Here is a 69,964-nt window from a genome sequence, read left to right on the forward strand (position 1 = left end):
ACCATTTTCTTCAACAAACATATCCCCCAGCGAGTGTCCACAAGTTACGATGTGCGGAGATATCAATAACTTTCCGATGCGAAATGGGCGTCTAGAGATGGTGAATGGGGCATTTCGTGTGATGTTGTGGGTTTTATTTCTTCTTTGGTAAAAAAAAAATAGACAAGGTCGTCTTCCTTACAGAATGTACTGCGGATCCGACTGTTCAACGAGCGTCTCCAGAGGGGAACTCGTCCGGGATCAAACAAATTTATAATCTGGTGGAAATCTAATCGATTAAATGGGCTGCTGCCTGGTACACAGTCTAGACACATGTGGTGAATCACTTACGTCTCTTCACCAGCCTGTAATGCAGCGCAACGAAGCTCAAAATTCGGTACACCACGGCAAAGCCTACCATAATCCCCACGTCCATCCATTTATTCTCTCGGTCTAGAAACATGTTTTCGAGAACATTTTGGCCCGTCACGAAGCACTTGCCGCCGTAGACCGGGCCGAAGCACTTATCCCTCACATGAGAATACTCGTTGATCAGAAGCGCGTCGAGAGGATACTTGAATAGCGAAAGGTAATGCGCGAAGAGCCAGTACTTTGGCATGTAATCCTTCGCAATGAAATACCCGGAGAACAAGAAGAATGCTCCCATGACGCCCGTAACGATCGTGTTCCCCATGATAAAATTCGACACCAGGGCGCTGAAGAAGGAGACAAAGGAGTTCGCCGTGACTAGGATCAGCCAAATGACGAGCAGGAAGAAGAGGAATGCGTCCACTTGAGGGGCTAATCCGACGAGGTAGTAGACAGGCCCTGCGTAGAGAAGCGCGATGAAGAGGAGGAAGGGGAGGAAGACGAGGGTGCTGGAAAGGACGTAGGAAGAAACCCGATAAGCGCCGCGAGAGGTCTCCCTGGTGAGGATGTTGCGCTCTTCGAGGAAGATGGGAAGAACTTCAATGGAGGATGTGAGGAGAAATGTGAGCGTGAAGGCGAGGAATCCCACCCGTTTCTGCATACCCGGAGTGCCAAAGCCCATGTGGAGGTAGATTGTACCAAGACCGCACCCACAACCGAGTGCCTGAATGGTGCGCGCGGTAAGGAGCTGCTTCGTGCGGATCACATTCTTCAGGAATCGGTGGGAAAGGATGGCTATCTCCTTACATCGTGAGTTTGCGAAGTTAATCTTGTCGGTACCTTCATCGTGACTTGGAGATGTCGAGTTGCTGTTGGTGGTCATCGGCGTTGTAGGGCGGCTGGGCTCAAGCTCGAACAGCTCCTGGAGGGTCAGGATGGGGAGGTCGGTCTTCCCTCGGACTGAAAAGATGCTGCTGCGATCGGTTTGGTCGAGCGCGTCGATGGAGTCGATGGCGTATTCGAGGACATTCACCTGTGCTGGGATGCTGTGCCCCGCTGCTTTGAGCCGCTGCGTGAGGAGATCTAGACTACCATGATGCACTACGGACCCTTGCGCCATTATAAGCACTGCATGAAACAGTTGCAAAATTCGGTACCCCGGTTGATGGATACTGAGAATAATGGTGCGGTTTCGAGAGACGGCCATAGCTCTCAGCATGCTGCACACATGCAGTGCGGCCGCAGAATCCAACCCGGACGTCGGCTCGTCCAAAATCAACACGGCAGGGTCATGGATCAAATCTACTCCGATTGAGACGCGCCGCCTTTCTCCACCTGAAACCCCTCGGATGCTCTCGTTCCCAATTCGTGATCCTGCCACATGGCTTAACCCGAGCTCCGCCATCAGAGCCTCAACGCGCGCCGCCTTCTCCGTCATGGGAACAACCGAGGGTAACCGCAATCGTGCAGAGTAGATCAGCGTCTCCCGGACCGTTAGCATGGGGAAGAGTGCATCGTCTTGCATGACGTAGCCACTGATTCGGCGAAAGTGCTGCCTATCCATGGGGTGACCATTAACGAGAATGCTGGTCGATGGTGAGCTAGGCCGGATCTTCCCGGCCAAAACCTCTAGCAGGGTCGATTTCCCTGCACCACTGGGCCCTGCCACCGCCATAACCTCTCCAGGCCTGGCATCAAAAGTAATATGCTTCAGAATGTACTTAGACCCCTTCGTGTTGAAAGGGGCACTCATCTCTCCCTTGGCACCATTGGTTTCTCTCTTCGTATTCACAATTTTGTAGGACAGGTCGCAAAGCTCCAGAGTGTAGGTCTTGTTGCGGGCGGGAGAAGGTGATTGTGAAGGAAGTGTAGCCACCTGGGAGGATTTAACATAAGGCTTGTCTCCGCAGCGGCTGCTCTTGACTCCTGTGCATGTTCCGGTGCAGCAACAAACCACGTGATTACTGCGAGGCCCATCTCTCCTCCTCTCAAAGTCGGCCATGGTGCCAGGGGACAGCGGAATGTCTGTAATTTTGATCAAAGCTCAAAACATACTCCCCTGCCGCGACGGAGCCTTTTAATTTCACTGTCACGACCGGGGAAGACTTAAATTGACTAGACTGTAATGACTGTCATTGAAGAATGATGGTACTCTGTGACCTGTTTTCTGGAAAATGCATCCCTGTTGTTATCAACTCAGAGTGTATGGCAGTGACAGTGTGTAACGTCCCTACAAACATCAACTCTAATCCCAGGACAGTGGTAATGTTGAATATCTATGATGCAAAGTGAAGGTTACGACGGGCTAAAGCTCTTTTTGGCGATGCTATCTTCTTTCGCATTTCAGACTTCCTTTCCGCGTATTCATGTGTGACTTGTACATCACAGAGCCCTTCCACACATGTCTGGACATAGATCAGCTCCAACACCCATCGTCACGACAATGGCTGAATGATGTACAAGTGAAAATATACTCGCTGCAAAACAACGAACAGGCGAAGATGAGTCTTTGGCAATGCGACGCAGCAGGAAGGTCGTTCGATGCACAGTCAAGGAGTACAGACCATATAAGCCAAAGTAAGCATGGAACAGGACACTTCGTAAGCTAGTAGATGTTCTTACAGCCGTCAGCGTCACAATGCTTAGTCATATCTGAGAAATGCTGCATTGTATGATATAACATACAGGAAAACAATAAGAACTCACCTGTCGACAATATTTGACGAACTCCTACAGCTTTGTCCAATGAGTTGGTCCGAAACTTGAGCAATGTAACAGTTCTTAGCAGTGAAGATTAGTTGCCCCTGACGCCAAAGAGCTACGAGTCCAATGCGCAGAGAAAAGTTGCCAGTACGCTATGGCGGGTCATAGCTATCGACCTTCGGTGAAAGTCACAACGATATCACTAGCATATCTCGTAACTGAATGGTTACTGAACCGTGACAGCGCGCATCTAGCAACATTCAGCGCTCACGAAATATCCATTGCTATCATGTGAATTATCACTGAAAGAAGCAATGCAGCCTGAGTGCGGCCAACTTTCTCTCTCACAAGCGAATCGCTCTACTCTTCCTCATTCACACATCGGTTGCACCTCAAAAGGACCTTGACCTGCGCCAGCTGCAGCTACTTCGAGCTTATCTAAACTACAGGTCCAGCCCCATACGGTGCGTTACACCTACACTACAACATTTTCAACACCCAGCTATCCACGCGCATCCGCGGCTTCGCATCAACCCAGCTAAACAAACAAACTGAAAAGAGCAAAAGTCCGGTTGAGTCAGGGCCTTGTCTGGCTGGAGGGAGTGGAACAATAATACACAAGTGGAGTGAAGGAGGACGGAGACATTTCGTCACACTATGCTAAGGCTCTCCTTCTAATCACCATTAACCATTAATCCCTCCACGAAACCCATGCAGTGCAGTCAGAGCCTAGACTTTCAGACGTTTCCTTTCAGGCAGAGCCGCTCTGTAAGAACACGGCTTCATCACCGCGCAGCAGCGTGTACACGAATAGGGCCAAAGTGCAGCAGAATGATGGATGGAGTGGCATGGAAGCGTACGAGCCTCGGCTAATAAAGAGGGCCAGCAAAAGGATCTGGAAAGTTGGTGGGCAAGTAAGTTCATCACAGGTCGGTTTGGTGGAACCGAACGCGGCACTGGAAGGAGTCTGGTGCTCTGACTGCATCCCCGAAGACGCTGCATTCATTTCGCTCTCTTCACTCCACCCCACAATCCACAATCCACAATCCTGGTTGAGGTCCTGTCCCCTCTAAACACCACGACCATCACGCCACACTTGGATTCTGGGGGAGCATATTACTGTTGTGGTAGTAGAGTTAATACTGCAGCATTATTCTATTCCCTTCAACTTGGTTTTCAATCCGCTGATCTCATCTCATCCTTTTATAGAAGAAGCTGCAAGCATGCTCCTTCTTACTCTGCTGATCATGTGATTTCACATCACCTCATGAGGAAAAATCTTGGTTTTCTGTGGCAGCAATCTCTGCAAAAAACCAGCAGTCAGAGCTAACTTGTCCTCAAGAGATCATGATATTGATAAAATCCATAAGCATTGACATCTACTGACTTCACCAAGAGTGTATTAATTTGGCTCTGTTAACTGGTCTGTGAACTATCCACCTCAGCACTTATACACCAGCTGCCTCCATTGAGGTAGTGTCAGCATAATGGTGGTCATGGAGTCATTGAAGCTGAGCTGGGGAGGGTAAGAAAGAGAAGAAAAAAATAAATAAATAAATTTTAAAAATTAAAAAAGAGAGGTAGAGAGAGAGAAAAGGAGGGTAAAATCAAGGTGTGGCAGGAAACTCCAGATCAGGAGCTCCAGAAGGGACTGCTCCACCATCCACTGTCTGCACCACATGCTACATTAGAATCCCACAATAAAAAGGCTCAACTCCCTCCCCATCCTCCTCTTTCTACACATGGGCCTAAAGTTGTTGGTATGGGTTGATAAAAACCTCACCTCAAAGTTGCATGAACTCTGACTCATGCTCTTCTTCTTCTGTTTATTATTATACTGTTTTCTATTTCATTCTGCCAGCACAATTTTGGGGGGCTAGTTATAATTGTGTTCAGAGTTAAACTGGTTGTTAGGGAGGGAACCAGAGAATTGTGGAGACTGATGGCAGATGTTTATTCATTTGTCTTCTCAGCTGTTGTTGTTATTGTACCTGTTGGGTTTGATATGGGTAACAGCCACTTTCAGAATCAGGGAATGGAAGGGAAGGGAATACAAACCTGGTAACAAGGAGACAAATTTTATCTATGTGTTTATTTGTTTGTTTCTTCTCTTTTCATTTTCGTTTTGTTTTGTTTTGTTTTTTTTTTTTTTAAAGTGCTGTGAGTGGAGGGCTGGGCCTTTCAGTTTCCCACGTGGTTTGCAGTTGAGTGGGGCTCTGTACTGGTCCCATCACCAGCTATTGTCATAAACCTCACTCCTTGTTGCCCATGAAGTCAACACCAACTGTGAAATGGAAAAGAGTTGGCACAATGTTTGGCCATCACCTACATGGGGTGTCAGAGCAGCAAACCCTAACATTTTTTAAGTAACAAAAACAAAACCAAACTTGTATGTGCAAGTAATACAAATGTTGCCAGCTGGAGGCATTGCTTTTGAGAAGGAAAGGTAAAGAAAATTTTATATACACATCAATAGATAAATAAATAAATGAATAAAACAGACTCCTAAGCTTGTTGTTGTGGTGCTGCTTAGTCATTTCTTGAGCAACCAATTCCTATGCAAAGTTTAATTTTTCTAAGTCTTTGTTATTTCACTGAATATGGTGTAACATGAAGTATTTTACCTCCTCTTTTGTATTGTACCAAATATGACAAATCATGCTACCTTTTTTCCTTTTTAATTAATTAATTTATAATCAAAAACTTTCAGTTATGTTCAGTTGTATATGTATGATTTTTCTGTGGAAAACATACAATAAATTCATGAAGGTTCAGGACATTGCATTCACATGGAACCCGGTTTTGTTTTTTTATGATAAAATTCTCATAACCCACTGTACCCAACTTACTTGACTCACTCAGTTGAACTTCACTAGTGTTGTTATCATTTAGTGTGTGTATATGTGAGTGTGTGTGTGTGTACATGTATCAAAGTATACTTTGATTGGCCACCATTCAGCTTTTCATGCAACCAACACAAAATCCCACTATTATTTGTTTCAATATAAAATAAAACAAAAACAGTTTTCATTATTCATTATAGCATTCATTGATAAATATATATATACTTATTTATTGGAAGAAACAAAAACAACTCAAATTATCCCATCACTTTCAATTTCCACACCTGTGCATCTCACACCCAAAATTATATTACAAAATTGGATACAAGTGTGACAAGGAAGAGCTGGCACTTGCATCATTTGCAAAATCTTGGGACAACTCTCTTTCAAAAGTTGGTGCATGGTGAGTATCTTTCATGTGATCATGTGTCTTCCACTTTTGCAACTTTCTCTTCTATAACAACTATACTTCCACATCACAAACTCATCCCACAACTCATCCACACACACACACACACACTTCACCAAGCCCTACCACTAGATTCTCTCACCTTAAACCTCAATTTTGTCATCTATTTTACACATATTATTGATTTGGACGATGGTTCTTGTTGCCTGGAATAAGACTGAATTGGGTATTATTTTGAAGGAATTGTTGCTATTTGGGTATTAGGTCCAACACCCTGAAGGCTGACTAAATATAAGGTGGGGGCTGCATAATGGTTACAACTGAAGATTTGGATGTACAGAGTATAGGCATTGGAACATTGTACACACACACACACACACACACATATATATATATATATATATATATAACCCAAATTGCCAAAAGAGCAAATAAGATTATTGACAAGTTTTTATGTCAGTAGACTGTCAATGATAGCATAGAACATTGATGGTGAATTATCTGTTCAATTAATCTTCAGAAGGAATTTGAGTCATTCTCTTGTTTCCCTTGCAAGAAACAAACAAAAACAAAACAAAAAACAAGATGTGCATCAATCAATCTTAAGGTCAATCCGCAGTTTGGAAGCATGTTTGAACCCTAGAAAATGTACATTTAAGTTTAGAAGGAATGGATGAACTCCTTTGCATATGCAACTCTGCAAAATGGACAAAGACACTTCACCTCACTTATTTTGATGCCATGGGTACAATGAACAAACGATGATACTCAAGGATGTGATGTGATAAATTTGTCTTTGGCGCATACAAATTGTGAATGATGTTTTGAAATATTTTGAATCAAATATGTCAATGATTTTTGAAATTAGATGTGTATGTAGAGAATCACTAACTATCTTATTATTCCAAGTTTTATTACAAACTCTCGAGGTATTTATGAAAAAAATAATTATAAAAAAAAAATAATTAATAAAAATCAATAGATTCAGAACAATTTTAAGTATTCAAATTGAAAATTAAAAATAATTATTTTTAAGTAAGTCAAAGACAAAAATATCCACCTTATATTACAATTTTTTTAATTTAAAAACCTATTTATTAATTTAAAGATCTTATTTAAAAAAACTTAAAACAAAGAAATACAATCTAAAAAATAATAATTCCAATATAACTCGATTATTTTGTACTTAAGTAGAATATCTATATACTAAAAATGATTGATGTTTAAAAATCTACCTTAGTCTTATCAAACTTTTTCTATATACTAATTCTATTAGTATATATATAGACATATATACATACTTACACAAACTTGCATGTATATGTTTGTTTTGTATTCCAATATTATACTTAAAAACTAAAATATATAAGTTTAAAATATAAGAGATATATTTTATACTTAATATATTTCATCTGATTAATAATATAGTAAATATATCTTTCATAAAAGTGATTACGAAAGAAAAACATCTATTGTAAATCTTTAAAGAATTATTTTTTCTTGCACTACTGATTGCAAATATGTAATTATAACATTTCTGAGAACCTTTTTTTTATAATTCTGATCGTATAAAATAGACACCAAACTTCTTGGTGAATAGTTTAATATTTAGATTACAAAATGAAAAGTAAAAAATTTTAAAATTAATAAAAAAATAAATTAAGATTGATGTATTAGATAAGTTTTATGGCACTACAACATACTTCTAAACATCATCTCAAAAGTTGCCAAAAATTCTATATTTATTTCTTTATTTATTAACTTTAACTAATGTATCTAGATATTTTTTAAATCATTATATATATATATATATATATATATTAAAAGAATACGATGCAAATTTTTAAAATAATATAATAAAATAACTCTTCAAAAAATTACAAAGAAAAATATTTTTATTAATTTTAATTATTTTTTATTACTTTGATATTAAATATATTAGAATAAAGAAATATTCATATTTTAAATAATATTTTCAACTAATAATTAATATAGAGGATTTATAATATAATATTAATTATAAATAATTTTTTAAAATTAATTATATCAAATAAATATTTTAATATTAAAGAAATCATGTGTTATAAAAAATAAGTTTTGAATAATATAAAAATACTAATTTATTACATAAAAAAAAATTGGATTTACATTTAATTGAATACAAAGTTAAGACAATCTATTGCAATTGTAATAAATGTTTGTATCATTTAAATAAATATTTTAAGTAAAAAGTATATTTTTATAAAATATTCAATATATTTTATCTTTAAATTCTTTTAGATATGCCACATGACTATTGAAATTTGTCTTTCAAGATTTGTAGATTTGAAAGCAACTTACAACTTAGACACTTTACACAGAAGCTTTGTTGTCATTATAAAACTTTCACCATGCCTTTTCAGTAGCTTATATATCTAGAAGCAAGATTGAGGATACTTTAGTCTTATCAATATCTTTTGTATTCCAATGATTATATCAAACTTATAAATTTTAATAGATATCAATTGCTATTCTATTTTTATTTTTTTTATCTTATAGGTATATATATATAATGACATATGATTTTATCTTTTTTAGTGGTTTTATCTATATTCATTTTTTTCAGTAGCAACCTCATAGAGTTTTGTATACAAAAATAAATGCATATGACAAACAAACAAGCCATGTGTATATTACAATAAAACAAACTATATCATACTTTGTTTTACAATGTTGCAAAATATCATTCCAAAAAGAGAATATTTAAATTTAGTTTTACTATATTTAAAAAAAATATCTTAAAAAAAAACCATGCCTTATTACAAAAGAAATCTTAATATTGCACTTAATTAAGCATATTTCTTTTGTGGTGGCAATACAAAATTTAATCCTATTTCTATCACTTTTGAAAATACGGATTGAATTATTTATTTTTTAAAATAAAATTAAAAACAGAAAATTTATTAATAAATAACCATAATCATAATAGTAGAAATACTATTAATCATTTAAATAATTAAAAAATATATTTAAAATTTTTAAATCTAATTTTTCTTTATTATACTTGTACATGAAAAAAAACATGAATTAACACATTAAAATTGAATTAAAACATGATTTTAGCATCAATTTTTTTAAAAAAATTACACAAAAATCTTCTATCGTCCACTTACAGAATTTAATTTTTTCCCCTACTATACTAATTTAACCATATTCTAGTATTAATTATTAATAAATCATAAATATGTGTATGTATATATATATATATATATATATATATAGAAATATATATGATAGATTTATTTCACTAATATTTGATTATACTCATGTAGAATTGCAATTCTATTAATATAGATTTTATGATTGTTAAACTTCTTAAAATTCTTTTTACAATACAAATTTTTTTATTATATAGTGTATAAAATGTAGTGAATTGAGGTTTCAAAGACTAAATCCCTGCAAAACTTCAAATGAATTGTCAATGATTTCAACACTAGTCTATTGTAGTCTATTATGGAATACAAAAGCTCTCCTTGTTCAATATCCCTACACTATCATACTTGACAAGATCAAGATATAGCAATGTTGAAATGAAAGAAGGCTTCACTGCAATAAAGGACCTTACAAATCTATACAAGCATGAAGACTTAAGAGCTAGTTTGTCGCTAATCCTTAACTACTACTACTATACTACTCTAATTGCCATGCAACTAGAATGAATGCCCTTACTTTGTTACATCCTTGGCTTGAGTACAAAGAAACATCAACTTGTCCTCCGTTTATCTTCATTCGAGCTTCTAATCCTTTATGTGTCTCTATTCCATCATTTTTTTGTCTCCCAACTTTTGTTATGCACTTGTTTGGTTTGCATGTTTTTGTTTAGTCTATTCTTTGTCTTGTCATATGACAATAAGTTTAAAAAATGTCATCATTATTTGTCTTTACGATCTCTATAAGATGTTTTTTAATAATAAACATGCTAATTATTTTCTATCTATATATATTTCAAAAGATAGAAGATATAACTAAAAATATACAAAACTTAGAATCAAATAATATAATATAAATAAATAAATTAAATCCAAAAATCCAAAAATTCCTCAAGAATAGTTTTAATACTCTTAAGCATATATATATATATATATATTAAAAATTAAATAATAGAAAGTTTAAAGTTAAAAGAATATTTTTATTTAAAATATATATTTTACTATTTTAAGAGATTATTTAGAGGTAAATTTTTTATTATCTTAATTTTTAATTTACAAAAAGAAAATATTTTTAGGATAATTATTTTATAATCTAAAATTATTTTATTTATAAATTATTTAAAAAAATATCTAAAATATAAGCTTGAAAATTTTTTTATATCTAATAAGCTTTAATTTATTTTTTCTGATTATTTTGTTGCATTAAAAAATAATTTTACATATTTATTTTATTTTTAATAAATTTTAGAAATTAATTTTTTTTATTGGATTTTTTTTTTTAATATGTTATCTTAGCAACAAACTTATATTGTAAACTTCTTTTCTTAATCTATATTCTTTATTATTTAGAATACTAAAACTTCAATATTTTTTTTTATTGATGTATTTAGGATTTTACAACAAATATTGTAATTTTTTTTTAAATTGATGTTTTTAGAAATTTTAAGACCAAAGATTGTATCTTGATTTTTCTTAATTTTAGATTGAAAAAGCAAGAAGTTTTTTAGATACAAATATTTTAAGAAGATGTTAAAATAATCTACTCATTTATTAAATCAATCCAATGTATCATATCTATCATTAGAAAAATGCATCATCTCTAAAAACCATTATTACAATCATGGCCTTTATCTCCCCTCCTCCTAATTTCCAACCCTTGCCCCCTTTGTTTCTAGCCTTCTTCATCCCAACCCTCCTTGTTCTTTACAATAGGATAGATCAATTTAGTAAATGAGTGGGTCATTTTAACATTTTTATATTTTAAATTGTAAGTGATAATAAATGATTAATTAATTAATTAATTTTAATCTAAGTATAAAAGTACACTAAAAAATATGACTTTCTTATTTTATAGGTATATTTCTAAATATATATATTACATTAATTTTTAAATTAAATTAAATTTAAAAAATGAATTCTTATAGCCAAAAATAAATTTAATTCTTTAATAAAATATGTAATTTAATTTAAACTTACATTTGAAATTGAATAGTTTTTGAAATTCCTACTTTTTATAATTTACCACCTTTCAAATCTTTTACAGTATTAAATTTATTTATGTTACTTACAAAATACTTCTAATTTTTTATAAACTATTTATAAAATTACCAATACAATTTAGATGAATTTTAATAACTATTATTTAAAGACTAGTTACACATTTTCTTACATTTTCTTACTCTATAATGCATTTACAGAAATTAGCCCATTACATAAGTTCTATTTGTATTAATTAAATTCAAATATTTTTCCATATTAAGTAAATAATTTTATAGAGGCATATTTTTCTTCATCTATATAACTTATTAATTAAACAGCATGTGGACATTAATGCTAGAATAACTTCTTTACATATGCAAACAAGATCATTAACCACTTATCTAATATCAAACCTGAAAGTCATAAAAATATCATTCATATTATATACATATATATATATATATATATTTATATTTATTGTAACAGTACTATGCTTATGGTTTATTGCAAGAAAACACATAAAATATTTAAAAAATAAATGCAAGTTTGGAATAAATGAAATGTGGCCAAATCTCCCTCTCTCTCTCCTTTGCTTTGTGCAATATTCATTACTATTCTAGGAAATTGTTTGATGTATGAATGCCATTAACCCCAAACTTGGACACCCTCCACAACCAAAACTAATTCTAGGATGTCTTTTTGTCTTCATCAACCTCTTCCACAACAATTGCTTCCTCATCCCATGATGTTTTTATAACCATAGTTGGAGCCCCCCATTGGAGGATCAAAAGCACAAAACCCACGTAAAATTTGTACATCATGTTGCCAAACAATGTATTTATAAAGACCACAACACAAGGTTATAACAGCCCAAGCTCCTAATGACTCCATGGTCAAAGACAGTTTTACGCTGTACAACTTGTTTGTGCTTGTAAGATGGTGCTCGATGAGGATTCACTTCATTAACTGCAGCTTTATAAGTTTATTCTTATTTTTTTTATTATTATTATAGCTCTGGTGCCTGACACAAAGCAATTTTTGTGGTGCAGGAAACAATGGTAAGTAGAGTAGTTGGAGCAGGTGAGATTATGAGCAAATGAGCCTCCACCACAAGTTCATCACAACAATGCCCTCCTGATGCAATGTAACTTCACTTCCCTCTGCTCAACTCCACTTTCATTTTTTTAATATATTGGCAGCCAAAATCAGGAACCACCATGTTTGCTTACAAAGCCTATTTCAGCTTCAAGTGTAGTTGATATTACCTTTGTGTGGATATGTCCATGTCGGATGGATACATGGCCAAATTTCTTGTCACTCACACCCCAAATTGGCCAAGGAGGATTTACTTTTTATATTTTATTTTTTTATTATTGCAAGCGGATGTCACAATCCATGAAGAGCACAAGGCAACAAAACCCTAATTCTTTGCACACTTGGATTTAGGGTTAGCAATGTGGTGGGGTCGTCACAAAAATCACCAGAAAATCCATGTCTCTAGCTTGCTTGCTTGCTTGCTTGTAGTAATGCCACAATTGGATTCTCAAGTGGTAAGCCCTACTTCATTGCTGCTACAGTGCTGATGCTGCTGCAGCTTCTGTGCCACTGGAGTGTACCACTGGAGCTCCAACATCACATCTGACCTAGAATGGATATTTTACCCACTGATAATTCCACTGCAACACTCTCTCACACACACATGCACACTCTCATACACACCAAGGGTGAAGGACATACACCTCACCCATTGTCAACCCTAAATGTCAACCCATAGATTTTAGTCTTGATTTTTGAATCTTAATTGCTGAAGCTTAGTTAAATATGTAATTTGAACAGGAATAGAGTATATGTATATATATATATATATATATGTGTGTGTGTGTGTGTGATGATTTCTTTCTTGGGTAGTGGTCATGTTATTTTAAATTATTGTGAGTATTACATTCTTAAAATGTTTATTATTGTATTGAGTGTTACACTCTGTAAGTATTTTTTTTCTATGTTGGGCATTGTGTTCAAATGTTTTTATTTGCATTACAGGAAGCCAATGACAAGTGACAGTTGAAAAACATTGGTTTCATAGTTGCAGATACTGCATTATAATTTTCTTTGAAAAACCATCAACAATATACAAATATAGTTCACATTTTAGGTCAGATAGTAAGTTTATTATCTATTAATAATGACTATATATATATATGTATTATTATTTATAAATAATGAGAATATATTTGCGAAATTTTATAAATTCTATCCACTATTGCATTTAATTTTAGAGTAATAAAGATCTTTTATTATTATTGCTAATAATATAAATTTTGTAACTAATAGACATATAAGGTAATTTCCTAAAGATCCTATTTAAATAGTTATCAATAAGTATTGTGAAATCTTTATGAATCTTGGTATGATTAAGGTTGTTCTCAAAGGGAACTATTTGTATTTGATGGTTGATTTTCTTTGTTTAGTATGATGACATTAGATAACTTGCAAACATGGACAATTTACAAATGTATTCTTTTTGTATATTGGTATAGACTAATTGTATAACAATAATAACATGTTTTGATGTATTCTCTTAACTATAATAAAACAAAATATTCATCTAATATAGTATTTTAAATAATCTAGATCAAAAGAATTTCAGGTCTAATCATCTATAAAAATAAATATAATTATATTTCTTTCTGTTCTTTGTGACTTTATTTTATTTCTGAAATTGAATCCAATTCTTTTTTACAAAATGTCTATTACAAACAGTTTCACTTTGATAATCTAAAACCTTTGCATTAAGAAGGACAGATGTTATCATCAACACCATCAAAATACTACATGTTTCTAAAATATCATCATACAAAACTTTCACAAAGTGTGTGCACATTTTTAGCTTTAATTTAGTTACGCATCTGTTTAACACTGTTGACAACATTACAAACCATACAAATCAATATAAACAGAATCCTTCCATTTAGAACTATATATATATATATATATATATAAATAAATATATATTTATCAAAAAACAAACTACAGTGTTTTTGACTCCAATTTAGTTCTGTTGTTTTATTTTTATTATTATTTTTTTTCAAGAGGATCACTTGGAGAGTGGGCCTGACTGACTGACAGTCTGTCTGTGAGTTTGTCTGAGGATGATGAATCCAATCCTCAACATCAGAAATGGGTACAAAGCACCAGAAAATGTGTTCATTCATGAAGGTGGCTGAGTGCTGATTCACACAAGATCTTGCCTCACTCACTGCAGGTTGGTTGTTGAACCCACTGCACCTCATTACTGGGGTTGTTGGAGCCCAGATCACAAGACCAAAAGTAAAATCCGAAACCCTAAAAATATATATATATAAATCCCCATTTGACTTTACCAAGTCTATTAAAAGGCTGCAAAAAACTGTTTGTGGGTCATGGACAATGGAAAGTCTTTCCTATGGACAAGGCTCTTGCAAGAAGGTGTGATCTTTGCTATGAGGCTTTCATAATCCTAAGCCCATTTTTTTTTATTTTTTTTGTCTTTGGTGTATGGCTTTCGCCATGTGCCTTGGCATTCATTCCAGTATGTTAGGCCCTTTTCATTGTTAGGGTGATTGAGTATCCCACTTTTTTTCTGTGGCAGTTTTCCTCATGTTCACTGCTTCTTCAAATAGAGTAATGGTTAAAAATATGTGGGTATGTTGTAGACAATGCTTAGTGCATTGATTGATGACAATTTGTGATACATTTCTTCCACAAAAAAGATTATGTGTTTCTATGTTGTTTGATAGTTGTTTGTTTGTTCTTTCTTCTTCTTAAAACATAGGTTGGTAAACCCCCATTCTATAAAGTTTGAAATGCATTAGATAGCAGGATTTTAACATTTTTTTAAGGATTAGGAATAGATTATATACAAAACTTAGAAAGTAAAATTTTGTTGCACCAAATGGTTTTATTTATGACTATCATGCTTAGTTTTTTCACTCTAATATATGAATCTTCAAATTGTTACAAAATTGCATAAATTTCTTTAAGAAATATTTGCATATCTTTTGTAGGATTGTACATCTATTGGCTTTACTATCATCTGTAAGGCAGTTCTATACAATTACTTCTATTTAAAACTTCTCCATAACTTATCCTCAAAGATCTTAGCATTGCATTGTTCTTATTTGACCCAAGAACAAGCATTTACAATGAAGGGCCATAAAAGAATTTGTGCCCTTAATTTAGATGAGAAATTCTCCTGAAAAAACTTATTGTAAATTCAATACGAGTTAAAAGTCCTCTATGGGCCACTCTTAATTAAGTTGTAGTAGTAGATTGGTTCCCCATTTCTATACCATTTTAATTTGTTATTCTTATAATTTTTGCGTACTATATATCATTTTCTTTTCTTTTGTGCTAAGTAAATTAAATCACAAAAAGTTATTTCTTGATTCTATTTTTGTCTTACAAGGTATTTTTTTATTAATTTTCTTTTTTTTAAAATGATATTGAGATGAGAGGATTCTTAACCATTTAAAAAAAATTCTAAATATTAAAGCAATAAAATATGTTAAATAATAATAATAATAATAATAAATCTTTTGATTGTTTGCACTATAAAATGGTCTTTATTGCTATCTTCTTGAATATCTAGTAATATTTGAAGTAGAAAGAACATTCATGAGGATTCAATTTGGCCCAAGATACCAATTCATTTATTTACTCCATATGGCATTTAACTAGTTTAGATGATATAGTGAATTATTGAAGGAAAAATATTTTGTATAATATTGTTCCACATGTATTCATAAAAAGAGTAAAGATTATGATTTTCTTGGGTTATTGCTTATAGCATACAAAATTAAAATTTAAAACACCATAAGTATTTGGTTTGACTAATGCCTTCTTACATATTATAAATGCATTAAATTTAGAAAAGATAGAAGAAATAAATTTGAATTCACTTTCTTAACCATGAAAGATAATTTAGTACCAAATATATACTTTTAAATCTTTAGCTGTATATTTTTATAATTTGTTTTCTTTTTTACCTAAAATTATATAAAATATTTTATTTTAAAGTAGAATCATATAGTAGAAATATTGATTATTGATTGTATTTTAAAGAATTAATTTTTATATGTCTTAAGAAGAAAAATGTATACAAAGTACTATTATTTTAGTTTTTTGGATCCTTTGAATCAAGGAATTTTCAATTAAAAAAAATGATATCAATGCTAATAAAGGTTTTAAGTAGTATATTAATTTTATACAAATTGAACCACTTTCAAGGATATTTTTATATAGAGAGGAATATAAAAATATTCAAAATACCATATAAGATTGGATTTTTATAAATAAATTTTAAGATTTCAAAGCATTGTGAAAGTCTCAAAATGTTATAAAGATTACATAAATATATAATTCTTTGTCTTCTAAAACAATAGTAGAGTTGTTGGTACATTAGTTAATTATGAGCATCATAATTCTATCTATAATTTGAGAAGTTTTTTTTTTTTTTTTTGACAAAATAAGGCCTTCAAATGAAATTAAAGATCTCTTTAACAATAAAGTAAAGATAGAAATCAATGATGCATTTTTGACTTACATTTCTTTATTTGAAGTTATTTTTATAGAATCTTATTAATATCAATTATGATTTTAATCATTTAAAAATAGGATAAAATAGCTTAAAATATGACAAGGAATGGTTTTATGGATAATATTTCTTGAACTTGATAATTTAGAATACTTCATTTAAAAATATATTACTATTCATAATTTATTTTATTTTTAAAATATTTTTTAAAATTAAATTAAATTAAAAAAATTCAACCAAATTATCTAATTGTCTTCATAATGTTCTTAGAATTCTACCTTATACAGATCATTATCTAATATCTCTTTTTATTATTATTATTATTATTAATTTTTTTCTTGATTAATATATATATATATATATATATATAGAGAGAGAGAGAGAGAGAGAGACTATTAAATCTTATTATGTTACAAAGTTCAATGGTAAGTAAGGCATTATCAAGTCTACTTAAAATTAGATATCATTCTTTAAACATTACTATTTTTAAAGGATTAAATGTTGGATTTTTATTTAATATAGATTCTATTTATAAAATTAAAAAGCCAATAATAATATAGTATTAACTAAGAGGTGTTAAAAATACTTAATTTTTTAATTATATAATATGATATTTAAAAAAAATAGTATATATTGCAATAAAATATAAAACTTATTCTCCATAATAAAAGAATTAATTTAATTTCTTTTGAAAACAATTCACTAATTTATTTTTATTAAAAAAATAATAATAAACAAAAGTATTTTTTAGAATATACTTTATTAGTTAGAACCATGAATAATTATATATTCATATGGTTATACATGTAATATATAGCCATATTTAGTAATATATTTATTAAAATAAATAGAATTACATAGAAGTGAGTATAAATAGTTTATATTGTTAATATCTTATTAAAAAAATTTCCAAAAGTTTTGTAGATCTTATACAAATTTATAAGTCATTTTTATGTTGACAATTCGGCCAACAAGTTGGCCACATCTATTATATAAAATAAATTGGATATAAGATAAAGAAACAAATAAGTCTTTTAATTGGCTAAACATGGAAAAAAGAAAATACAAGAATGAAGGAATATGGATTAAAGAGAGAATAGATGGATGGCAATGCAAGAGATTTTTATGCCCAATGGTAGGTTTTTTTTTTTTTTTTTTTTTTTTTTTTGCTATTGTTGTACATTTAGCCACTTGCATTATAATTTGGCCTTATGGCTCACATTTTGAAAACTTGCCCTATAAATTAAACATGTGTCTTACAAGTTAGACACATATCATATAGCCTATTGGACATCACTACATAATTTCTTAGTAGATAGTATATATGGAGGCAATAATGAAGCCTTCTTCACTTTTGTCAAGGATTTGTTCATATTCTATCTAAGTTCAAGACTTCCTAATTCTTTTCCATTTGGAAATAATTATTCTAGTTTCGAATTTATATCTATCTTTTAGTTATTTAAATTCTATCATTTAATATAGAATGTATGACAGAATATATTTTTAGAATATATTATTATTTTTAGAATTTTTTTATAGTTTATGTCTTTGACATCATATAATAAATTATTTTTTATATGTGTTTTTTCTTATAAAATATAATTAAGTCATAATTGTTGGTAGTTTTAAAAAATGTAATATACAAAATTATATAAAAGAATTCCAAAAATTATATCAATTAAAAGAGGCTCAAATAAATAACTAAATTTGTAATTAAAATATTATTAAGAATATTTTTAATATATTCTTTATTGATGATATCCTTTATATAATATTACCCTACTATTGTTTCAAATATAAAACATGTTGGTTTACTCTATTAATTTTACTTAAAATCTATTACTTTTTTTTTTTTTTTTTTTTTTTTTAGCTTACACTTCAATAGAAATAAAATAACATATTATATCTAAATAAATCTTATATACATGTAATTTTTATTTTTTTATTTTTTAATTTACTAAAACTTCAAATATAAGAAAAAATAGAATTTTAAAGCAATCAAATAGAACAAAAGACATTATAAATGAACATCTTAAAAATTATCAGAGTTGTTTAAGGATAATATTATTTTTTTGCAAGACGTGTGTTAATCTTGAAAAGACTTGTGATATAGATTTTTTTTTTTTTTTTTTTTTTTTTTTTTTTTATAAATTAAAAATTATACAAAGATGTAATTATAAACTTATATAATAAATATTGCTAGAACATGAAGATGAATAGATGCTTGTTAAAGACACTTATACTTATAATGTTTGTAGATTGTTTTTAAAGTTAATCTTAACATATTATATTTTAAAATATTATTAGCCATAATAAAATTTAAAGTCAAATTTGACTTTTAGAATAGTAAAAATAAATAATAATTATCATTATAATAATAGAATAGTATTATTTGAAGACATATTGCCATGTTAAAAAGTATATTAATATAGTCCTATGTATGAAATTACTTAGGCTAGTAAGCTATATTAGCTCAAAAATTATTAGTTAGAAAATAGATTTTAAGTTTAGATCAATTAATTTGATAATAAATGGTAAAGAAGAAAGGTTATATTTTTGAAAATTTATTCATATATTCTGCATCCTAAATCATAGAATTTGAATTTTTCTATTAAAACTAAGTCTTTATGAATCACCTTTAGAAATATCCTTAAATTGATTATAACATGTCCATTGAATGTTTTATTAAGAATTAAACCATAAATAGATTGTTTCTTTTAATTTTCATACTATTTATAGGTTAATTTTTAATATCTATTTTATTGTATTGAAAAAACTTATTATTGATGTATTTCATATGAATTTGTGCTTCAAATTTAATCCAAACATAAATTTAGGATCCTTATTAAATTATCAAATATTAAAGATTAGGTTGGCTCTAATATATTTTGTGGCTTTACAAACCCAATTCTTTAATTGACCTATATTATTTTTAATACATGCTAATTCATATAGAAGATACAAGGTCATTTTTCTATTTGAATAATTATTATTTGAACTAAAAAAGTTTTCTTTTTTTAATTGTATAAAATTTATTATTTTAAAATAATTCTAAATTTAGTAAGTATTCTCTTGGTTTATAATAGAATAGACAAAAAATTATTATATTTCTAAAAGATGATTTATAATAGACCATTGAAAAACTTATTTAGATTTTAAGTTTATGTGAATTCTTCATTGTTAAAATACTATGAAGAGATGGACCAAGTTATAATTTGATTGATAATTAAATCTTCAAAGATTTTAATTATATTAGTCTATTTTTATTCAATAATATGAACATAAAATACTATATTTAGTACTATTTCTTAATCATATTCTAAGATTGTATGATTAAATAAACATAGCCAATTTGAGAAAAAAAGTAAAAATATAAGCAAGTTGGTAAAGTTGGCTAAGTTGGCTTGATCATATCTTATTATAATAATATATATCCTATAATACCATTTTTTTTTTAAAAAAAAACCAAAAATTTCTTTGATAACTCTATTGGATGTCATTATTTCTTCAATATTAAGTATAATATAGAAGATTCCTAAGTCTTAAAAGTGCATAAATAAATTCAACTAGATAAGATAGCCACTAAAAAAAATTAAAATATAAGAAAGAATAGATTTGCTTAGATTGAAAATGAAGACTTTGTAATAATTATTGAATATTTATAAAACAATAAATAAATAAATAAATAAATAAATAAACAAAAAGCTAAACATATGAAAATTAATATAATCTAAGATTAAGTTAGTTAAAAAATTAAGCAATAAAAATAAATAGATAAAAGTCTTCATTCTATTTTTTCATTGCATAGATACTATAAAATAAAATTAAAAGAATTCAATTTTTGCAACTAATTTCTAACCTAAATATACCATTATTCAAAGATAAGTTGAAATAATATGATGATTTGGGAATTACAACAAACTTATTTAAATAATTTATTTCATATTAATCTTTAACTTTAACAAAAAAAAATGTATATTGTTAATCATCATAATTTTTTTTTGTTAAAGTTGTTAATCTTTAACTTTGGCATCAACTTTAACAAAAAAAAATGTATATTGTGCATAAATAAAGTTCTAAGTTTGCAATATATATATTAAATAAAATGTGTTGTTAATAATGATGTCTTTGAGTTGTTTGTCCACTACAATGTCTTCTATTTGTGTATCATTGCTTTATTATACAGTAGTTTGGTCCTTCTATATACCTTTGTGTAGAGTATTTAAAGAAGTATGTAGCAAAATTAATATTTTTGTTGTTCTTAATGATGAAGGTGGACTAATACTATCTCTTATTTGAACAAGGTTCAATATGTAAGCCATTAAGTTATAGTATTGAGTTTGCAGAGTTTATTAAAATTTAAATCTTAATATTTAAAAAATATTAATCTAAGCACATGTCTTAGTAGTTATGGCAAAAATAAGTTGCAATCATGAATAAATTATAAAGATTTATCATATTAGATTCAAAAAATATAGGTAGCAAGTTAAGCAATTAAAATTATAGTAATACACAAAATTCTAAATATACTGGGTAGATTGCCATAGTTCTTTCAAACCTTTTATTTTTTAAACCTAAATGTCTATAAAATACTTTTAGTAGAAACTTAATGTTTTAATATCATATATATGTCATATTTATTATATTTTTTACTATATATATAGTAAAAAATAAACAATGTCTTGATCTGGAAATTTAATTTTTATGTTATTAAATAAATCTTCAATTTATATATTACTATTTATTCATTTATTTATATTTTATAATCATCAATGAAAATTTTTAATTTTAAATATATATATATATATATATATATAAATATAAATCAAAGAATTCTTAAGAATTGTTTTTATAAAATCAATAAAAGTATAAATTTTGAAACATATGTTATATTTTAATTTTTTTTAGTTGTTTGGCCTATGTTATATTCTTTATTATGATTATTATTAGTATGTAGTGTATTTATTTATAGTAATTTTATATTCAAAAAGTCAAAGCACAATTTTTTTATTTTTTTTAGTTTTTTCCAGAAATTAGGAAACAAAACAAAACTGTGTTGTTTATTGTAATACGAAACAAGCCTTTTTAAAATCAGAATATTTATGAATATTAGTATGAGTTGTGCTTGTAGTTTTTAAGCTTTTAGTCTTATTACTAAATACCTAATGTCCCAAAGAGCCCTATGTTCAAAAGTTTCACATTAAATGTTTGATTGAAATTTTTTCACTTACAATGTCAGCAAATCTTTAGTTCTCAAGTGTGATACCCTACAAAATCATGCACTCAAGTGGATTCAAATCTCTATATGGAAACTATTAATTACTATGGGTATACTCAACAAAAAACCAGGTTATTACTCCATGTATATATATATATATATATACATTATTTATTTATTTATGTAAGCAGTCAAGTTGATAATGATAGCAATACAACACTAATAAGGTTGTGAGTTGTCAACCTAAAAGCATAAACTGATTTTTCTTTTTCATGAATAAAAAGAGAAGAAGCAGAAAAATATGGATATATTTTAATAACAATGAGAGAAAATTCGGAAATTCTGTGAGTATAGTTGGTTTTCAAACACTACCATGGAACAAAGTCCAATCTCATTCAAAATCCATCTAATGATCTTTTTTATATGTCAATTTCAACACCAATTTCAAAATGTATATACAATCAAAGAGTCAAGAGCCAATTATTTGAAATCAAATAAAGAAAATGCAACTGAATAATGAATGTAACAAAATATAGTTTTAGATAACTAAATCATATATTTGTTTGATTTCTTTAAGATCTCTTTAAAATGTATGTGGAATCAATATATATATATATATATATATATATATATTTCTTCTTTGGTCTCTAACCTCAAATTTGCTTCAAAATTCCTAAGAATCCTTTAGCAACATGCCCAAACCTTACAAAAAAGAAAAGAAAAAGAATAAAAATATCACCCAAAAATATAAATTATGTCAATCAACACACATTTAATTAGCAAACAATCAACAAACCAAAGATGTTTTACAGTGTGAGTTGGATCTTGCCATGTTGGCACTTATATATTTCCTCAAAGGCAACTAGAATGAAATGACTTACATCTTGTTTTGTCCACTAAGCAAGAGCCTTGACACACAAAATAAAAAAAATAAAAAAATGTATATATATTGAAAAGAAAAAGCTCCCAAAAAGTATTTTTTATTTGTTTATAAAATGTTATGTGATAGTAGTTCCAAAGAACACTTTCACACAAAATTTCTTAGTTAATAAAAATTAGGAATTCCACCACATCGATTTCTGATTCTCATCACATGAATTGAAGCATAAATAGGGCATAAATCCATACAAGATGATGACTTTCAACCTCTGATCAATACTTTTAGGGTTGCATTTCGTTTAGGGTTCCAGTGAAATAAGAAATAGGGTTTCCGCTCTCTCACGGCGAGGGGGGCCCAGGATGCCGGTGCTCCTTCCAGCGCTTGTGATTTGAAGCACCAAATCATCGCGATGGCGTTGGCGATGCAGTCAGACTCGTTCGAAGCTTTTTGGATTCTCGAATACAGAGTTCAATTTTGCTGCTTGTCTGAGAGGTGGTGCACCAGCAGCGCCGCTGTGGAAGCGGGGCTGAGCGCTGCAAAAGCTGTAGCAGTAGCAGTAGTAGCAGCAGCAGGAGCAGCGTAGGAGTGGGAAAATGAGCTGTTCTGTGCATCTGTATTGATGAAGTAGGTGTGTGAGGAGATTCAGGACGAACCCACATCGTATTTTTGCTTCCGCACCCACTTTCCTAGTCAGATGCAAGCCACGAAGCGTGGTCGATTACAAGGGATAGATAGCGTTCTAAGCAGAAGTTGGATGAGTGGGTGACCAAGTAGAGGATTAGGAACCAGGGATTTGTTCTGCAGCCGATCTTGAAGACGGATCGATTCGCATTTGACAAGAAACTGAACTTTTCGGGGTCTTATGATGTGTATTTTCTTTTTCTTTTTCTTTTTTTTTGGAGACGATCGTGTTTTGACGGAGGTGCCCATGCTGCTCGGATAAAGCTTTTGTAAGAAGAAGAAGAAGAAGAAGAAGAAGTACTATTCCTGAGAACCTTACGCGGACGCAGTGGACACGTCTGATTACGGCTTCTTTGAATTCGACCCTCGTGTATGTGTGCGGAGCTCTTTCAGGGTTGTTAAAGTGGCCTAGGTATCACGACCGCGTGAGGACGTTTTAAAGGATGTGCAGATACTCATTGAAGGTGTGGCGCAGCAGATTCTGAAGAAGTGACCTAACATCTGAGTGATTGTTTTTCTGAAGACCTTGGAACCCTTTCTCTCTCAGATTATCAATCTCTTTCTGACGTGGCATTGAAGATTGAACTCTCACGGTTGTCGCAACCAGAGTCTAAGGAAATTTCGAAATATTCGAAGAAGAAAAGGCTGAGTAACATAAAGGTGAGAAGGCAAAATTTGTTCATGGAAGAATGAGGGAAAGACGGATTGGATGTCGTTGAGGAAATTTTAGTAGCTAATGATGAAAAGACGACAATGCGGAGTTGTTGAGGACAAGCAGAAAGAACCTCGAAAAGCATCACTTGCGACAAGAGCTCACCGTATTACGTTCTTGTCGTGTCCAACATTGCAATTTTTGTCTCATTGGAATACTTCAGTTTCATAATTTCTGTCGCAGCAATTTGGGTTGGTTCGTCTAATTTTCTGCTCTCCGAATTTCTACCGAGGGTTGAAAGACGTGGCTCGGCGAGAATTATACAGAAAAACGATTTTGTTTCTCATTCGCAATTCGCATCGGCACGGTAGAGATGAAACCTCAAGTGTTGAATGTTTTCTTAAGAAATGTTGTGATTGTCGAAGCCAACAGGGTTGCCTGGCCGAGCATGCGATATACTGTGTCATTGTTTGAGCAGATGCAAGGTTGTGCTCCGACAAGCATGCTTTCTCAACTAATTCTTTTCTTTTCTTCTGTCGTCACTTTCATGATTGTGGTTGTAGTGCTACTTGTATGGGTTTGTGATGAGCTATGTTGCAAAATTGGTTCCGTTGTTAGCTGCTGCAGGTTGACAATGTATAGTCAAATGTATTGACAAATGTTTTGATAGATTTGTGTTTCGTTAGCAAACTAATCCCTCAAAAAATCTTATAAACTTGAACCGCAAGCCATCTTTTGGTGGTTATAGCTTCTCAGAAATGTCATGATGAAGTGCAGTGATGCCAGACTTGCAAGAGGATGCGCTGGATTATCCGGGAGTCAGTACATTCACTGTCTCAAACTTGTGTATTATACAACTCTTTCACTAAATCATATATCATGCCTGCAGCTAGCAAATGTGGTTTTTATTTTATTTTATTTTATTTTTTATTTTTTTATGTTGCTCTTGAGGATATATTTTTGGTATGCTGTGCTTCAAAGATTACTTATGCTGACTTAGTTCAGTCGAGTATCCTGGATTCTGACTTTCAGATTGCTCAACTTTTTCCAGTTCTACTTGAAATCAAGTCTTACCTGGAAAAATCTGCTGGCCTTCTGGGCTTTAATTATTAATGATTCTATTATTGCTGCTGCAGTTAAGATTAGGATTCGGTTGCTGAGATCTTTGAATAACATACTCTGGATATTCCACTTCCAGTTTTGTATAGGGGCTCTGTTCATGTGAAAACGTTTGATGAGTTCGTGTGTTGTCACGTCCATTGAAAAGAACCCACGTTTTTTGCAATCGGGCTTTGGGTAGTTCTCTACACTACGCAGATTTTAGTTTATTTATTAGTGCTTAAAAGTCTCTGTTCGAAAGATCTTACCTACGGCCAATCATACCCAAGAGTCTCGTCTCGTACAACCTTCACGCACTGGGTTTGTTCACTTTCATACAATTAAGATATGTTAGCTTCTTTTCAATGCTCGTACTTGAGACTGATCAACATCTCTGTTCTGGAAATTGTGTGTATTATGATGCACAGCTTCATCACAGTGTTGCACCACAAAGTCCGCATTCGCTCAGTACCTCGTCTAAAGACATATCTGACTTACTCGATAAGGGTATTGGAATGTGGTTCATCGTACTCTTTAGCTCTTCAGATTGCTTGTTCTAAATTTTTTTTCCATTCAATCATGCTGAAATCATAATGCTTCTAACTGAATTGTTTCCTTCACTTTAGTCTTTATCATAACATGAATCATGATTCCGTGCGCTTGTTTACACAGATTTCATGCTTAGCATGCATTAAAGACATACCGGAGACTGCTATTATACTCCACTTTCACTTTTCTGTTTCAGACATCGAATAGTTTTTATTTTATCTATTTCGCTTTTCTTCTTTATGATTATTATTATCATTCTCTTCCTTTCTTTTGCTTGTTTCTTTTGGTTGGTTTGGGGTGTAGAATTACTACTCCATTGTCTGTTGAATGAGTGAAGTATTAGAGGATGCTATTGCAGATGGATACAGCATACCAAGCGTGGCCTCCACCAAAAGGTATGACTCAATATTTTGTTCTGAAAATAGTAATGGGATGCAAGCTTTGTAAGATGAACATTTTTACACGCTTCTGTCGCACCATTCTAATTGCAAAAAATATATTTTTAGGTGAAAAAAGGTCTTTCATCTCATTGACTTTGTCATTATGTTATGTCTATCTTTTATGACGATCACTGTAAATACACCCACAATCATGTCCTCCATCGCAAAATGTTTCATAAATATATATATACATATATGTATATATATATATATACACAATTTTATCTTCAATCTTTTGTTAAATAACGTTATTTGTTCAGACAAGTATATTGTGTAAAAATAGTGTTTGGAATTATTTGCAACAACGATTATTTGCTCCCAATCGTTATGGACAATGGATAATACATCCAATCAAATCAGTTCAAAATTTGTTATGCACTGCTTAAATCCAGTGGTCTTTGTTACGAATTGGTTTATTACCATATATCTGAAATCCATATTAAAACATGCAATGGGGGATAATTTCTTGTAATTTTACAAAATGGCTGCCATTTCTATATATAAAATATGAATTTAATTAAATTTCATTTATTTGGTATTTTTTTCTAATATTCATCAGTATCTCGTCTATCAATGTATTTGTCTTTAAGAAGTTTAAATATTACAAATTACTGTACATATATACACATATTGTTTTTAAAATACAATAGTTTACAATATTTATTCAAAATGTAAGCTCAATTCTAATGTCTACCATTTATAACATCAAAACTTGGAGCCTGATATTTGAAGAAAAATAGAGGATTGGCATGTATTATTGCAACCACTTTCTCATCTAAAATCAATTTCTCTATAAAACTATGCCAACTGGTAATAGCCCTCAGTTCAACACTGTGTAAGTACGTTTGAAAACATATATCAATATATATATATACACACACAATACTTAATGGAAAATAAATTGTGCAAATTGGTGATCATATTTAAGCAACTAAATTTTTATAACATGCTAAATTATAAGCTCTGCTTCGTCCTTGAAAAATCATTTTGTATTACTTGCTAGCTCAATAATGTTTTGCATAATACAAAATATAATTTGATACTCTGTACTTTCATTAGCATTTGTTATAAAATTATATTGTGTATTATGATTTTTTTTTTTTTAATTGTGTATTATACTTTCATTAGCATTTGTTATAAATTCTCTATTGTATCTTCATGACATTACTCAAGTCCCTTTTTGGAAATATAATACTATTTTCTAGTGTTAAAAATTAGAATACTTAATCTTTGTGATATATTTGGAATAAATAAGTGCACCTATGATTATCTTCTTTTCAGCTTTTGGTTAGAAAATTTGAGTGATAAATTTTAAATTTTACATCTAAAGTGCAAACTTATTACTACATGAATATATGAATGGTAATGGATACAAGTTTTGAAAAAATCAAAAATCAAAAATCCGTAAAATAAAAATTGAATGTAAGTTTTATAGACAAATTCATAATTGTAAGGATGGAAATTAAACCGATTCATTTCAAGAGCTTCACAATAGGAAAAATTGACTTCTATTTTTTTTAATAAGCTTTACAAAAGAAAAAATATTATTTAAAAATTTAGTACAACCATAAATGCTTTAGAAATTTTAGTTCTAATGTTCAGTATATTCTCAGTAACTTAAAATGGGGGTTTGTTGCTTAAAATGAGCTCATATCAGTAAGTGACAGCAAAAACAATTCAGAAAAAAAATTAATATTTTTTAAGAAACAATTTAAATTTTCTTTACCAACCCTTTTTACCAAAATTTTTTTTACCAACTATTTTTTTCTAGATTAGATCAACACAGAATTTATTTCCACGTGTCTTTGTACATTAAGGTCACCATTTTGATACTCAATATGGTGGAATGTGAAATGTTTACAAAGGTCTTCACAATGTTTAATTTATTATTGATACACCTTCACCTCAAAAATTCCATTCTTTAGCAGCTTTATTACACTTGAATTTTACACGGATCATATTTTTATATGAATAAAATTTAAAATTTCAATACATCAAGATTTGATTCAAAAAAATCTTTTGAACCATCTTGAATTTCAGTGACTTGTATATTTTATTAATTTGAAATTTATTTCCATATCTATTTGGATTATTAGATTTTTTCCAAGATCATTTCTTTTTTTTGTTCAAAATTATCTCTCATATTATCTTTAGGTTCATTATTGGCAATTAATAAGGGGAGTTTCCTTATTTCTCCACATATTAATATTGAATTAAGTTATTTTGTGATATTAAATAAAATGACATCAAACGTAATAAATAAATAAATTTTAAATGTGTATGTATATACATATATATATATATATATATATATATATATAGAATAATTATAATCATAATATAAGAAGAAGAAGAAGATAATAACTAAGCTCTCATCAAAGTAGTCTTAAACAGGTACAAAGTGAGAGTTGTTTTCAACAAAAAGGTATTTGCTAATACAATGTGAAACCTTAAGACAATCATAATCAAGCTAAACTCTAATTTGGGGCCACCATTCATTAAACCATCAAAATAAAAATAATTCATTGATTAAGAATGTGTAGTTTAGTGTACTTACTTGCAGAAGTAGCAAACATCTGACTTAATGAGTTGGTGGGGAAATAGAAAGTTGGGTTGTCCTCATTGGCATGAAGTTCATGGGACAAATGCCCCTTCAACTTGAGCTTTGACTTGTTGTTTTTATTGCAAGCACACTCATTCATTCATTCATTCATTCAACGGGAACTCTCTACTACGACATTGACATTGAGATGGGGCATTGCAATTGACCTCCATTGTTTCCTATTCACTCTCTCGTGACCTCCCTTGCCCATTCAAACTTCACCTACATTTGTTGTGCTTATCTTTCTTTTTTTAAAACATAAAAATATAATATTCTAATATATTCTTAAGATAGTAATACATTGAATGTGTTTGTTTTATTTAGGTTCATGTCTTGTCCTACATGACACATGAAAAAGAAAATCATAGCCATCCTCTCTATTTCAAAACAATAAGTTAATATATAAAATAAAAAAGGAAAAGAAAAGGAAAAGTTGGTGGACTGAAAAGTGGAAAGAGAAGTGCCCTTGTGGGCCATTCATTCTACACTTGAATTACTAATTTTCCCCAGTAAACAAATCATGAGATAATTAAAACTGTGTGTTTTTCACACCTTGAGAATATTGTCCCAGTATGTTTTTAGGGTTCATTGAGCATTTTTGAGAACACTGTGTGTATGTGACATGGCAGTGCTAAGGTTTGATTCCAGAATAAGCTTTTTTAAACTAAAATGTGATGTATTTAGACGTGTGTGCATGCATGTATAACTTGGTATGACTCAACACTCTGAATCCTTCTCATCAAACAGCTACAAATCTATATTGTGATGGAAAAAGTAGTTTAAATTGTTTTCTGTGACCAAATATCAATGAGTTATTCTTTCATATATATATATATATATATATATATATATAGTTAAGTCTTATTCTACATTTATTAACAATTAGTAGAAAAAGTGATGGTTTCCCATTCATACTAGAAATTATTTTTAAAAATAAAATAAAGAGAAGATGGAGGATATCCAATAAAAATGTCATAACAAACAGTTGATACATTCAATGTAATGTTGAAACAGTGAATTGTTTTATTATCATCATAAGGACCCCAAACCACTATACACATTTCAGTGTATGATGTCAACAACAACAACATGATCAACAGTGGTAGGGAAATAAACATCATAAACAAGTAAATAATTATCTAAATAAACTAGGATGGACCCCCAAAAAAAAACACGCCTTCACTTTTTATCACTTATTAATGCAATAAATGCATCAACAAGTAATAATTTACAAAGCATGTTGGGCACGACACAAGACTTCCATTTTCCCATTGCAAGGACACTAACAATATTCCTTCGTCATTCAACACATGAACACGTCTGTGTATCAACAACCACATCAAACAAGCAACCATTTCGACGGCATTGAACAGACAGAATTAACACACACACACACACTCACTCACTCACTCATGTAGTGCATGCACATCGACGTAAATCCAGTACTATTCCAACACTTTTAATTTATCAGCAAAGTGTCCTGAATCTAAAAGGAGATTAATAGGGAATGGGCTCCACCAAGTAGTACCACACCCTGGCAGGGAAGTATCTGGAGGTGGGGCCAAGGCACTGAGATTGCTTACTTTGCAAGCCTGTTTCCGGACACACTAGAAGAAGTAGCAGCAGAAGAAGAATCTGCAACTCTTGTCACATACATCGGAAGAGTATGCATTTCGGCACATCAACTTTCAAGAAAGAATCCGGGATCAGCTGCCACTCTTCGGTGGACCATATTTGGGAGTTTCCATATCTTTTAATAAGATAAGAAGAAATACATTAATAAAATGAATAAAAACAATAAAACGACGCTGGTGAGGTGCCTGATATGTGGCGAAGAGGTTGGCTTTATCCAAAGAAGCATGGAGTAAACAAGCCGAGAGAGATATATATCTAGAAACACGGAAAAAAGGAGATACTGACGGTTCGATGGGTGCAGGTTGAAAGTGGTGTGGGTGTGGAACCTTGATAAGATGCAGAGAATAAGCTTCCAGGAATCAACGGTGGAATGTCTTCTTCTTATTTTTATTTTTATTTTTATTTTTTGTTGCGGTTTGGTGAGGGTGTGTTTTTTTTTGGGGTGCTTTTCGTGGACAGAAACGGTTGCAGATTCCTCTGCAATGGCAGAACCCCGAATCTGGAGTGTATCTCTTGCAGGTTCTGGGTGAGCTAAGTTAGTCGTCGCAGGGCTGGTGGTCTTGTGGGTCTAGGAATGTTGACGCAAGCTTTGGGCTAAGACTTATGGTGGATTCAGATCTTAGTCGAGATCGGGTGCGATCGAGGCTACACCCAGCTGGTTTCCGACCAGACAACTGATTCATCCTCTCACCTTGTTGCAATGCGCGCCGAAGCATAGATTGGTCCTCTCCGCCACTACCTTCTCCCCGTGAATCAGTTCCTTTCATACCTTCATTGTTGGAGTTCACGCAGCTTTTGGATATCCAGCTCATGCCATGCGGGAAACGCAGGCCCTAAGATTACTTGATATCGCAGGGGCGTAGTTATCGAGGGGGTCTGATGCTCTGACTTTGGAGTTCAGCTCGATGTGGATTAGATTGAAACAGTTTTTTTTCTTAACCATACAGAGAATCGATGGAGGGGCATCCATCTGATCCTGAACTACAAAGCAGCATCAACTTCATAGGTTAAGAAAATCAAAAAGCCGTAGTTGTGTTGTAACTCCACAACTGGTGAGTTTTTCAAGTGTCAACTGAAACGAAGTCACGTGTAACTCTCATAAACCTGGAGAGCAAATCTAACTGGATTTCTATTGCACATGGCACTATGCTGTTCAAAAAAATCCCCAATAGGCCTGACTCAGCGACTGGAAATGGTGCTTGACAAACAGGAAATTCCTTCACTTGATCACCGTAAATGTTTTCGTCGTGCTTATCAAGTATCGTAAAACATGATACCTGGAGCAAAAGGCATCGCCTGTCTGCACCCTGATCTAAGCTAGATATAAATATCATATGCGCCCATCGCTGAAAAGGTGAAGGCATGGTACTCCTATACTAAAACCCACGCTCTAGGACACTTTGTACGAAACTGGGCATCTGTTTCTATAGGGAGCTGAAGTGGGAAGGCTGGCAAAAAACTGCTGTGGATCCTTCCGTACAAGTTAATTTTGGTATTCACTCATTCTTGTGGGCATGCTCCGACGAGGCGATAGTAGTTTAATGCCGCCTGACAGAAACTGTAGGGGCACGTATCCCAAGAAAGGAGCCAAAAGTCGGCTGTAATTTCGGAGCCTGCCTTTCCTTGACACCTTGGCGGCGTGCGGCTTGGTGTTCCGGGCTTTTGTGTCCTTAAAACACCGAGGCGAGGTCTTTACCTTGCCTATTTTTTAAAAACTGAACCCGGGTCACACATCGTAAGGTTCTGTTAAACAGGAAGTCATGGTTGAATAGCGGCATCCCTGCCGAAACACCGAAGGGTTTTGTAATAATTATGTTACTTCAGTTGGAAGATCACTTTCCGAGCTTAATAGTTTTCCCAGTTATTCCAACATTGAACATCGTCTAGCCTCCGGCAAGTTACGGTGGAATAATAATGAAATTCTTAATAATAATAATAAAAAAACAGTCATGCGATGTGTGTTTCAAAGATTTGATGAAAGTACAGATCTGAAGGATTTCTTACAATAGTTAAAATTGGTGAAACCTCTAGCGAAAATTACAATCAAATAGAGGGCTTGACACACGCAGGTTATCCTGGATTTATCGTGTGGACCCTCCTTGGATGGCTCTTCTCGGGTCGACATGCGTTATGGATTGGGTGAAGTCAAATGACTATCTTGTGAGGATTGGATTCGGAGGCTTGGTTTTATTCTACTGCCGCAGCATTATATTACATCATTTTTCACGACTATCTTAATGATGCTATATACCGCGTGAAGCAGAAGCCACCGCTTTGCAGTTCGCTGCATGGTTGGAACATTTGGCGCTGTAGCTGGTCATGTATTTATCTTACTACCAATTCACGTGAATTCTAGCAACGAACAATCCCATTTACGTCAAGATTGACAGAATACAATGATGCATAGCAACCAGTGTGGACTATTGGAATTCCACCGAGAATCCAGAGATAGGCAATGTTACGAGCTATTTCATTTCAGCCTTGGGCAAGAAGACCAAACATTGATTCAAGTTTTGACATGCACACTCGCACACACTGAAACGAAATTAACGCTATCTACTGATGGTGCCATAGTCTACCTTACGCTGTACAATGAATTCCAGTTCTACCGTACTCCCCCCTCCAAGAAATTTGCACTGGTTACACTCGAGGCTGCGAGCTGCATGGTCCTTGTCGCAGACCGAACAATCTTCTTCCCAGTCATCAATTATTGACACCTTCGAGATTATCTAGATTGTTCAGGTCATGGCGGTTGCAGGCATTCGAAGTCCCTATCAACTGCAAATCTCGTTCAGGAACGAACTGTAACTGGAGTCGCCATTGTCCAGCGATTCCGGAGTTTCGTATCCGTTGAGTTTATCAAATGTCTCTAGGAACGTCGAATTGGCGTACAAATAATTCTCCCTTGCCATCGTGCTTTGGTTCTGTTGCTCCTCCATACCTTCGCCCACGGTAGAGTGAGTCAAATCCGACCCTGAATTGGGAGGGCTCATCTCAATGCCGCTAGCCATCAGCTCGCCTATGATCACCACCCTCTTGCCAGCTGATATTGCCTCCTTGGCTTGTGCTCTCTCCGAGTGTATCTTGCTCACCGGTTGAGGCATCGGCGGTAGATTACACGTAAAATTCCCTTCAAGTCTGTTGCTCGGAAGTGCGCAGCTTGTGAGTAGTCTAGAGGTTTCATTCTCGGCGTCTAGAGTTTTCACGCTCGGAAGCTTTGACAACAGCGCGTGGAGGCTTGACATGGATGGCACCACGGCCGGCATAGAGGAGCTGGGCGAGAGCAGGGGACTAGTGTGCCCCGCATTGAGAGCTTTCGGAGAGGACGGACACTCCGGCCGACACTGTTCGAAGCCGCTGCCGTCGAGATATGAGTACTCTGTCACACTGAGAGGCTCCACGTACTCCGAGGGCCGCTTCATACCTGCGAAGGTGGAGTTCGTCGTTGGCCGCCATAGATCATGAGGCCGCACCCATGGTTGCAGGAATTGGTCGATGGATCTCCGACTTAATTGACCATAGCTATGGCCACCTTCTAATGGCAAACCGTTTGATGGTCTACTGCCGCCGGATACCACTGAAGTAGGCACTAACCCACCAGAGATGGAGTATAAGAAGTTGAACTTCCGTTGCATGTAGAGCACAAAGTTCAAATCCTCCACGATCTGCTCAAATCCATTCTAAACGTGTCAGAGGTGTGGTATCGGTGCATGTGGTCACAGCGAACTGACCCACTTATGCAAATGATCTGGAGAAATAAAGTTTAGAAATGAAAATCACCTTGATTGTGGATCCCAGCTGAAGCACACCCTCTTGCACAGAAACCACTGCGATCGTCTGGATTCCGGACTTGAAATGCGCCTCCCATGTGCGTGGATGCTGCAACAAAAAAAAGTAATGTCCCGATGCTTAGTAAACGACCAGAAACTACGAAGTACCTAGGTTTGACGAGAATTGGGATGGGATCGCGGAGCTCACAGGATCCAGGGAGGTTTGCCAGGGAGACAGAAAGCTCATCTCGTTCTCCAGGGGCTCACGGTGCACCCATTTGTGGCTATTTTCGACAGCTACTTTGCCCATTAAGCTGCAAACAATTGAGCATTAGAGGCCAAGCAGTCGCGCGTCCGATCGCATGGGAAGTGTTTGGTCGCAAGAACAAGTCACAAGAGATTCTGAGGCTATTGATGCTGAAGCGGAGTGTAGCGGTGAAAAGTTGTACCCTTCGCCATAGTTGTAGACTTCATGTGACATCTTGAAGAAGAGCTCCGGATTCATGGCCTCAGAATTTCCATCGTTGCTCGGCGACTGTCGCACAGACAAAAATGAGGAGCTTCCAGCCCTGGAGTCGCAGCTTGGCCCAGCGCACGCGGAGAAGTTGCAAAACCCATCCTCCCACACCAAAATCCTGCACAAATCCGACCTTTCGTAGATAAAACATAATGCACCTATTCGACTCTACTCGGAAGCAAAGCTCCATGCACCTTTTGTTTGTGGTCACACGTTGCTTAGCACTCCTTGGATTCACCTTCATTTGACTGATCATGCACAAGCCCTATAAGGATCTGATTATCGACAAAGGCGATCAGTTCAGTCATACCAATTGCGTTTGTTAGCCTTGGACCTGTCCATGGTGCTACCTTCTGGGTCCCATCTGTAACGAAAGATTATCAGTTTAAATCAGAATTGCCCTCAACAGCATATACAAATTAATCGCATTTCAAGCTTATTGACGGAGACCGACTGTCACCAGTTTATTATTAGCAACGTCTCACTAGAAAGATTCATCTGTAGAACTGCAGCACTTGGGATAGTGAACGGCCTTAGGTCGTCGTCAACAGTCAAAGTTGGCAGCGAAGCAGGCTACACTGCTTGAGGCTCCATGTGGCGTAGCTTCAGACTAAGTTTGTTGAACTAAACACTGGACCCTGAAGCTGTCTAAAAGCGTGTCGAAGAGGAGACGCAACAGACCGATTACTTACAACAGACCATTACATGCTACTGAACCAGCACCTGCAGAAAATAATCTGCAAGTGCAATGTTCAGGGCTAGAATTCGAGCAAGGATGAAGGAACGCACTGAGGTGGAGGGTAATTGCGTGGCAAGATGCGCCAGAGAACAGCATAAACCCAGTGCGAGTCGGTGCACAAACCACGCAAAATGTGTTGCAGGAGCATGGGGTTCACAGGCGGTAACCCAGGTCTCGAATCCATATATGTCTGCAATTTCTTTTCTTCTACACAAGCCTCGTAACGCAAGCTCTGCAAAACGCCAAGACACGAGATTGCAGGCGTAATGTGTGCAGGAGATCTCTTGCAGCGAAAAGCCTTGTAAGTCGGCAAGCATTGGTGAGGGATTCACAATGTAGATGGTGAGGCATGTGCTCGGCTGGAATGAATTCGGACAGACGATCCTAAGTTTAAGAAGAGATCAGGCAATCGGAGTGCATGATTGTAAGTTGCGAAGCCGACTTCGTAGACTTTGTCAGGAGCTAGGAGGCAACATTTTCAACACCCGGTTTGCAGTTCCCACCTTCGCTCTTTCAGAATTTGCTCGAACTGCAAGCGGGCGATGGTCGAAAAGCCGTAGTTGATGGTTCAGTGTACACGAGCTCTGGTGTACGATTACGCTTTCATTAAAGACTAGGCACTGTAAAGCCCTCTCAGAATTTTCTCGCAGAATATCGCCAACATTCAACGGTACACGAAAACCTTGTGGAATGTCACGTCTGTCTTGTCGCATGGGTTTATACTCCGGGCTGCTCCAAAACCTCAGGACTACTACACCGGCAGTGTACAGGGAGTAGTACAACGTCAAAACGTGATTGTTTACGAGAATCTAAAGTACAACGACTGAATGTTAGCTTGAGATCCGTTGATGAGAGGATGTGCCGTGTAGGTTGCACTGTTGTGCAGATGTGTGAAGAGTCATCATATAGTTCTTCACTTTCCACCGCAAAATTTTCTTCTCTACGTAGCTTGTCGGGCTAGGAAGAACTGTTGCAAGTTGGCGCCGTTTCTCTTAATCCCTCTCACCTGTATTTGCCACCACAACGCAGCAGCTTGACACTGCAGTTTCCCTTACAATCCGTACCAGCACTCACGTCTAGTTCCAACTCGCTCGAGACAGCAACAGGCCGACTATCTAAGCTCACATCATAATTTCATCTCTAAATCGTGTCACCATCACCAACGTCACCGTGCAATAACCTCTACCTTTAATCGGCGTAACCACTACTCTTAATGATTTTCAGAGTGATTCAAACACGTCCTCTTGTAGCAGACACAGCTCTAGTCACGGCGTTGAACGTCCCACCATTATCAACCTCTACCTCCTGTCTCCCTCCCGCTCTAACTAGTCTTCCATCAACACAACGTCAAAGTAATGCAGCTAGCTGGGTTGACTGTGCAATTGCAACAATATCTGTGCGAAGACTGGAAGAACAAGACACCAGCAACATGTTCGTAACTGTCGTGGATATGTAAATTGCGACGGGATTGTACCACTTCGAGGCCGCAGGCAGAGAGAGAGAGAGAGAGAGAGAGAGAGTGAGAATGAGGACACGAGTGAGGGTATTGGGAGTTCTGAGAAGGAATGCTGTTTTCGGCCAAGTAGTGAATGAGTCACCTGCAACTCCTCACACGCACCTTTCACCTGAAGTGACTATGAAAGGGGTTCTTGGTCCCGTTGCAGTGTGTGTCAGGTGGTGCAGTGGATGTGAGATTTTTCACTTTGCAGGTAAGTACCTGACAGTGCCTCCATTCTCCAAAGCCCACGACAAAAATCATCACTGGATTTATCCCTCGACCATGTTACTGCAGCGACCGCCTCTAGTCTTGCTTTTTCTGGGGGCAGCCATGCTGGAGATTCCGCCGACTGCCGAAGTTATCCAGATAGGCCGTGGCTTGCTTTTCAAGCTAAACGATGTCAATATGATGCAATTCTTTTTCTTTTACTTCGACGAAATATGTCTACGCTTTAACTGAAAAATAGTAGATTGTTCATGGCATGCCATCAGATTTATATGCCCAAGAACGATGACAATATGAAATCTATTCAACAAACCTCCTACTCGATTATCACAGCAAATGATGCTAGAATAGTTGTGATGACCACACTATTCAATTGACGGATAATTTGATTACAATGATGGGGTACATCTGAAAGAATGGGTCACGACGGGTTTATGTTACTTGAAGAAAGTCATTCCATAAGAAAAGCTTGTATAGTATTAACTGTTGTTACCACTTTATGCTCATATTCCACTAAAATGTGATTGATGATGCTCATCTCGTACCTTCTTTTTATCACAAAGATGGGAGTTGTGAAACATTCTTCTTCTTCTTCTTTTATTAACATTTTGCAGTGAAGATATGCATCGTCATGTCAACTAATACTTTTCAAAACCTCAAAGCAGATATAGTCCCATTGTTCCAAAATTATATAACTGTATCTAATCTTACGTTTTAGCGTTGAATGTCGACCCATCATTCCCACATGAAGAAATGAACAAGAGGGCCACACCATCGAGCGTGGACTGCAATGTTTAGACGCGCTTGACCGCAATTGGTCCGTTCCTCATTGAGCGGCCTCCCCTAGGTAGCAATCGCGGCGTGAATCGTGGCTGGCCAGGCGTTCCCATCGATCCAATTCTATCTGCGGCAATTGTTGCTGCAAGCGTCCATCCGCTGAAGGGTTGTCTGTGCCGATTAACCCCAGGAGGAGGCTGCGGAGTGAAACGCATGATCGAAGCGGGAAAGCTGGGTTCAACTTTTAGACATCGGTAGGATCGAGAGCCGGGGGGGGGGGGGGAGATGATACCAATCAGAAGAGACTCTTTGCCGGTCCCCACATGTTCTCCTCTCGATCCCGAGCATCGCTTGTCTGTTGCTAGTAGGCGTGACTGAATCCAGGCGCGCCCGATGCTACCGCAGAATATGCTAGCAGCCAAATCCAAATATGGAGGGAGTGCGTTGAGCAAGACTGTAAGGTGCGCGCGATCGACCTTCAGTTATCTGAGGGGAGCGACGTTGCCTATTTCGGCATCATAGCATTACTAATCTCAGCTCGTGATCTCTCGACTCATGCCAGTCGCTCAGGCTGCTCTTCATGGCTCACAAGATTCATGCGCTGCTTGCTATTTTTTCCATCTCACAGGCTCCGACCTAACCCGCTCAAAAGTCGGCTGCGCAATCAAAGAGCCAAGCAAATGTCAAACAACACACACACACACACACAGCTTTCAAAATTCACGGTCAACTTCGATGCTTCAATCTGTAAAATTCTCCCCATCGGAAAGCCCCGTGTTTCTCATTCTCGCATAACGATGAGAACCGTGCGGTGTGTGGAACCGTGCGTGGAACCAGGTGATGCGTCCCCCCCCCCCCCAACATTTGCAAGCTCTTGTGTCATGCCTACCTTTGTCTTGTTCTCATTTACAAGCTTTGCTTAAAATAAAAACTCTAGGGAATGATTACCACGTTGTGATTTGAATGTATGATCCACAACTTAATGATGTTTCATGATTTTCTTATTTTTGGAAGACAAAAACTTTATGTTGTGAAAGATGCTCCTTCTGCTTGCTATGTGCATATTTTTGCAAACATAAGTATTTTGAACTTATTGTAAAATAGTGTTTGTTAATTAAGAAGTGGTATGTGTGGAGATTCACATTCATAGCTTTTTTTAGGGGTTTACCTTAAGTGATTAAGAGTTGGAATTAAAGCACAAGGTAATTGCAAACTGACATACACATATGTTGATGCCAAGTGTTTTTTATTATTTTTCTGATTTGATTTGATTTTGATTTTGTCATACTAACTTATTGAACAAATTCATTAAGGTCCAATCAACTCACAAACAGTCTCTTTTATTTATTTATTTATTGAACTGTATAGTAGGAGAGCCCAGTGAGTAGCTGTTTACTTTACTATTCACTTTAATTCCTAAAAAAACTTCATATTTTTTTTGTTACAAATGCTATAAATTCTATACTTTTGCACAACAAAAGTGAATCGACTTTCCTGGTGAGTTGATTAGTACACATTTTCATAGTTTTATTAGTAAACCCCTCGTCCTTACATTCAAAAGCCAATGTGATCAACATTGAATTGTTCAATATTTCAAGCCAGAAATTACAAAATAAACACATGATTTTATAATCATTTGATACATTTATGTAAATTCATGCAGTGTTTTACATTTTGAGCTCTATCCTTTTTGCAAATACAACGTTCACCATGTACTGTTAATTTAATATGACTCATTTTTATTTCTATTTTTATTTTTCCAGATTACATCCTATGTTTTTAGTACTTTGTATTTAAATCAGTGACATCAGAGTATTTTTTTCATCAAATTCTAATGTGCACATACATAATTTCATTCAATTATCAATTCACATATGAGTGTGTGCATATGCATGTGTGTGTGTATATATATATATCTCTGTTTATTAACATGAACTAAGAATGAGTCGTATACTTTGATTCTACAGAAATACATGAAAAATGCTCTTCAAGGTTGATTGATTAAAGTTCCAATTTTACTTACAAATTTTGATTTTTGTAAAATCAACTCCTTGTGTATTACACTCAAAAAGTCTGACAATTAAAATCCTAAAATTCTAAAATTCATTTCGGATTCCTACAAACATTGTCTAGATTAACAAACTTGGATTCTCTCTCTTGAGACCAAAGCCATGTGACTCAAATTATGGTAAGTAACACATGGGAACATATGGGAACAGATGGGAACCCATTATCAGCTCTCTTAAAGACAACATGGGAACATATTGAAACCCATTATCCATTTGCAGCTTTCTTCAATCTATAAACTTTTTTGTTTATGTTTGTACTTTTATATGTATAAAAGTAAGTGTGTATGTGTTCTATCTATTTTTGCAAATGCTAATGAAGCCAAGAGAAAGAATGTAAGGCCAACACATGATGAAATTAAATTGAAATATGGTTGGAAGTGAGGTTGGAATATTTAAGAATATGTTCAAAAGTTAATACACATACAATTTTATTTGTTTATTTAGTTTAATATTTGCGGAAAATAAAAGTACGCATGCTGAATGGAAAAATGGACATTAACAATAACATTTATTATCGTTGCTGTAGAGTTCATGATGTAGTTGATAAAGCCAATGAGTACTAGAAACTATACATTATTCAATATTATTATTATAATAATAATAATAATAATATTGCTGTCCATAAAAACAAAAGACCATCATGAAAAGTAAACAATGAAATATATAAGCTCATATTATTTCTTTTTTATCATCTTTATGATAAATGCTATTGTTCTTGGTTTGTTACGAGCTACACAAGATCTCAAAGCAGGAAAAGGAAACACGTCCCGAGAAAAGAAAAGAAAAGTGATAAAGAAAAATCAGGACACGTAAAGAAAAGACGTTGGAAAGAAGTCGATGGGGGGGGTGAGGAATAGCGCGGTATTGTAGTGTGAGAGTGTCTCTCGGAGGGAATGTCGCAGCACGGCAAATAGAACTGCAAATAGAATAGCGGCCTTAATTAATTAATAATTAACTCCCTCCCCCCCACACGATGCATCAGGACACACAGCGCACCAGAAAGGGAAGGCTAAGAAGATTAATATGCTGCTATGCTGCTGTTGGCGGCCGACCTGGATTGCTCGAAGGCCAAGGTTGATTCTAGGATTTTCAACCCCGTTCTTTTACCGTTTTCTAGAAGCGCATCCCCACCGGACCCCCCCCTTTCAGGCCGGAACCAGAGTAATGCCTTGACTGCTTGACCCATCCTTGGCCCGCCAGATATAGACTTGACCATGCTACATTTGGCGTGGTCAGGAGGAGTCACGCTGTATCCCATCCTTCAACGTCACTCTACGTTAAATCTTAAAAGCCCCCCCTCACGTTGCAAGCACGCATGCATACCGGCTCCTGTGCTGTGTTGAACAGTAGGGCCCCCGACCTGGACCGAATTAGGTTGACGTTTGGGGATCAGAATTCCCGGCTCTTTGACGCGTCATATACCGGGGCACGGGTGGGGATGCGTGGGACTGCCTGGCTTATTGCCCACTCACTCCCACCCATGACAACGACGCCCTTGGCTCTGTGCAGTGTAGGCAGCACTACTCCTCTTCAGAGATTGCACTTATTCTAATCAGCAAATCATCAAGAGCCGATTTGCCGCACCGCATTTAAGGCACACGACATCTGAGGTTCGTCAACTGGGTCTTTGGTGCACCGAATTTCGTTCCAATATAAGGGATTTTGGGAAACAAAGGGAGAATCGCAGTGTACTTAATTGTGGGTCCATTGGGATGCTGCAGAGATGTAAAGGATCTGCAGCTGTAGCTGTTCATCGACGTCGAGGAGGAGGGTAAACCATTGTTACTGAGTGTTGCTGCTGGAAGACTGTTTGTTGTTCCAGATCGAGTGTATTGCTTGTTGCGGAGGACAGAGTCCAATTGGAATCCTGATGACTTGTGTTTTCTTCAATCGTGTGTCCCGAGCAGGCCGCTTCGTGTCTGATTCCTTCGGCCTCGAAGCTGTGAAGAGTTACTACTGTCAAGGCTCTGTTGTTGTTTCATCTGGATTTAGCCGGCCGGTTAGCTGGCCGTCGTCACCAAATATTATCAGAGAGGAATAGAATACTAGCGGTCTATTTGCTTGACTGCTTCTTGCACTGCGCTAATCTGTGAATTCCAAAACCTGGAATCCTAAAACTGCAAGCCCTAAATTTGGCTCTGAAGTCACTAACATTCTTTTGGACTCTAATCAAGTGCATGCATCCAAACAAGAGAAAACAAAAATTGTGTGAAGAATTCCCTGATGATTTCTACCCTAAAAAAAGGAGGGTGATTAAAACGTTGGGAGAAAGAATGATCGAATGAAATGAGCTCTTCATCCCTATCAAATCATGTTTTAAAGTCTTACATTCTGCAACTAAAATAGTAATATATAGATAGTTGCCACGATTAGTTTTTAAAGCAGCGGTTGGAATCATTCAAGTGAACCACTAAATTTGAAATTCCGATTGTGTATAACGTGTGTTTTACATTTTTGATATTGATATCAAATTTGATTATCATACTCGTCATTATTCTTCAATGAATTGTGGGACAGTCATAAAAATGTTTGCTCAGAATCCGTTGTTCATAATGTTTTCTCATTCGCACATGTAGTTTACAAAGCAGCAGAGGATTCAAATACGTGGATACAGTGTTCCTTTCTATATATTGTTTGACATTAATACAGCAGGGTAGATTGTACTATAAAATCTCATCATCTCAGGGGGGAAGCCTTCAAGGCGTAACTGCATTTGGAAGTATTGAAGTAAAATTATGCGGTGCAGAGGTCAGAACGAGCTGTAAGATTCTGGGATTTTTTAACACATTCTTTGAAAGCAGGGCTTTGCACACTGAATTTCATTGAATGGGTTATTTTAATGGGCGAGCGTGGTTTTCGACGTAGCTTCTCCGATATAGATCGAGAGCAGTCAGATCCTGTTCCACTGAGGCGCCACCGCCCACCGCACAGAAAATGCTTCGGCTTCTTGAAGAGTTTTTGAGGTTCTCAGTGTTCGTGTTCCGGTTCAATATTTTGAAGCAAACATGCGCACTGGTACGTATGGATCTGGGAATTCTTCAAGCTTAATATTAACAATTCATTTTTCTCAACAGTAATGTTGATCCCGCTTCTTGGGAATAATCTGACAAGACACGACTGAATGTGATCAAGTACCCAACTTCAGAATATGGATATACCCAGCTGGAATCGCATTGCTGATATGATATGCTTGAGTAAATGAAAGAGGGCAGATACTCGATTTACAAATAATATATACAGATGTTGAACACGTTCTAATTACAACCACTAGAATATGGGCCGAACTGTCGAAGTGTAATGAGGACTTAAAAGTTGCAGCTTCCACTAAAAAAACAGTTTTACCAGTACAGTGACTACATACTTACAAAACAAATAAATGTAATTCTGACAGGAACGTCTATGCAGTATTCAAGACATGGAATCTACCAACATAAAATACGTGAGACGAACCTACTACAAGGGTCCCAGAGATCCGCAATCTTTTCCATGTCTGGTAAGATAGCAAACAATAAAACCTCATCGACGACCATGAACAGCACACAACTGCACGTTCACTTGCATCAAAACATGACGATCAATCTTCAACGGTTCTTCTTTAATGCTCACAAGCTAGTCTAAAACAAATTATAATAACATCTCCGAATATCAGACTTAATGAGTTTTGATCCGAACCTTATCACCACTTTTACTACTGACTTCGAATACAATTTACTGGTGGAAAGGCCCACGTGAATTACCTAAAAGTGGCCCGTGATGATACTGGTTGCCTTGGGGTGCATGGGGATTGAAGCCCACCGGGTTCCATAGCTTGGGGTTGAGAGGATCAGCCACCCAATGTAACTTGCTCATGTTCACATTCTCTGAAAAGACCATGGTAAACTCACCAATTTTCTCCAACTGTCCTTTCTTCCCTGCCCGCAGCACAAGATTGGTCTTGTGAAAGGAGAACACTCCATTTGTAATACGTACTATATCGCCCGGTTGAAAGGCATCGCACTCAGGTCCCCAAAGCTGCAAATGTACTGCTGCTGTTGCATCAGCCACCAAAGCTACTGAAACTAAAGGCCCGTTCTCACCAATCCTTGAGAGAGGCCCCTTTTCCAGAACAATAAAGGTTAAGTTAATGTTGGTGGCAACAGATGGTCTCAGATCCTGTCCACAAATAAAATACACGCCGTAAGTTCACCTTTTCAGCTGAAGTAACAAAACCACTGTTCTTTCACCGTACACTGAAGTTGCAAACCTTCGGAAAACAATAAATAACTTTCAACAATGGCGATAAAATCACACGAAACATGAATCAAATCAGAGCAGGTACAACTCAATCAACTCAAGATGTAATGTATTGTTTGTTTGTCAACAGAAGGGGTTTCTGATAGGAGAACCTAGTATCAAGTTGTAGAAATGAAGAGCTTCAAACTTTGATTTTAATATAAGTCATGCCTAACAGAGAAACCACGTCGCACATATCCTTCTGGAAGTATCAACTAGCAATTGTGTTGGTCTCCCTCACTCAAGAAACATTATAAAACAGCAGCTACAACATGACATGAGAACAAGACATTTCATGATGACAAAAAAAAAAAAAAAAAAAAAAAAAAAAAACTCTTCGATCACGAATGAACACACTTACAGGGAGGCTCAGCTCCATTTTATTAATTCTACTTGGAGAACCTGGTAAGAGCTTAAGCATGAATCGCTAAATCCAGATATCCAGGGTTTAACACCAAAGAAGTCCCTGAATTCATGGCCTTTTCACTCACAAAACATATCTCTCACACAATGAAGTAAAAGTTTAACAATGACAGCGTAGAAACATTATTCCTAAAATGCTTACTTATGTATTGACGCACAACTCCTAGAAACCATCTTATCAAGTGCGGCTGCGCAATGCCGCTGGGAGGGCACCATATACTTGTTAATTTCTTCATTTATTCTTCTTCAAGAATTTAGACGCAATCTAAGCGAAGAACTCAGATATTTCACAATTTATACAGATTAGGGTATGTTTTTACGGCACTCGACACCTTCTAAAACCTAGTACAAGCTACCGTTTTTCAAGGAATTTCCACTGCGTAAAAGAAAAGTCATCACAAGCGAATTCCAACAAAGCGAAGCAACGAGATACCTTGATTTGTAGAGGAGCCTGTATGGGCGGCGTCGCCTGCTGCTGAGCCATTGATCCTGAAGTAGGTTGCACTGACGCAGAGGAAAACTTTACGGATTATGGAATCGCAGTTGATGACGCACTGAGTGTATCTAAAGATATCCCTGCGAACTTTGTGCTATGACTCCATTAGCCTCAGAGGGTTCAAAAGCAGCCCTCCTGATCCTGAGAATGAGAATTGTGCAGCTGTAACAAGTCGGTTTTATGGGCACTTTCAGCACACTGCGCCGTGCCTTAGTCTTACCCCAGGCTTCCTGCCACGCTAGGTCTTGCCTTTTGCAGAATTGCACGATCAATCAACTGAGTTGACATATCGGATTCCTCTTGCAGTTGTGATAGGATGATGTACACAGTGATGACAACAATAATCGACAATAATGCCAGTAATTCGCTCTATGATGTAGTAGCCTATTCAAGCTATCCTTGGCTTCCCCGAAACACCTAAGTATTGAGGGCGTGAAAGACCCAGATGAGCAATCCCCACATTGCCAAAGATGTGAAGCCGAATAGGGCTGGTAAGTGGGCATCCATCGAAGAGCAGTGCCCAAATCTCAGACCTACACAATTGCAGATCAACTCAAGAGAATCAGTACAACATAATGGATTCCAGAATGTATTGGGATAAATTCATTGCAAGAACATGTGCATTGAAGCAAAGAAACCTGCAAATGTGAACTAGCCAGAAGGAGATCCAAGTAACAGTAGATTCCAGCAGATCCCAAGTAATCTTACGAATTCCAAAAAACCCATAGAACCACAAGATACTGCGATCATTTTTAACTTGTACCAATATTTAACGAAGAAAAATAGGGATAAACCATGCAAATTGGTAAAGAGAAACTCTGATTCAACACAGTGACTGCTAGCACACTGACGAACTGAAATATAATCCTTCAACAACGAAGCTGGTCTCCAGATACTTTCGGATGGTAAATTGAGATAAAGTTCATCATCCCCTGAACGTGTATTCACACAGGTCGCCCTAACCCTATACAAGAAGGCCTAGAACTAATTTAGGGTTAGGTCTAAAATTGAGCCTCCCATGTCTTCGCACCGTGACATTCCTGGGATATGGCGTGTTACGCTATGGAAAGGGTTAAGCCTACAGTCTCAGATTCGTGAGAGATTGATTGCAGTTTTTGAAGTGGGAATAACCTTTGGTAGTATCAACTGCTTTGTGAAGCGGCTGCTACGCACAAGTTTGGATCTGAATGTTTAAGCTGTGTGGTTTAGGTTCGAATACGATCCTTGTTAGCTGATACTTTTCACTGGAAGGCTTACTAGGAGCATTAGGTGCAAAATGTAATTGAAGCACGAGACCTTACCACGTTAGCTTTTGTGCCAACTTCGGTTCGACCAATTTAAGTATCGCATGTATGAGTCTGTGTTTGCCGACCGCTAGTTCTTATTCAGGAAAAGGGCTGGTAAGGTTTCTGTATCAGTCGCTCAGAGGATCTTTGTCTCAAATATCTCATTTCCATCAGCGTTCGGGAGACTCGTCAAATATTTCAAAGGTCTGCGGCTTCCTTACTCTTTCAGGATTTGTTTTTTACGTAATCCTGACGAATTCAGGTTTTATTCTTTATATGATAGTGTTTTTTCTTCTGCGGCTCACATGCCTGATAGTATGGACTGGTGGCTGGGACTCCATTGGATCTCCGGAATCTTTCTGCTTGTCTATGCCGAGTGAATCTGGTATGATGTTGCGCATACAGCTGTAATCGCCTGCTACTTAAAATTTCCTTAATTATGTTTCAGGGCATAGACGAAAGGTGGGACGACACAGCAATGGCGGGGGGCAAGGCGGTGAAGGGGAAACCTGCTCCACAGAGGTTTCAGGGGATTCAATTTCAGAAGAGCAAGGGTCAGCATATTCTGAAAAATCCACTTCTGGTACAGTCTATAGTCCAGAAAGCTGGACTGAAGAGCACAGATATTGTTCTGGAAATTGGTCCTGGAACAGGTAATGCTATCCGCATCGTGGCTACAGGTCATGTTTCTGGTTGGGGGTCTTACGAATGTTGGTTGATCCTGGTTTCATCTCTTTACTTACAAATCTTTTCAGAAGACATGACGAATGGAGAATTACGGCAACAATCACTGTATTGCTCTGGATCACATTAGAGTTGTCTGTCTAAGTAATATTCTTGCAATTTACTGAATGCAGAAGAGTAGTATGCAGGCCAGGACAGAAGCCTCTCGTGGTACTTTAACCACTCTTGTCTAGGATTCTTCCTGGTGTGCTAATGATGAGCTTTTGCAGGAAATCTGACAATGAAGCTGCTGGAGGTTTGTAAGAAAGTTGTTGCTGTAGAGCTTGATCCTCGGATGGTGTTAGAGGTCACACGGCGTGTCCAGGGCACTCCTTATGCAAACAAGCTCCAGGTATGTGTGATGATTTTCATTTTGTTCTTGTTCTAGGCAATTGAACAATAGTGTACATCGTCCGATATTCTTGTTTGTGTATGTCTCAGAGCCCACATTAGCCAATCACGAAGGCGGCTATCTCTCACTTTATTCAAGGGTTTAGGGTTTAGTCTGTGTACTTTTGGGTAAAGAATTCATCAATAGTCCTGCGTCATTACCACATGAGGTGATACTCCATGTTTGTATCTTCCCAATCAAGATACATGGTTGTGAATATGCAGGTGATTCAAGGTGATATATTGAAAACAGAGCTGCCCTACTTTGATGTGTGTGTTGCTAATGTACCGTATCAAATTTCATCGCCAATCACTTTCAAGCTATTATCGCATCGGCCACTCTTCCGCTGCGCAGTCATTATGTTCCAGAAGGAGTTTGCGCAGCGTTTGGTTGCTCAGCCTGGAGACTCGCTCTTCTGCCGTCTCTCAGTCAATACGCAGTTATTGGCTCGTGTCTTCCACCTGTTGAAGGTTTGTGATCTTCTATTTCTTACTTATTAAAAAAAAAAAAAAAAAAAAACGCTCCTGATGCGTGCACTCCTCCCCGCCATAACGAACTCGTTGATTAAATATGCGGATAAATTCTTTCATAGCTAGTTTTAAAAGATTTACTGCTCGTATGTTCATATCTTTTGTTGATTGATATTACAGGAGTTGATCATGATTTTTTTTTTGATAAAAATATTTTCGCTTTAATAGCTTTGTTTTTGTGACTGAGTGGCGTGTTCATGTCGGCTTCAGGTTGGTAAGAACAACTTTCGACCACCACCAAAGGTTGATTCTTCAGTTGTTCGCATCGAGCCTCGTAATCCCTTACCTCCTATTAATTTTAAGGAATGGGACGGTCTTATCCGACTCTGCTTTAATCGGAAGAACAAGACTTTGGGGTCTATATTTAGACAGAAAGCCGTTCTTGCTCTCATCGAGAAAAATTACAAGACTTTCCAAGCCCTGCAAGAGGCCGGTGGTTCAGAGGTACTTAGTTAAACTCCTTTCCACTCATAAAACTCCTTTTCCTCGCTTTTTTGTTTTTGTTCCTTCCTTCCTTCCTTCCTTCCTTCCTTCTCTTTCTATCAACTTCAATTTAGTAGATTTTTGAAGTTTGTGGTGCACTATTGTGTAGTACGCCTTTCCAGGATAAGTTAAAGTTGAGTCATTGATGGTCAGCTCAGTTATGATTTCCTGGATATGGATACTCGTGAGAGTAGATTTTGATATAATCAATCACCTCGGCTTGCCTATTGAGAAGCGCTGGATTACCCTTTTTCTGAAGTTTTCTGGTTTTAGTTTTTGGATGGGTCACTGTAGCACCTATTGGGTCTTGATCTGAGACCAACGCCGCTTTAAATTTTGCTTTTGACAAAATGAAATTAAAGTCTGGGATTTTGCAGGCGCGTGTGCCAGCTGTGGATCCATCCATTCTGGGCGACTTAGGCGAAGACCAGAGTATGGAGGTAGATGTCAATGCAGACGGTGACGGAATGGAGATCGAGGAGGAAGACGGCGCTCAACAAGGAAATACGTTTTTCAAGGAGAAGTGCCTTGGGGTGTTGGCTGAGGGCGGTTATGAGGACAAGCGATCGTCAAAGTTGACTCAAGACGATTTCTTGAGGCTCCTAGCATTGTTTAATAAAGCAGGCGTCCATTTCACCTAACTAAAAAACCACCTCCCATTTGCGTTGTCATTCTTTGCTCTTAGTCATGTGAAGTTGGCTCCTCCGATAACTCTCCCTGGTGAACCTGCGTACAAGAGCAATTAAGTTCAAGAGAACACCCTGTTGACTGGTTGGCAAAGTGTACACACCAAAGGTCAGCGCTCTCTTCCTGCAAACGAAGTCTGTTTTGAGTTGATTTTAGTAAAATCTAGGGGTAGTATCATCAGAACCCTTGGCTGATGATACTACCCCTGCTTGGCTGCACAGACACAATTGGGTCCTTTTTCAAACCATGTACTTGAAAGAGAACAAGAATCTCCTGAACATCTCCACCCTCTAGGTCCTTACTTTCCAGTAAACGTGAAAAAAACACACAAACTACACGCTGCTATAGCGTGAAACCCAGTAGTTCAAGCGAACTAATCCTCCATGAAAAGCATACTACTTTCAAAACGGTATAAATAGTGGGTTATTGGGTACTTACTTTAATAGGAAAAAGGTGAACTCCAGCTGCTATTTCATGAGCTTAGCCCTCTGTCTTTGTTGTCTATGCACCAAGTCATCAGCTACTCTAGAAAGCTACTGCTAGAGTATTAGGTTAAGCTTGCTTTCTGTTCCCTCGTGGGAACGTCGAGGGGAACAGGGAGCTTTTGAACGTATCCAAGGGGACGCGCGTTATCCATGACGCTAGGGTTAGCGTAAGGCTCGGCGATGCGAACCCGTCGGATGAGCACGATCGCGCATGACACCCCCACGATATCCCGGGACCCGCTCTATCTCCCTCCTGGACCGGGAACGGGCGCAACAGGTGACCCAAACCCGTGGGAACCCTCGGATATCGCTCCCACGTCAAGAGAACATCGGGAACTTTTCCGATTTAGGGTTTGCTTTTTGGCTCCTGCACTTTTTATGTGTGTGTTCGTGGGAGCTGAAACTGCTCACACTTGTCTGACGCGGTTATAACGTGTGTCTCTATTTCTCATCATCCTACTCAGCCCCTGTGACTAACTCAGACTTTCTTCTTCTTCAAGAAGATAAATAAATAAATTACTCGCCGACGTATAATCAAGACTGGGAGGTTTCAGAGGACTTGTTTTTGTTTTTGCCAGTTTTCGAAAGCGTAGAGTGCAGTGCAGCCGACATCGGTGTTGTACAAATGTGCAGGGTTACGAGTGTTGGCTCCTTCCCAATGTGGTGCAGACTTCGAAAATCGTTAAGCCTAGTCCTCGACGACAGCCGAGATGGACATCACTCTTTGTCTTATTCGTGGTTCGTTTGTCTATCTAATATGAGGCTGGCGCTGTAATTAGTATACGCTACATTACCACTACTGAACTCCCGTATATTCTGCATTTCTAACACATCTGTAAGTAAAATTTACAAACTATAAATATGAACAAACAACTTCGTTTAGGTTATTGCGAACTCTTAGTGTCGATTCTGGTGAACAATTCAGTGGACCGATCGGTTGGTTTGGGAAACTTCGTGTGCGGAGGGCCTACCACCATATTTATGTCACACGCCAAATGAAAAAAAACACAGAGAAAGCCATTGTCCATTTTTTCAACACTCCTCTTTCAGTGGCGTAGTTTGTTTCTAATGGGGAAAAATGTACTCAGTAGTGATAATGTGTGGTTATTCAATTCGTGTGCGTGCCCAAACTTCCACTTCCTATGAACCTCAGAGAATGTAGCGATCCGTTTATGAGTGTGTTAAGATTACATTCATTCCCACTTTGCAATGAACCTAATTATTTTAATAAAATATCAGATACTAAATTGATAAAAATGGACAGCTTCCTAGAATCAAGCTTTGTTTGCCCTTCATGGAATTGATAGACACAACCTCCTATGTGCTAGCAGAATTGTTAGAGGGCCCACAAAGTCTTCTTATTTGATTTTCCATTCTTTCCATGTTGCTGGAAATTACCTGCCAATACCAAGGTTATCGACCTTTGTTAAATATTATCTCACTTCTACAAGACTTCTCTCCTTTCCTTCCTCTTGGATCTACATGACACGGCTCTGAGTAACTTTCCATGATCAAACTTTGAGTATTTCGTTATATTCTCACTTTTGTGGTCATTGTACGATGTTTTAGACAGCACCATTCCTTTCCCCGAAAACAAGTAATGTAAGTGTGTATGTATGGTGGTGAATTGAGATGTCAACCACCTACAGTATCATTCTTGGTTTTTTGGTAAAGAATGGAAAGAATTTGCCTGATGCCAATGCATTGTTTCTTTTACTTGTCGAAATTCTTTAATTAGAAACATATTCTAACTAACAGGCTATTTGTTTGTTTGGGTTATGCTGGAATGTTAGGGCATCAAAGCTGAGCCCAGAACTAGCAGCAGCATCCTAATAGAGCAGGTTCAGAGAGCAACTGAGAAGCCTTGTGGAATTTGGATAAAGCTTGTCAGATTGGGTGATGTGTGAGGAGGACATTTGTCATGTATTCAAAGCACTATGACCTAATTAATAGGAATCTGGGCCATTGAATACACACACACACACACACATATATATATATATATATATATATATATGATTAATTAAACTGGATCTAGAAGCAACTTGTATAGGTCAACCTACTTTGCTTAGACGAAGTTGGACTTTGTGGTAATGATCAACAATCAGTCCAAATTGGGGAAAGACATCCATCCCACCTCTGCTTGCACATCAAAAGTTGATCATATAAAAAAATAACTAAAAAGAAGACATGTGCTAAGAAGACAATTGACCAAACTTTCTCAGTGTTTTCTCTCCACTCCCAATCATTCTCCTCTACACATGTATAATTTCAATACCAAAGAAGGGTCGAAACCTGTAAGCAACCAACCATTTCCACATGTGTTGCATTAAAAAGATTGAATTCATAAATGCACAAAACAATGTTTGTTAGTGATTTCTCATTGATTAAGAGAATCATCCAAACCTTTGATAGAATTAGTTCTTGGTTTATTTTCTTGTCGTTTACCTTCCGGGGATTTTTTTGATTCCCACACACACAAGTGTTGACATAAACTTCTATTGGGTTCATCTCGTTTATATTGTTTTAAAGTTTTTAAGTGAGTAGTCAAATACGGCTACCCAAGAAAAATATATAAACCTCCTCTTTGACTATTTCCAAAACTATTCAACCTAACGATCTGGCTCACTACAAACCCATTAATTTTTTATATAAAAGAACAAGAAAAAGAAAAAAAAAATAGACTGGCAATACAGATAACTGACGGCAGGAGAATACATGAATAACTCGGATATGGAGAAGAGCCACCAGAAATGAAAGTACCAAAATGAAGCTTCTCTCCAATTGGACCCAGCCTCTCCTTTTTTCCTCCAGCATGTCGTTGTTGTTGCAAAATTTCCATTAACTCACAACAGGGACGTAGTAGAAGAAGACGAAGGAGCAGCAGAAGAGGAAGAAACCCTAAATTCGAGACCCCATTCTTCTTCAACACAGCAACTAAGGCACCCATCGTAAAAAACCCACCACCGACTGTGTTCCACGGAAAGGAATGGGTGTTGTTGGCAGTGCCGAGGCATAGAAGAAGCAACGAGAGCTGACTTGGTGATAGACAGGGAGGGAGGAGGGGCTGTGAAATCTGACGCCATAGCAGCCTGAAAAAAATTAAAAAATAACAAAATAATAAGAAGGCAAAAAATTAGTTTTGCAGCAAAAGGGAATGACGACTTCGGAAAGGGGGGGGGGTGAGAGACGAAGAACGGGGAACGGGAGCCCCTTTCGCGGGCGATGGGAACGCGGGAGAGGCGTTCGTAATTGCTAAAACGGGGCGGGACAACCGGCTGTGCCACCGGGAGACCGGGACTTCCCGGTGTTTCCTTTGCGCGGGCCTTTCTTCACGTCAGCGACCGCAGCGCAGGAGGGTGAAGCTCGCCATAGCCCATTTCTACCCCGCTTCGATCCTGTTTCCGGCACTCTCTCCCTTGCTTACTCCCCTTGCGTGCATTCTCTTCGTCTTGTTCGTCTCGTTAGCTCCCTAACGAATCCTTTTAGAGTTCTTTTGGTGCAGTTTGGGTGCGGTTTCGGTTTAGTTAGTCACAGGAGGGTCGGCGTCGGAGGTTGCGAGAGCAAGTGCAGCTTCATTTTTTTTTTTTTTTTTTCTTCTTTTTTCGTTTCCGCTGCATTGGCCTGCTTTCCTTGTCGTGATAGGAGCTTCGCAAGAGCATCTTGAGGCGCGGTGTAGCTGCGAGCATTATTTGTTCCATCGGGGCTCTTGTACTGAGGTGCCGGACTTGCGAGCGTGGCATGCGTGTTGGTGCATGCATTGACGTTCGTGCTACTGCAGTGCTTCGTGGTCGCCTTAACGAGTTCCTGGGTGGAGGTTGTGCTTACGCCGAGGTTTTCGTCTGTTGTAGTTAGCCGTGGAGTCATTAAGGCTTGGTAGGTTGCTCTCCCTTCTCTACGTGACTCGGTTTTAGGGCCAAACTGTTTCAGACGGTTGCTTTGCCGTTTCGGATTTGGAAAATCTTCCTAATAGAGGGAGATTTGGGGTGGTTTCTTCCTGGCCTCTACGGAAAATAAGAGGCTTTGAATTTGTAGGCCATCTGTGTGACGTCAAGTTGCGAGGACGGCTATGGCTGCAAACTGAAAGTGGTCGAGGAGAGGTTAGAGACGGGTAGGGACGAATTTTTTTCCATGCAACGAACATGTTTCGAACTGCAAGGGTATAGTTGAATGAAACATACACAAAGTGTGCAGTCTTGGGCTAGATCTTTTTTGGGGAAATCTGTGATTATGGCGAGGATAGTGTGCTTGAGCGGAGCGTAGGGTTCTTATTTTAGCTCGCACGAGCCGAAGTGCGGACATACTTTAATCGTAGAGGAAGTGGCAGCGTCTCAAATACTTGCAAAGATGAAGAAGAAACTGGACACACGCTTTCCAGCTGTAAGTGTACGAACCCTAGCACTTGAAATACGTGTCTTGTAAGATCTTATTGTTATGTTCTCGTCACCAAGAGCGCACTGTAGAAGAAAACACATGTTGTGGTTTCGGCCAAACTGCAGCAAGAAAAGGTTTGAGGAACAGGTGACGAGGTCCTAGTTAAATGAAAAACAAAACGAGAACCTGGTCGAAACTACTACAGCAAGGGTTTCGTGGGTTTCATGCAATAGAGAGTCGATTTTTATTTTTATTTCTTTTTAAATACACACATTTGTTTTTGGTTTTCATTGTTATATTTGGTACCAACTCTTCCTCGGCCGTATTAGCGCAGACGGCCTGGAAGCAATGCTTGTGTATTGAAGTTCGTCGTCCTGAAAGCTTTTTCCATAGATGTCACAGTCGCTTTTGGAGGAGGGGGACTGTTGTCGTACGCACCGAATATTTTGTCAGCGACTTGATTATCTTAAAACTTTGAACGAGAAGATTTAATAGAAGAGGGCCATTGAGTTGATTTTCTTGTGCATGTGGAGACAATAGAAGGTGCAAAATCAATTTTGGACATGTCCTAGAATGACTTCGGAGCTTTGTGTTTTCCGTCTGTCGCTCAGGGGCTCTGGAGGTAGTAGGTTAGAGTAAATTTTTTACTGTCCACCGAATATCAAAAGCACAACAGAAGTATCAAACGATGTCGATAGAGGAAGCGTATATTGTTAGACATGAGAAGATGAATGTGTTTGACGTTTAAGAAATCGTTTGTTACTTAAGAAGAGAAAAGTATTTACAGTAATCGTTTTATTCGATGCTACTTCTCGTCGAATGTTGCCTCGGACACATCTGTCTGATGCTCTGTAGATGTTTCTTATGACTTTCTTCACTATTTTTTGTGTGGGCTGCAAAGTCGCATACTATTGTATGTCTATAAGTTCATACTGTTCTACGTTTATGCATGGATCTTTTCTTACTTGTAGCATTCAATATCACTTGGACAAGCTCCTCAAGTTCTGATTTAGGCGTTTTTATGTGACTACCGACCTTTTCTCACCTGTATGTCTTTGCCTCAGGCACGGATAAAGAAGATAATGCAAGCCGATGAAGAAGTCGGGAAGATCGCCATGGCGACACCAGTATTGATCTGTACGTCTCCAAGCCTTATCTGTGTATGTGTGGTCTGCTAGCTTCCTTAACGAGAGTTAATCTAGAAAACTAATTTGTCTTCACAAGAGTGTTCAGCACGGTGCTTGAAACTAGTCGGGCATGTTACTGGTGTATTGCTAGTATTAAGGCGTGTGAGGTCCTCAAGTTGTAACCTTTTGGCATCTTATGATCTGTATCCGACATGGGATGGTAACGAGACCAGTGGGCAGTGATGGCAGATTGTTACTGCTGTACTTAATGTTATTAACTTAAGTGTAGGGTTCAAGGCTTTGTGACTGACAAGTCATAAGATCTAGGCTGTATCCAAAGTTTCTGTGCTAGCGAAGATTGTGCGTTAAGATTGTAGGGCAGCTTTGAAGTTATTTGTTATGGCATTGATCTTAAGTTTCGTTCGTTTTCTGCAGCTAAAGCGTTGGAGCTTTTTCTTCAGAATCTATGTGATAAAACCTATGAGATAACTCTCCGAAGGGGTGCCAAAACTATGAGTTCATTCCATTTGTAAGTGACGGTAAATGTTTCTTTGGTTGTAAGATGCTCTGATGAGATGGGTTTTAAAACCTCATCGAAGAATACATTAGTTCGATCATCGTATTTTGACCATTAGGTGACGTGAAAAATGGTGTTTGAACTCTTCTACATAGATGTAATGGTTGCTGTTAAAAAAATGTTGGTGCTCCCTTTGTCACTGTTTGTTTAAGTTACTACATCTTGTTATTTACTGATTTTCTTCTTGTGTATACTACAGGAAGCAGTGTGTACAGACAAATAGCGTTTTTGATTTTCTACAAGAAATTGTTTCAAAGGTTCCAGATATTGGCACAGAGACAACCTGTGACGAAAGGAATGGTGGAAGGAGAAGGTTTGTGGTTTTTAAGTGTCATTTCTATGTACACATTTGAATCATTACCTCATGTGCAGTCTTTTTCGGTATTTGAACTCTATAGAGTGTATGTGTGCTCTACTGTCATGATGTTGTAGACGCAACGTTTTCGTGATGAACCTTGCGAACTGGGACGTTTTGGCTAATGGTTGATGATATTTTTCTATCTGCAGAAAGCAATCAGATGGAGACGACAGTGATGAAGAGGAGGTGGTGAAGCGGCCGAAATCGGTATGTGTTTCAAACTTTGCCGTTCGTTTTTACTGGATTTGTGTTCTTCGTTATTCGAACTCTTGCGTTTTTTACATTGCGGTCTCTGCGGTTTTTTTTTCTTTTGTTTTTTCATTTCATATTGTTACAGAAGTGAGCACTTTAATTTGATCAGAAGCTTCGTCTAATCCAAATTGTATCAACCGTCATTGCTTGAAGTCTGTTAGAGTTGGCGCGTTGTTATATGAATGAGAGGATTGAATGGTTGTACGGACTATTGAGTGAGATGTTTACAAGTGAACATTCGTATGCAGGAGGACCAATCAACATCAGGTAGGGGCCGGGGCCGAGGGCGGGGCAGAGGCAGAGGCAGAGGTCGAGGGAGAGGGTCAAATGGTACTCCGAGCTCTCGCTCCAACGGGGTCGAGAAGGCAGAAGATTCTGAAGATGCTGAGATGGACACATATTCACCATCCCCCGATCGTGAAAATGTAATTTTAGACCCCATAGTTCATAAACCTAGGCCGAAATCGGAGGAGGCTGCCGCCCGAGATGCCAGTCCCACTTCATCTGGCCATACGAAGTCTCCAAAATTACTCGGATTTGATTTAAACATGGATTTAGATGAAAATGGTGAAGTAGCTGCCGGAGCTGATGAAGCGACGGTTAACGAGGAAGAAGTAGAGCATGATGGGTCGAATGTACCGACACAGGATTTGGATGTAGATAGTGAGAATGTCTTAGGGGGCACATTACATTTACAAAGGAGCGAACTGCGCCCCTCTCTGCATCCCGATGAGGACGATTACGATTGTGAAGATGAAGATGGTTAGTTGGATGCCTCGGTTCACCTTATAGCTGTTTTCCTGTGTCTGCCATGTGTGATTCTCGTGGCGTTGGCTTTACTGACTACACTGACTGCTTGTATCGAAACTATTGGGGTTGATTCATCCCCTGTGACCACATTTTACAATTGTAAATACAAACTCTTCGTCGTAGCGCAAGTCTTTCGTCCTTCAATTTCCACTTGGTACTTCGAAGATAACATCTGGATTTTCCTATCCCACTTTTAAATGTTGGACCCCACTGCTACAAGATTAGGATAGGCTTATGGTGTGATGCCGATTGATGTGCCGTTCTGAATTTGCAACACCAGAAGAGTTGATTATGATTGCGGAATGCTGACACATTTCGCAGAATATAATTGAACTGAGTTACTGCACGCGAAGGGGAGGCGACCTGTATTGATTAACTCATTCGAATACCAATGAGGACAACTGATGAAACTGGAAAGCTCGCACGTCTACAATTCTGGCGATTTTGCCTCTCAATTTCTCCGAAGGGCTAACGCGGCGGTCGACAGTACTTGGCTCTTTGTGCATTTCGTACACATTATGAAGAGCTGATGCCTCGAATCCTGCTGCACTGCGAAGTGAATTCGAAGTATCAGATGCTCGACTGCAGCTGGGCCATCTTGTCCGAACCCATGAATCGGATTCCCACTGTGAGTAATTGTTGCGCAACCTAATGACTCATGTGCGGAACGCGATGATCGGAAACCTTGAATGAACGACAAAGTGTAAAGGAACAGAACAGAATAAGCATGCGTAATTACTAATATATATATATATATATAGTTTCCCGCCTGATTTCTGATTGTTGTGAGGGGAAAGCTCTTTTAGTAGATGCTGCGCGTGGACTACTCTGACTCTCAGATTCTTTTTTCTGCAACCAGGTGACGATTGGACGCTGTGGTGCCTCTGGAGCGCAAAGGATGGTGTAGCCATTTTCTGCTTCGAAATGAAGAAGGGGGCACCCCTGATCTTTTGACCGGGTGCGAATGCAGACAAGACACAGAGATGCTTGTCAGAAAAAGAAGCGAACAAGAAACAAAAGGGGCCAGCGCAGGGCCCCTCGGGGACTGTTGGAAGAGGTTTCTTTGGCAGTGTCCGTATGTTGGAGCTTGTGTGATGGTCTCATGAATGCGCTGATCTCTTGCAACCCACTGCGACCCAACACGCAGAATGGTGCCAAAGGTGAATGTTGTATTAGTGTATTTATGTGTACATACACAGATGGAATTCCTCGCTGTCTAGTATGAAAATAGCACAAATTAAAAGGGTTTGGTTATGTCCTTTGGTTTATCTTTTGGTGCGGTATTCCTCACATGAAAATCAGAATCTTTCTTATTTATTTACCCTTGTGCGCGTGTGTATGTGTGTGTGTTCATCTAAGCGTGTATTTCTTGTTGCGTAAGGCACAAATGGCGCCTATTTTGTGACTTTTTAATTTTTTTTTGTACTCCGTTTTTTCATTTTTCATTTTTTAAAATTTGTTGAAGGTGTGTTGAAAGTGATTGTGTGCATTTGATGTTTATATGTTCATGGTACTGTTTAGGAATCTTTGTGAAGTAGTTTTGCGTGTCAATGAATGGCATCACAAGCAATGCTCAAATCCATTTATTTATTTTCTGGAAATGTTTGATGAGTTGTAGGTTCGTGGTTTCAATATAATGTTTTCAAAACCTTAAATGTCCTTCGCTCAAGGCTTAATGCATTGGAACTATAAATTTTCAATCATCTTTTTTCAAGATTTGTAATAGAAAAGTTCCCAGATAAAAATGTGTGAACACTGTTGAAAGACCTGTTAATCTTCTTTGGAGAATAAGAAAAGCATCCCTTTGTTTTGATTTTTAGTTTGTACTCTAATTTTGTTCCTTGGAGTAATAAATAACATTTATAAAAATATTAAGTATTTTAAAACCAACAAAGATCAAGTTGATTTTTTGTGACCTTTCAAAAGTGTTGAAACTATGGTATAAGTTGAATACTTAAAGCCCTTGAAAAACTTGTCATGTACATCTCTTCGGAGAGGGTCAGCATTGTCAAGAGAATATCACCTAAAATTGATTGCATCTTTTCATAAAATATTGAATTGATCATTATGACGGACACCAAATCGCGATTGTTAAGATTGGCCTCTACCCGTAAAGGTTTGGATTTAAAAAAGTGGGAATACCTTAAGAATAGTATAGATTCCAGAAACGTTTGAATCTTTTTGTTTTAAAACTTTCATTTTTTTGTATATATATATAGACTTCAGTTCATATTATTTTTTCATAATTGCCTCTTGAAAATTGATTCAATGATCAAGAGTTTGTACTTTTCTACAGAAAATGTATTGATTGTATTAGAATCAAGTTCTTTCGAATGAATTCCAAAATGAAATTGTATTCATAAAATATATAGACGTTCTCAAAAAAGCACTAACAAAACATGAAAAACATGTAATCAAAATCCTTCGCTTCACGACCCTCACAGATCCAACTTCTAAACATCCATCATACTTAATATGAACAAATTCGTGAACCTTCATTCTCAAAATGCAAATTTTAAACCCGACTCCAGCAAGGGATAAGTTACGTGTGGATGTTGCTTCACAGATCTCATTGATAAGCTCACTGATAAGCTTCCTGAAACGGCGGATCACCCGGAACGTCTCTCGCAGAACCAAGCCCACGGGCAAAAAGCGGAATCAGGGGACGATGATGAATCGATGGAACAGTAGAAACCACAGCTGCGGGTTTTTGCGGTGTTTCGATTCAAGAGAGGACGTCCGAAGCTTGTGAGATACCGAGCCAGGCTCTGGGACATGAAAGGGACATACCATGGACTGGACCCCATAGACGCGTCCCGAAGAAAGCAGCACAAGTCACAATTCAATCCTCCATTGGATGGGTCCCAGATCGCAACAACCCCGAAATCGTGCTCCAAAATCTCGTCCCTTGTCGTTTTCCAGATGCGTCTTTTGGCCACACAGAGTCGTCATTCGGATGGGCCATCCCTGGCAGGTTCTTCATCTGAGTCCTCCTTCTACTCCCTCCATCATTGGGCTCAATCACTCAGTCCGTCTTTTGGCTGTCCAAGCACCCATCCCAAGCACCTCTAAAACTGGACAGCTTATGGTGAAGCTCGCCGTTGTCAGGACCTGTGATCAATCCCACTGCAGGGACTTAGTGGGATTGATAACAGGTCAAACACACAGAAAAGATAAGAAAAAACTGCAACCTGCGAATCGCTTCTGCGGTGGGAGATTTCCGCAAGGTTGTGTGTGTGACGCCGTATGTCATGCGGCGTAACGTAGGCGCTTATCGAGTCGTAGTTCTCGACGCAGTAAGTCGAGTCTGTTTCTACAAGCAAGCGCTGTGGTGAAAAAGCCTTTCCACGGCGCTGTCAGGCAAAGTACTTGTGGGTCACAAAGGGGGTTTAGGATATAAGAGGATATCAGCTGCCGTCGCAGTGCCCTTGCGCTGCTCTCAAGTCACCACGTTTGATGCGACTTCATATTTTGTAATATCTAGATTCTCGTTTCCGAGTTGACACTTTCGACGCATATTCATCTGCCATGCTCCTGCTTCGAAGAGCTAGTGAGGCACGGTCTTCGAAGGTCTCTGCAGGGTACTGATCGGAGAGCGTTACCAACACCGTGCAAAAGATATCTGTGTGCCTGATATTGGTCAACCTGAGGATCCAGCCCCATCAGTAAAGAAAATAGAAAAAAGAAAAAACACTCTTTGATGCGAAGTAGCTTGAAATATCAACCCTAATCTGGCGAAATCAGTGCTCTGCAACAAAACCTGAGAATGTTTCGAGATGCGGATATGCCCAGTGGAATCTGAAGAAAGTGATCCCACAGCGTTGAAGTCATGCTCCGTCGCCGGGGACCCACCTTGGCTTGGAGCATACAGGTGCGGCACACACCGCACCAGGTGTAATCTTTGTCCCGGCACTGGCTCGGATTTATACCATTCTACTTTCACTGGCACGTGCACATATTCATATTCTGACGTTATGATTGATTCCTGGAACACCGAATCCAGAATAACAAAAAACCAATAAACCAAAATAAAAACTGGTGGTTCTGAGGCCGATGAATATGATCACAGTGCCATCGCAGTTGTGCTTCGATGCTGCGAGTCTGAATCTTCACGCTTCTAGTGGACTAACTGCTGCTTTTGCTCTCTCTCTCGGCGATATCCTGAAAATGGTTCCATGGATATCGCACAATGGCTGTGATGCTGGTATACGATTGAGTCGATTTTTGTCTTGGATCCATATACAATTCATTTCATGCTGATTTGATGCCTTCAACTACCATTGCAGACCTTGGGTAGAGGTTTTCATTTATAAAAAAAATTACATTTCTTCAGTTGTTTACTGATCTTGCAGTGATCTTCAACCTTTAAAAGTGAGTGTAATGGATGTTGAGCTCGTGCTCTGCTGGTTCGATATTTGTTGCACTGTGATTGCTGGTTTGTGAAATCAGTGTGTTAATATTGTTTTGTTCGAGGGAATTTCTCAACAATGTTCGAATTTGCTTTTGTGTGTGATGAATAAATTGGTGGTTGTTCATTCAGGAAATCAGAACTTAATACAATCGGGTATGTGAATACAAAAGAACTTAGTAAAACAGAAAACGTGGTTCTTAGAGGAGAATATATTTTGACAGGATATTTCTTGGTAATATTCTTACATCAAGAAAATTCTGAAATAAATAAAATTTTAAAAGTGGGAAAAGTAGCCTAAGATATAGTGGGCAAGATGTTCTTGTACTTAGATACCCAATATTTTAAGACTCTTCTTACAGGAGTGTGAGCATTCTTTCATTCTCACATTTCTGATTTTCTAAGAACTCTTTTTGTAATATAGTTGGGTTGGTTGTTAGAACATTGTATTTTTGTAAAAAGAAAAAAAAATAAAGTGTTTGATAATAACTATTGTTACTTTGTACATTTACTTAAAAAGATATCAGCTTAATACTCATGTGATTTCGTTGTCAATTGTTAAGTTATTTATTTTTTTGATAAAAGTAAAATGTGATATTAAAGATGGGTATTATATAAATATTTCAGGGGAGGAAGAAAAACGTCAAGGCAAGAGGTGTTTGACATTGCATTAGAATAGAAATTATTTTGCATGCTAATGATACCAAAGATAAAAATAAGATGAGTTTGAAACTAACATATGCTTTAACTTACATAATGATGTTAATTTTAAAACTTTAATTTTTATTTTTTTTAAAAAAGCATGCTTTTATGCATGTATGTATATATATATATATATATATATATATATTAAATGAGTCAATTATAAGATGAATAAATAATTATTTAATTTTTCAGAATAATAATAAAATATAAAAGAATAATAGTAGAAGAGAGGATTTGTATTGATTATAAACATAGAAAGACTTTATAATTTTTTTTGTTGTATAAGTAAGAGAAAAAATGAAAATAAAATAAAATCTTCCTAAAATTTTCAATTAGTTTTGTTTTAAATTTTTTTCTGATATAGCATAGTTACTAACATCAACAAGATTTTTATGATACAATAGAGTATCAGATTTAAAACGTAAATATAAAAAATGACTATTTTCTTAATGCTATAATGTACCATTAGTATTATAATCACATTCAACAATGCCTTTGAAGACATAAAAAATGTTTCTGATTGTCATTGGAATAAAACATTACTTAAAAATTTGTTTAAAAATCAGTAAAAATGTAAAGCAATTTTTAATTGTTATTATTATTTCTAATCTCATTTATAATAAATAAAAATTAAAAAAACACGTCTATTTCTTTACTTAAGATTTATACATGGAAAGAAAAAAAAGAATTCAAATCTGCTTTAAACCAGATGTTTTAGTTTTATTTTAAAACTGATTGAAAGCTTATGATTGTAATTTAAATCAGACTACATAGTTTAGTTAGAACCTTTTATTGTATGTTTTTAATTAAAATGTTCAAAGCACAAAATCATTGCACAAAATTCCCATGCACATCACATCACATACACATCACACACCACCAAACAAATTCTTCTCCAATCAAGTCAATCAAATAAACAGTCCGCTCATTCCAAACACTTCACTTCCAGATGAAAAAAAATAATGTCCAAAAACCCCCACCCAACAACAACAACAACACACTCCCACACTACAAATCCCATCACACCAACCTTCATCCCACGTAAAAGTCATCTCCCTCTCTTATTAAAAAAAGAACCCAAAGTTGTAGTTGGAATTGCATAAACAACCAACCATACATGGTTTTCACACACACAATGCCCAACCCATGCAACAACCAACCAACCAAAGTTGATGTAAGTGAAGAATAGGAACTAAAGAGAGAAAAATGAAAAAAAGGGGGATGAGGAGGAAGGGGAGTAGTAGTAGTAGTAGTAGTAGTGATGGTGTGGCCCAAAAGCAACTCTCTCTTCTTCCAAAGGAGAAAGAAACTTGGAATATAGATTATTATTATTATTATTCTCAGGAGAATGTTAAATAGATCCAGATGTTAAATCAACCCACCCTTGATGAAGCATATGGTGAAGAAGATTTTTTTTTTTTTTTTTTTTTTTTTCATGATGTTTAGGATGGGTGGGTCAATTTAGTAAAAACCTGGGTCTATTTAAAATCCCGGGTATATATATATATATATATATATATATAAAAGATGAAACATAGATTATTATTATTCTTACGCCCCTCTACCTCTCTCCCATTATGGCCTCCACGCCACCGCTGCCGCATCCGCACTCGACTGCCCACGCTGCCACACCCGCGCTCGACTGCCCACGCTGCCACACTCGCGCCGTCGCGGCCTCGCGTCGCGACATTCGCCCCCTACCCGCCCGCCCGCCCGCCCGCCCGTTCGCGTGGAGACCATGGCTTTGCGGGGATGCGGCTCAAGTACCACGGCAAATGCTTGGTCGCTCCGCGCTCGCTTTTGCGGTGTGCTTGCTCGCTCGCTCGCATCAGCAGCGGTCTCTCTCTCTCACTTGGGGTTTATCACTCTCTGCGATGATCTCACCCAGGAGGCGCATGAGCAAGTGATTGGGATACTAGTGTAGTACGCTGGGAGGGAGGGAGGGTGGGAATCTTTTGTGGGTTGAGAGTTGCTGGAGCGTGGTGGCCGTCGCCATCGCCATCGTCATCGTCAGCGCTTCTACTGTCCTTGTTTCTATCACGCTGCAGCAGCTCGTTTGAGGGGGTGGTAGCAGTAGTAGCAGTATCAGTACGTTGTGTTGTTGTTGTCGACCACAAGTGGGAACCTACCACAAGAGCATGTCACTGGGGCTGGCGGAGCTCGTGCACGCCGGCTTACCAGGGGGAGAGGTCCAAAAGCAGGCGTTCGTCTTAGTTGTGTGTGCGCGGGCCGGCTGCTCCTCCTTCGCTGCTCCCTCTTGCTGCCCATGTAGGAAGCTCACCTCATGTGGAAGAAGTGGGTGAGTGAGGCACTCGCGGGTTTTCTCGTTTGGTTTCTGGTGGGGGTTGCGAGGGAGAGATGTTTGGTTTCAATCATTGCGTGGTGGTTGGTGTGGGAGTGAGAGAGAGAGAGAGAGAGAGTGAGAGAGGGATGAATTAGGAAGGATGATGTGAAATTTTTTCAAGAGCTTTTTGCATAGGTGGTAGGAGCTTGTGCACGGGAGCGGTCGCAGATGGTTGGGGAGTGAGAATTGGTGTTAGAGTTTGAGGATTTTGTGCAGAGCTTTCATCTAGTACTTCGTTGCGTTCTTCCAGCATTACGTGTTGCCTGAACAAGCTGTTGAGAGCTCGGGAGTGATTCCAAGGCTGAACCGCATGGGAAAAATGGCTGTGTTTCTGCTTTGCTTCTCCTGGGCTTGCCTTTTTTCTTGAGAGTGCGGAACATGGTCAGGGTGGAAGTCGATGTATTTTTTTTCCAAGGTGCAGGAAAGGTGAGAGGTGATGGTGTGTGAGTGCTTGGAGCAGGGATTGTTGGACTCGTCAGATGGGGCAGGGGTTCCCCTTCTGGAAGGATCAGAGGCGGCAGCAGAAGCAGGAGCTGTTGTGGCAATGAATGAGCTGGAGCCAGTGCCAGCGAGCGATGTTTATGGGGCGGGTGCAGAGTGGTTGCAGTGGACTCAGTTTGTTCCCCAGGATGAGTCCTTAGCCAAGTGTTGGACTGAGATTATCGATGTGGAGCAAGATGATGGGCCGGTAAGTCGTCTTCTTTGGAATCGCTTGCTTGTACCTCCTTCTTTTCTTTTCTATTCTTTTCTATTTTCAGCGCCTTAAGATTCAATGTGAGTGGGTATCTCTGGATCTAATCGTTTATAAACGGTAGCAATTATTTGTCTTGGAAGGAAAAAGTCGAACTAGAAAATGAAGGCCTTGATCATATCTATATCAGTGACATCAGAGCGCCGAATCCTTCGTTCTTCTTTAATCTCGAGGCAATGAATTAATGTGCAGAATGATCGGATTCAATTTTGTGGAGTATAGTGAGTTTTGGGAATCTTTTTAGATTCAGAGCTTATCCTTGGAATTCAGGTTGTAAGTCACGTTACAAAGAGTGCGGATACATTGGATTTTCGAGGTAAGGACGAGACGAATCAGTTGATTCTGCAGAATTTGAACCTCTTAATTCTTATTAAGATATTGGCAAGGCTAACGGCTGGGCATTGAAGTACTCGAAATTCTCTTGCGCATTAGTGCAGTAGTTCTCGCTAGAAAGGAGCCCCTGTGACAAGAGGATTTCTTTTAATCATCGAGCACACAGCGGCGTGGTCATCGTTCATCTTAGTTGTTGAAATAATTTTCGGGATGGAAAACGACATGGAAGCTAGTAGGCGCTTGCAAGGAGAACAATGGGCATTCTGTGAAACGATTGGTGAAAATAGCTTATAAAAGAACACGCAGTGACGGAGGCAGGAGATTTTTTTTTTTTTTTTTTATTTATTTATTTTTTTTCATGAAAGCTGCACGAGTTATGAATTTGAATTATGTCAAGTATTTGCTTCTTGTCGGATTTGATGGCCGTACAACGACCAACTTTGAAGTAACAAACTTTAAGGCCGCTTTTCAGTAGGCACAATTCATGGACCAAAAGAAAGGCTGGTTCTACCTCTCTTTAGGGTATAATTGAGATTCTACTGGCAGTGTCTATCTTATTTGATAAACTTTATAATGAGGATACGAAATTCTATTTACAAGTGGCCGGATTGTTGCTTGTAGAGAATCCCACTTTGTTTTCCCACCTGATGTCTACGCTGAAGAGTTTTGCGGATTCTTCAGAGCAAGTAGAAAGAGAGGGAATCAAAAAGGGATTCTCTGTGCTCTACTTTAAACTATGTTTAGAGTGGCACATAGGTTTGAACTTATTTTGCAATGAGGATATCTTCTGCATGTGATTTCAACTTTCTCTATGTGTCAGACGTTGCTCCAGACTACTAGAACTGCACCAGTGTCGGCGCCACCTCCCGTTGTTGAGAAGCGCTCATCAAGTAAGTTAAATCCTGACAACATTGCTCCTCCCTCAGAACACTCTGAGGACTTTCATTAAAGAGTGGTTGCTACCAAACAGTACGAGTTTTGTTTTGTTTTGTTTTGTTTTGTTTTGTTTGTTTTTTTTTTTGTCAGTTTGTTTGTTTCAAATTTTCGGTTCTTCTTAAGCATTTTAATGCACGAGTTTGTAGAATGGTTTACAGGTAGCAATCTTTTTATGGGGCATAAACCAGTTTGGGTTACGTTGTCCAAGTAATTCATAGGATTCTCCAATGCGCTCGATGGTATCGAGCGTGAAGCTGCAGTTATTCGCTGATTTGCTAAGGGTATTTTTTATTTCCGGACGGTATGGGGCTAGGTTTGTGCAGTGATCAACAAAAATATATATTCTGCTAGCATATTTAAATGGGTTCCTGTATCCTTATTGTAGCTTATACAGGGGCCGTGAGTGCTGCCTGTCCCGGTAGCCCAAGCCTATCCTCGGGTGCAGCCCCTTCTGTTTCAGCTCCTGGGAAGACACGATTGCGGTGGACTCCGGAGCTTCACGAAAAATTCATAACTGCAGTAGCGCATCTTGGAGGGGCTGATCGTAAGTTCACGTGCCCCTTGACGTTGTTCATCATTCTAAATCGAAATATCCTGGAAGTCTAAATCTTGCTCATTTGGAAGCCATGACCTTATATTGGACCAGGTGCTCAGTTATTGTACCTTGTAGCTGTGTCAACTAATGTTCAAGGGTTTATATAGTCTTTCTTACTGCTATTTCTTTCATTGACATCGAGGAACGCTTGGACAAGAGCTATGAATTACACTACTATGTATTCTATCAAAATGGATTGTACTGATGCTTTTTGGCTACTATGATTCACATGAAAAATTTATCTCCATGAGCAACGCCTTTATTTTCTGGGTGTTCTCTTTTCTGAAGGGGCTACACCAAAAGCAGTGATGGGGTTGATGGGTGTTCAAGGGATAACTATCTATCATGTGAAGAGCCACCTCCAGGTAATCCTTAAAATCCTTTTCAAAGATTTCTTAATGGCCGACAGTGATCGGTGGAGAGTCACGTATCTTATCGTTCCAGTTCTATTCTTGAACTGGATCTTATTCAATGAATTCGAATATTTATAGAAACGAGAAGAGGACTAACGCATCCTCTCATTGCGAATTCAGAAATACCGACTTGCCCGATATATGCCAGAAATTACTGAAGGTATGTGAAAGTTCTCACTCATTGTTCGTGTTGACCAACCATCTGTCCTTCTGAAGATATAGTGGCACCCATTTGTTAATCTTAAGTCTGAAGAGATTGTAACCTGTTTCTTCTCATTGTATGCATTTCATTGGAACGAATGAGTAATCTTATTGCAGATTTGAGGCTAGTTTATATTGAATCTTAAACCGCATGTTAAATTTGTGCATTGGACTATTGTAGAGCAAAAAGCGGAACGAAGGAGGACTGAAAGCCTTCTTACGCCTCTAGAGATCAGCTCGTAAGTTGCCCTTTGTATATCCAGCTGCATGTGTTTGTGCATCTTATCTGTTCTCATGATCAAGGTCTGGGTTCGTTGAGGGTTCTGAAGGTTTTGGAACGTGACAATGCTTTTTATTTGTCCAATGTCTTTCATATCTTTTCGAGCACTCTTAGAAGTGCTGTAATACCTGGGGAAACCACCTGGATGTCTTGAGTCTTGCCGAAATACAGGTCCATTGAGGTATCTGTTAAGGTCTTGTCCAATTCACCATATCTCCCTTCTTTCCTAACTGAATCTCATCGTCCAATCGCAGGAGCTACCAAATCACACAAGCTTTGCAAATGCAGATGGAGGTGCAGAAAAAACTTCACGAGCAGCTTGAGGTATTCTCTCGTTATCAACCGTGCCTGTGAATGTGTGATGCTTGTATATCAGTCATTTAGACAAATCTTCTGCAGAAAGTAATTCTGATATAGCAAATGTTATCCCTTTACAGGTCCAACGGGAGCTGCAGTTACGTATTGAGGCCCAAGGTCAATCCCTTCAAAAAATGATTGAAGCGCAAGCTAAAGTGGGAGGAATGTTGCTGGACAAAATTCCTGACTCAACTGCAGTTGCATTGGCTCCTACTCCGGTTTCCATAGGGCCTGCTGCCAGCCCTCTGCCAGATACTGGTCCTGAAGCATTGCCTGAAGGTAGTTGCCCCGAGACGCCTAATCCAACGACCTCCGACGTTCTGTGCACCAATGAGATCAACAAGCGTGAGCCGATTGAAGCTACCACCATTGACAATATGCCAATTGACGAGCCTTTGATTAAGAGAGCTCGAATTGACGAGGGCTGTTTGCAGGCTTCTCAATCTGCTCATCCAAAACCAAAAGTTTCGACCACTATTTATAGTTCTTCGCAAGCAGTTCAGGGGCAACGACCTTCACATTTGATGGACGAGAAGTCACTTTCTGATGGACAGATAACCAAAGGAACACCTCAGAGACTGCCTCAGCAATCGCATGCACCCTGTGTCACGCAGCATCCAGGACCAGTGGCGCGAACACCGGTTCAAGCGTAAATACGACATTTATGATCCAGTGCACAATGAAATTTTGGTTGGCGGTTGTGAAGTGAGAAAACCTTGCATTGGGAATGGAGGAAAAAGCTAGGCACCGAAATTGTTCTGTTGTTCCCTACTAGTGAAGTATTGTAACAATTGCGGACATAAACATACTTTCACCATTCGCAATGTTTTTTAGTATATGGTATTGTTAACATATTATATTTTACCAAAAAGTAACCATGCACAAAACAGCCAATTGACAATATATCATCATTTGGCTGTTTTGAGATTGTAGATAGAAACTTGTTTTTATGTTTCCCAATGCCCTTTGCTGAC

At 37.2% G+C, this 69,964-nt stretch overlaps 6 protein-coding genes and 3 long non-coding RNA genes across 17 annotated transcripts; 5 read left to right on the forward strand and 4 right to left on the reverse strand.

The window, feature by feature from the left end:
• Positions 1–103: 103 nt before the first annotated feature.
• On the reverse strand, positions 104–3,855 carry LOC112280713 (ABC transporter G family member 10). The gene is made up of 2 exons (XM_024516535.3): positions 3,055–3,855; positions 104–2,825 (listed from the first exon to the last, which is right to left on the reverse strand). Exon 2 carries the CDS (start codon positions 2,348–2,350, stop codon positions 323–325), a length of 2,028 nt encoding a protein of 675 aa, XP_024372303.1. The 5' UTR covers positions 2,351–2,825; positions 3,055–3,855; the 3' UTR covers positions 104–322.
• Positions 3,856–11,962: 8,107 nt separating this feature from the next.
• LOC141045247 (uncharacterized) lies at positions 11,963–13,732 on the forward strand. 2 transcript variants are annotated; one of them, XR_012217246.2, is made up of 3 exons: positions 11,963–12,330; positions 12,521–12,615; positions 13,049–13,732. It is a non-coding gene; the product is annotated as an uncharacterized LOC141045247 (long non-coding RNA). The 2 variants fall into 2 exon arrangements; XR_016502338.1 differs by lacking the exon at positions 11,963–12,330 and adding an exon at positions 12,340–12,402.
• A 19,515-nt stretch (positions 13,733–33,247) lies between these two features.
• On the reverse strand, positions 33,248–37,567 carry LOC112280350 (uncharacterized). The gene is made up of 6 exons (XM_024515748.3): positions 35,875–37,567; positions 35,396–35,449; positions 35,018–35,203; positions 34,777–34,882; positions 34,579–34,677; positions 33,248–34,463 (listed from the first exon to the last, which is right to left on the reverse strand). The coding sequence occupies exons 1-6, from the start codon at positions 36,006–36,008 to the stop codon at positions 33,573–33,575; spliced, it is 1,470 nt and encodes a 489-aa protein (XP_024371516.1). The 5' UTR covers positions 36,009–37,567; the 3' UTR covers positions 33,248–33,572.
• A 4,304-nt stretch (positions 37,568–41,871) lies between these two features.
• LOC149989604 (uncharacterized) lies at positions 41,872–42,808 on the forward strand. Its single transcript, XR_016502339.1, has 2 exons — positions 41,872–42,003; positions 42,115–42,808. It is a non-coding gene; the product is annotated as an uncharacterized LOC149989604 (long non-coding RNA).
• A 179-nt stretch (positions 42,809–42,987) lies between these two features.
• On the reverse strand, positions 42,988–46,484 carry LOC112279411 (uncharacterized). Of its 5 annotated transcripts, none has more exons than XM_090249299.1 (4): positions 46,348–46,484; positions 45,522–46,117; positions 44,131–44,545; positions 42,988–43,496 (listed from the first exon to the last, which is right to left on the reverse strand). In XM_090249299.1, exons 2-4 carry the CDS (start codon positions 45,570–45,572, stop codon positions 43,444–43,446), a joined length of 519 nt encoding a protein of 172 aa, XP_090105425.1. In that variant the 5' UTR covers positions 45,573–46,117; positions 46,348–46,484; the 3' UTR covers positions 42,988–43,443. The 5 variants fall into 5 exon arrangements, with proteins under 5 accessions (XP_090105425.1, XP_090105424.1, XP_024369585.2 ...); XM_090249298.1 differs by having other exon boundaries at positions 46,223–46,461; XM_024513817.3 differs by having other exon boundaries at positions 46,293–46,458.
• A 66-nt stretch (positions 46,485–46,550) lies between these two features.
• Positions 46,551–49,646, forward strand: LOC112279409 (ribosomal RNA small subunit methyltransferase). 2 transcript variants are annotated; one of them, XM_024513811.3, is made up of 6 exons: positions 46,551–47,074; positions 47,319–47,523; positions 47,824–47,945; positions 48,209–48,454; positions 48,725–48,958; positions 49,360–49,646. In XM_024513811.3, exons 1-6 carry the CDS (start codon positions 46,937–46,939, stop codon positions 49,636–49,638), a joined length of 1,224 nt encoding a protein of 407 aa, XP_024369579.1. In that variant the 5' UTR covers positions 46,551–46,936; the 3' UTR covers positions 49,639–49,646. The 2 variants fall into 2 exon arrangements, with proteins under 2 accessions (XP_024369579.1, XP_024369580.1); XM_024513812.3 differs by having other exon boundaries at positions 46,675–47,074; positions 49,375–49,646.
• A 2,574-nt stretch (positions 49,647–52,220) lies between these two features.
• Positions 52,221–53,355, reverse strand: LOC112279412 (uncharacterized). The gene is made up of 2 exons (XR_002969010.3): positions 52,933–53,355; positions 52,221–52,464 (listed from the first exon to the last, which is right to left on the reverse strand). It is a non-coding gene; the product is annotated as an uncharacterized LOC112279412 (long non-coding RNA).
• A 187-nt stretch (positions 53,356–53,542) lies between these two features.
• On the forward strand, positions 53,543–58,990 carry LOC112279410 (uncharacterized). 2 transcript variants are annotated; one of them, XM_024513814.3, is made up of 8 exons: positions 53,543–54,549; positions 55,608–55,680; positions 56,106–56,199; positions 56,447–56,560; positions 56,755–56,812; positions 57,106–57,619; positions 57,989–58,295; positions 58,527–58,990. In XM_024513814.3, the coding sequence occupies exons 1-7, from the start codon at positions 54,517–54,519 to the stop codon at positions 57,997–57,999; spliced, it is 897 nt and encodes a 298-aa protein (XP_024369582.1). In that variant the 5' UTR covers positions 53,543–54,516; the 3' UTR covers positions 58,000–58,295; positions 58,527–58,990. The 2 variants fall into 2 exon arrangements, with proteins under 2 accessions (XP_024369582.1, XP_090105422.1); XM_090249296.1 differs by lacking the exon at positions 53,543–54,549 and adding an exon at positions 54,618–54,690.
• A 5,507-nt stretch (positions 58,991–64,497) lies between these two features.
• LOC112279436 (protein PHOSPHATE STARVATION RESPONSE 2) lies at positions 64,498–69,809 on the forward strand. 2 transcript variants are annotated; one of them, XM_024513860.3, is made up of 9 exons: positions 64,498–65,079; positions 65,585–65,812; positions 67,029–67,098; positions 67,530–67,688; positions 68,028–68,104; positions 68,273–68,312; positions 68,535–68,592; positions 68,888–68,957; positions 69,071–69,809. In XM_024513860.3, exons 1-9 carry the CDS (start codon positions 65,065–65,067, stop codon positions 69,641–69,643), a joined length of 1,290 nt encoding a protein of 429 aa, XP_024369628.1. In that variant the 5' UTR covers positions 64,498–65,064; the 3' UTR covers positions 69,644–69,809. The 2 variants fall into 2 exon arrangements, with proteins under 2 accessions (XP_024369628.1, XP_024369630.1); XM_024513862.3 differs by having other exon boundaries at positions 64,521–65,079; positions 67,041–67,098.
• The last annotated feature ends 155 nt before the right edge of the window (positions 69,810–69,964 follow it).

The sequence above is a fragment of the Physcomitrium patens genome, chromosome 3 (assembly GCF_059467195.1).
Source record: "Physcomitrium patens ecotype Gransden chromosome 3, ASM5946719v1, whole genome shotgun sequence".
NCBI lineage: Eukaryota > Viridiplantae > Streptophyta > Bryopsida > Funariales > Funariaceae > Physcomitrium > Physcomitrium patens.

Bases quoted from the DNA above. Each gene is read 5' to 3' on its own strand.
- LOC112280713 (XM_024516535.3), bottom strand. From the start codon at position 2,350: ATGGCCGACTTTGAGAGGAGGAGAGATGGGCCTCGCAGTAATCACGTG.
- LOC112280350 (XM_024515748.3), bottom strand. From the start codon at position 36,008: ATGGATTCGAGACCTGGGTTACCGCCTGTGAACCCCATGCTCCTGCAA. The intron at 35,204-35,395 runs GTATGACTGAAC...GGATTTGTGCAG, and splicing joins AAGGCTAACAAACGCAATTG to GATTTTGGTGTGGGAGGATG. The intron at 34,464-34,578 runs GTGATTTTCATT...GGATTTGAGCAG, and splicing joins AGCTGGGATCCACAATCAAG to ATCGTGGAGGATTTGAACTT.
- LOC112279411 (XM_090249299.1), bottom strand. From the start codon at position 45,572: ATGGCTCAGCAGCAGGCGACGCCGCCCATACAGGCTCCTCTACAAATC. The intron at 44,546-45,521 runs GTATCTCGTTGC...ATTTGTGGACAG, and splicing joins AGGCTCCTCTACAAATCAAG to GATCTGAGACCATCTGTTGC. The intron at 43,497-44,130 runs GTAATTCACGTG...GTGTCTTGTCAG, and splicing joins TCATCACGGGCCACTTTTAG to ATTATTCCCAAGAAGCGGGA.
- LOC112279409 (XM_024513811.3), top strand. From the start codon at position 46,937: ATGAGTCTGTGTTTGCCGACCGCTAGTTCTTATTCAGGAAAAGGGCTG. The intron at 47,524-47,823 runs GTAATGCTATCC...GAGCTTTTGCAG, and splicing joins GGAAATTGGTCCTGGAACAG to GAAATCTGACAATGAAGCTG. The intron at 48,455-48,724 runs GTTTGTGATCTT...TGTCGGCTTCAG, and splicing joins GTGTCTTCCACCTGTTGAAG to GTTGGTAAGAACAACTTTCG.
- LOC112279410 (XM_090249296.1), top strand. From the start codon at position 54,643: ATGTTGTGGTTTCGGCCAAACTGCAGCAAGAAAAGGTTTGAGGAACAG. The intron at 55,681-56,105 runs GTACGTCTCCAA...CGTTTTCTGCAG, and splicing joins GGCGACACCAGTATTGATCT to CTAAAGCGTTGGAGCTTTTT. The intron at 56,561-56,754 runs GTTTGTGGTTTT...TTCTATCTGCAG, and splicing joins AGGAATGGTGGAAGGAGAAG to AAAGCAATCAGATGGAGACG.
- LOC112279436 (XM_024513860.3), top strand. The intron at 65,813-67,028 runs GTAAGTCGTCTT...TCTATGTGTCAG, and splicing joins TGGAGCAAGATGATGGGCCG to ACGTTGCTCCAGACTACTAG. The intron at 67,099-67,529 runs GTAAGTTAAATC...TCCTTATTGTAG, and splicing joins TGTTGAGAAGCGCTCATCAA to CTTATACAGGGGCCGTGAGT.